A 55,977-nucleotide genomic window follows, 5' to 3' on the forward strand; every position below is an offset into this window, starting at 1 on the left:
GACCTTTGATACAAACTCAATCCGGACCAATTGTTGTAGAAACGATAATACAATCAAATGTATTGTATCAAACCACACTTCCTCAAACCTACCAAGCCTTTGATCCCAATAAACAAGCGGCTCTATTGAGTGCCACATTAGGGAAAATTTGGGCTCATTTTTGGGCTCTCTAAGGGATTTTTGCCATCTTTGCCTTGAAAATGGGAGCCGCGGTGAACATTTCTTACCTTATGTTAAAACCCCATCATATGACATATCATTAGAAAGATTATGAAAAGTAGATCTTATAATTTCAAACTCTGAAACATTTGGAGTTGCTAAGCTCAAGATATACCATTTTCCTCAAAATCAAGTTTAAAGGCTACCGAACGTTAACGGTCCACATCATCACTTTTGAACCTACTTTTTGTATATCTTCCATAGGTCATGTCCAAATCCCATCATGTTATATATCAATGGAAATATCTTGAAGAGTAGATTCTATATCTGCAACCTCCAAAAAAATTGGAGTTAATTTACAAAAAATTTACCATGGCCCCACTTTTGATGATGTGGCATTCATTAGAGGGCCCAAAACTGAGCCCCAATTCCCCCTAATGATTGTTTTTGATGTGCTATATTTGATAATATAGTTAAATATAACGTATCAAACCACACTTCCTCATACTCACCAAGTCTTTGATCCCAACAAATGGAAACATATAGCCCACTCGTAGGGGGTAAGAGATCTCATACATTGAATATATATGGTTTCACATAACCACCTCCTTACATTCCATCACCACGTGAATACACAGAATACATGCTAAGGATGGCATTTGAAATAGAAAGGGGGGAGACAAACATAGAGCCTAGATGCTCAAAGTTAGGAAAAACTAAGCAAATCTACATCTGAAGGACGATGGCCAAATTTGATGGAACTAGAGATCCTATTGATTGTTGCCTAGATAAGTTTGAGCAAATTTACGAGGCCATTGGATAGATTGATGATCCCACGAAAATTTGTTCATTCAAAATTTGCCTTTAAGTGAAAGCAGCTTTAAACCTACTTGAAAACGCCAACTATGAGGTCTTGAGATTGTCGCCCATCCCCATTGCACAAATATATAACCTCAAGTAAGAGGAGGGAGAAACAATGTGCAATTACATAGCTAGAACCAAGTATCTCCATATGAGATGTAGCATTGTGAAAGACTAGAATCACAATCTCCTGCCCAATCTGAGTCACAATAACTTGTCAGAGTGTCACCCATGCTGTAAGTGATGCCATACTCAAGAGTTCCTATGAATGTACCTAAGTACCCTCATCCCTTCCTTCCAATGACTCTCTCGTGGCTTGTTAGAAAACCTGCTCAACACACCAATGGTGAAGCTGATATCAGGTCTAGTGTTAGTGAGAAAAATCAAACTCCCCGCCAACTTTTTGTCCTTCCTGATGTCAATAAGTGATGAAGAATCCTCTGCAAAAAGCTTCACGTTCACTTCCATTAGCGTAGACACAGGCTTGCAGTTTGTCATCCCAAATGCTTTGAGAATCTCCCAATTATACTTTTGCTGAGAAATGAAGATTTTATCTGACTCTTGCCAGACCTCAATCCCCAAACTGAAATGCATATAAGACCCAAGTTTGTCATCTAAAACTCACGGCTCGGCATATCCATTATCTACTGGATCGTCTCTTCATTGTCACCTGAAATGTTTAAGTCATCTACATACAAGACAACCAAAACAATCTTGCCATGCCTTTTTACAACATACAAGTTAGCATCAGAAGCACTTCTTATAAACCCAATCTTTTTGAAAAACTTGTCTATCCTGTGCGCTTAAAGCATGTTCCAGCAGCCCAATGCCTTTTTCAGCCTGCAAACTTTGTTTTTTGATCTGGTGGCTGAGCTACATATGCCTCCTCCTTGAGATGGCCGTTCAAAAATGCTAATTTGACATCCATGTGAAAGACTGGCCACTTTTTGTGAGTAGCCAAGGCAATTATCGCACCCTGATAGTTGTCATACGAGCTATGGGAGCAAAGGTTTCATCAAAGTTGAAACCCTCTACCTGTGTAAATCCGTGTGCAACCAATCTAGCTTTGTATTTTTCAAGTGAGCAGTCAACCTTATACTTAGCTTTCCAATCCCATTTGGTACCAATTACCTTTCTCTTTGGTGGTCGGTCAACTAGCTTCCATGTGTTATTCTTTATGATGTTGTCATACTCAGACTGCATCGTGGCTTTCCACTTTGGATTTGCTAAGGCTTCATCCAAGGTGGCTAGCTCCTTCACTGTTCCCATTATCTTAGCCATTAAGGCCATATTGACAATGAGATTGGATGCTCTTCTCTTCTCCTCTATTCTCCTTGATCTGCCTGGTCCATCTACTGAAGATCTTGGCTTCTCAGATATTGGATTATGCTAATCAAAGAGCTGATGTGCCCACTTTGGAAGTGGCTTTCCTTATGGTGCAGCAACAGGCTGTTGTGATGTGTGAGAGTCTTTATCCTCTGCAAAGTCCTCCTCCTTGAGAGGAAATCTGACTAGTGGGTTGGGCTCATGGTGGGACTATTTCTCAAGCTAATGATAGAGTAGACGAACCTCCTTCCTCCACTCAGTGTGGATGTTCTACAAATACCACATCTCGGCTGGCCCCAATCTTCTTTGCCTCTATGCCTTCGACTCTTGACTATATCTAAGAAAGATAAACTTCTTGCTTTTGGCATCTAGCTTGGTCCTGGATGCATCTGGAATATGCACATAACATTCACAACCAAATGTTCTGAAATGACAAACTGAAGGTTTCTTACCAAAGGAGGCCTCTTGTGGTGTAGCATCCTTGAGTGCCTTTTTGTGTAGCTCCGATTGAGGACATAAACTGCTGTGTTTACTACTTTAGTCCAAAATGTATTGGGCAAACCCTTTTCCTTCAACGTGCATTAAGCCATCTCCATGACAGTTCGATTGCAGCGTTCTACAACACCATTTTGCTGAGGTGTGTGAGAAGTGGTGAGCTGGCGCTTGATGACCATTCTCCTTGTAGTAGCTATCAAATTCAGTTGAAAGGAATTATCCTCCTCGATCTATACGAAACTTCGTCACCTTCGTTCATGTCTCATTTTCCACAAGCTTATGCCACTATTTGAACTTGTCAAAAGCTTTACCCTTATCTCGAAGGAAATAAACCCACATCTTCCTACTGTAATCATCAACTAATAGCATAAAGTAAGAAGATCCCAAATTCCAAAAATGTAGGCAAATTAGCTACCATACCCTTTTTCTACATCTCCTTTAGCACTGCAAATCCAATGTGACCAAATCACTCGTGCCAAATGCTCTTATCTGTAGATACTATCTGTAGATACTGTAAGGGCACTCAGCCCTTAGAGATTGTTGCGCCTCACTCCTTTGCCGACTACCTTGCCAACAACATCTAGAATTTTTGCTTCAAATTTCTTGAAGCGTACTTCAAGCCCTCAATTTGTCATGGTAGCAACACAACTGATAGTATATTTCTCTTTATTTGGGGTACATAGAGTACATCTGATAGCTTCTTCTCTTCACCTATAGCTACCACAAAAGATATGGTTCTAAACCCTTCGGCTGGACATTTAGCATTATTCCCAACAACAAGACTGATGGGTTCCTGTAGAGGCTTCAAAGAACTATACCATCTCCTCTTAATGGTCATGTGTTTGGATACTCCACTATCCAAAATCTATGAATCTTCAACAACTGGAGCCTGAGCACATGAACATACCTCTTCAATGGCGACCCAAAGTTCAAGCTCGGTCTCGACATTTTTTATTGACTCCTTTCCCTTCCATGAAGACTTTAAGGTGCCATTCTTCTCGTCAAATCAGTCTGCTTCTTTCTACAGTCTTTAACAATGTGACCCTAGACCCTTCTTGTCACAGTAATAGCAGCTCCTTTGAAACTTCTTCTTCTTTGGATTCTTCTTCTCATCATAAGAAGATGTCACACATTTGCCTTTAGCATTGGCAAAAAAATACAGCATCACCACTATCGCGGGTCTTCAGTCGCATCTCCTCCTCAAGTACCATAGCACTAAATTCTTAAAATGATAAAGGTGGCACTCTAACCTAAGTGTTTAGTGATGTAGCCAAGCCATCATACTTCTGTGAAAGAATTCGGATATGCACCTCTAGGCCAACTCCTTGCTAGTGTGTATTCCTATTAAGAGCACCTAAGATCTGATACCATATAAGAATATGGCACAGCGAAAGAGATAGCAAGACAAAGCACAATAGACGATGCAATAGATACACAATGGAGAGAATTCAAAATTTCTAATTATACAAAAGAGGTACAAGTGATGGTGATGTCCACCCGTGCGCTCTCAAAGTAGAGCTTAGATGGTGATCTAGAGAGACTCTGGAAATGGAGAATGTACGAAGTGTAGAAGGGGGTAGATACTCACAAGCATTGGATGCCTTAGCTCATGGAAACCATGTCCATATATAGTACAGTAGCGGTATGGTAGAGGTATACAATGAGGGCAGTTACACTACATAGACACGATCACCACACGTGTATCAAGAATGCGACCCATCGACCAACAAGCCACCGCCACTAATGAGGTTCCCACTAAAGACATGCACCGTGGCTACTCATAATGGGGGCCTAACAAATGTGCACTATACATCAAAGTGAGATACATGCTAAGAGGTGGGCATTGAGTGTATACTAACGCATGATTGGGAAACCAATCACATTTATATATGTAAAGGTAACCAATCCTTAAAGATAAACTTAAAGATAAGGAAGACTCATTCCATGGGTCAATGCATTCTTGTTTCCAATGAGTATGTGACAAAATTATCCAAGCCGATTTGGTCAACATATGTAAATGCTGCAAACAAGTTGTTGGGGATAGTGAAGATGAGAACCAGGACTACGAGTCTCTCCCAGAGTCTAATGACTCTAAGGATTGGGTCCATGTCTTGGAAACCATGTACACTCTTCCATAAAAGCTTAGAACAAGGTTTGCATGGCTAGATGGAAGGGAAATAACCTCTTTGTTCATGTTTAGTACATCATCCCTTTTGGGATCTAACAACAACTTTGAATCGAGAGTAGCTAGTAATTCATCCAGCGAGAGGAATCCTCCACAAAAGGATCAATTTTTTACATTTCCCATAGTCACTTGACTAAGACGAAGAAAACCACATAGAATGACTAAGAAGTATCTTCTCCCCATGGAGACAGAGCTTTAGTGGATTTGCAATGTTGAGGCCATAGATTCACATGAAACCTACGCTCTCGACCCATTGGGAAGCTAACCTACACAAGGTTACCATACAAACCAAGACAATGGTCTATAAAGGTGAAGAGGAGCCCATGGCTCCAAGCAAGTGAGCATCCTGTACACAACATCTGTGCTGACCCGTTGACCTCCCCGTCGTGGGTAATTTTACCATTCTGCACCCTCAAGCTCCCCACTCTCTTTGACATCTTCTAGAAAAGCTCACCGTTCATTTTGCTTCCAACCCTTTTAGACATTGGTCCTCTATAATGTGTAATGTCTACTACTACTACTATGAAGTGATCCTTATAATTATATTTTTCTTCCATCGTAAATAATATATATCATGTGACATGTACACAATGCCCAGATTTGCATATAAATTGATTGAGGCTAATAATGTGGCATTTGACGTGTAATCTATTTTATCTATATTCCATTTCTTTTATGAGGAGCCAGCCATGTGGCACCTTCCTGTTTAGCCATGCGACAAAAATGGGGACAAAAATCCCTTCACTACCCCGCATTTTAAATTCTTCACTGTCTGTGTTGGCAGGCCTTGGGAATTCGACTGAGAGCTTTATACTCGTTCTTAGAGTTGCAAGCAACAGAAGGGCCATGAAGGTCGGGCATTGTTGGATTATGGGTAAGGCCAAGGTTACCCATGGAAATATCACCAAAACAGAGAAGATAACAAGGTGTAATCATCACCACCGTGATGGATTGGAGGTGGGGAGCTATCAGAACTAATGGTGCTGGTAGGAGAGTAGAGGGGGGGTCCATGGAAAGGGTGATGGAGATCAAAACAGTTGTAATGGGGAGGGATTTGGAAAAAATGCTATTGTTGTTCCCAAGATGCCTACTCTGTTTGAGGAGAGTTTCTGCAAGGAAGGGTGAAGAAGGAAAGGTTATTGCAAATGTTAAAGCATCATGGCCTGGTGCATGTCCTTTTATGGGTAGCGGTGAAGCACCGTAAAGAGATTGCAAAGGACGCAATGCAAGGCCCATTTGTAGAAGGCTCAACCAGACACATTGCAATAGCACAACTAGCTTTAGCTAGACTAGAAGCCGACACAATGCCTCTTGCTATGAGGACAACAAGTGCTTTGCAAGCTACAGGGCATGGCACATGTCGAAAGGAGGTGGTCCTGCAGAGCTTGGGGTAATTAGATGAACACCACCACCTCCACCACCACACTTAACAACAACAAGAGCTATTACTGAGGCAGAGATCTACCCCAAGATCCATCGCTTGCCACTACTTGCCAAAACTAACAAAGTGCTTCTCTTCCGTGTGGTAGCTCTCTCGCTATAGCCGCAACTCTCGCTTGCCACTGCTTGCCAAAACTAACAAAGTGCTTCTCTTCCGTGTGGCAGCTCTCTCGCTATAGCCGCAACTCTCCTACAATAACCATGTGGTAGCTCTCCTCCAACAACCACAACTCTCTTGCAAACAGCCACGTGGGAGCTTTTGGGGACACTAGAGAAGAGGCAGTAGGAGTGTTGCATAATCAAGACCTCCCTCAAGAATGCTCATGCTTCCCATGCAGTGCCATGTCATGTTAAGCTAGCGTCAACCTTCGAGGGTCCTAGCCTCTCAAGTCCCATCGTCGAAACTCTAGCACATAAGACTCAACATGTGCCCCTCACTCTATGTACATGTGTGCATTATGTATGTGTGTGTGTTATGTACGTGTGCACATGTTCTATGTGCATGTACCATAAATGCAAACACACGTAGAGAGTGAGCTCTTTACACCGGTCCATCAATTGACTTGCTAAAGGTGGGTCGAGATGACCTGCTGGTGCTGCTGCCGAAGGTAGGTCTGGGCCACTCATAATTATTATTAGCTCAAAGCTTCATCATCCAATAATGATAAGTGAATAAGAGTAGGGAAATTCCACATTATCACTAGCACATATAGCAAGTGCACATACATAACTAAAATAATATACATGAATAAGCCTAGTTTATTAAACCACAGAGGGTGTAGCCATGCTTAAGATCATTGTCCAATGGATCATGTGGCATATTGTGAATGTCATGTGCTTAGTATTAAGTGCTCCAACACAAGCCAAACACTCATTCTAATGCAAGGATTCCTTTAACACATAGTTTATGAGTGGAAAATTGTAATCACTGTATAGGTATAAAACATTGTTATTATAAATAATCTTAAAAAGGATGATGGTGCAAGTTCTAAGCTCTAATATTCAATAGCTCCACCTTAACAACTTTGTTGCTCAAAGGATGGCCACGTTACCTTTCTTCCAACAAGCTCCAAATGCCATCCATGCTTTTGTGTTTCTATTTTAAGTATACACTTGTCTATATACATAATTGACATCCTTTATCCAATCAAGTAGTGATTCCTATATCTCTAATACACTTGTTTACACACATAATTGACATCCTTTATCCAATCAAGTAGTGATTCCTATATCTCTAATACACTTGTCTACACACATAATTGACATCCTTTATCCAATCAAGTAGTGATTCCTATATCTCTAATACACTCTTGCATAATTCATTAAAAATAAAAAGTAAGGGACTAGTCTATAATTTTGAATGGCTCAATTCATAAGATTTTTAGCATCACCGAGGAGACAAAGCATGTTCACATGCAAAATGCCCAAGTTGTGAGGCAAATGATCCAATTATTTGAATGGGCATTCCACGTATTCAAGAATTTCAAGACTGAATTTTAAGACCCAATGAAAAGTGGTGATAATGAATAAGTGGTTCTTGGTAGAGAGCACAATAAGCATGTCAATGTCAATTTTATTTTAAGGTTTAGTATGAGATATTTTTTTGGGGGAAAGTTGGGTATATTGATGGTGGTCTCTTGTATAAACAATACAAGATAAAATTAAAAACCATTTAAAGAAAACATCCACATATGAGTCACCTCAAGAGGCACCTAAGGCCCTCACAAACACTAGCTTTGGAAATTATCTGAAATTTCCCTTCAAACACCACTAAGATTAAAATAAATACCAATCAAAACACTAATGTTTGGTCGAAGGTTTTAATTATCTCCTCGAACTATTGATTAAGAGAAAGTTTCAAAGTTGTGTCATGGTATTCAAAAGTATGTTGGCTTGAACACACAAAAAAAGCACAATAAAATAATCAAACACTAGATGAAAAGTATCTAGGAATTGATTAATTACTAAATGAAAAGCATCTAGTAATTGATTAATTGATTACTAGAACTCTAAGAAATGGAAAATGTTACAATTGAAGTAAGGGTTTGATACTTGTCATGCCTAAATATGGAAAATTCAAAATTATGCATGCTTTGACATCACTTTTTCCATTTAAAAAAATATTGATCTTTGTTTGAATCTACTTTTCTAGGTCGATGAAAGACAATAATATTATGCCACACATGTCCCAAATCAAGGATCATAGACTTGCTCTACTTTAAAAGATAATAAAGTAGACACTCTTTCAATTTGAACATCTTAGTGCTAGCTTGAAGTATTCATTCGTTCACACTTTAAACTTCCAATTATACAATGCACTTTAAGTGAAAAAAGCTGTGAAGGTGCATGGATGAGACTTTTTCATGTTCTTCATGCCTTAGAACACAATGGCAAGTTGATATGTGTTGAACAAATATGGTTTTCTAGTTTCTCCACTAACTTTTGTGGGGCTAAAAAGGGTATAGGATGTAGAGGTTGTACTTATCAAGTCTTTGATAGAAGCCCTAGATTGTGGCATGATTTTGATAATATTTTTCCATTCTCTAGAATTAGAGGCACTCCATACCAAATGCACATGTTTTAAAAGCACTCCATATCTCTAGATTAGAGGCACTTCACACAAAATGCACATACTTCAAAGGAAGGATATTTGTCGATCCTATGTTTCTGTCATTTTTTGAGGCAAATTATGGAATTATTGATTTGTGAAAGTTGTAAAAAGTTTAAGCCACTAGTGCTTTGATATTGAATGCTAATCATTCCTAGAGATGAAGGCTAATGATGAGGTCTCAAAAGGATGGGTCTCTTAATCGATGGAGGTAGGAATAAAAACTCATTTAAACACAAAACTTCCCCTTTATGAAGCCGTTCCTTGTGTTAGGTTGAGTCACCTCAAGTCTTCAGTTATTTAACTACATAATATAAATAAAATGTATGTGTTTATAATCAATTCTGAAAGCTTAGCACAAAGAACCTCATTGCAATCAATCCCACGATTTGTGCACCACACGGTAGCGAAAGGAAGGGAGGGGTTTATGTTTGCAAGCCGAATTGACATTTTAGGGCATTAGTTCACCCATTTAAATCACATTTTACGTACACGTCAAGTTTCACAAAAAAAGAAAAGAAAAACTAGTCGTGATGATGAGGACTTTAGAGTTCTTAATTATGTTTCATGTGGTAAATCTTGAGTGTGACAAGAAAGTGGAACTTTCCACTTTTGGGAACATATTATTGAGAGGTTACATAGAGTTTCCAAACTCTGGCACAAAATCTAGGTGGTTGATTGTTGTCATCTCCGTTGACACATGTGAAAAAGGGGGTCATATGATAGGGAGGCACATGAGGCCTTTTGAGATCATAGCTTTCTGAATGAGAGTGGTTTTCTACGTAGGGAAAGGGGGCCTTTCCTCATGAGAGAGATTTCATGAGAGAGATTACACATGTGAAAAAGGGTGTCATATGGAACTCACGTTAGGGAGGCATATGAGGCCTTTGAGATCATAGTTTTTGAATGAGAGTGGTTTTCTACATAGCGAAAGGGGCCTTTCCTCATGAGAGAGATTTTCACATAAGTAGGGAAAGGGGGGCCTTTCCTCATGAGAGAGGTTTTTTTAAGGTAACTGATATTACATTGGTCTTGGGACATTGGTTTAGAAGGTTGATGGACTCATCATTGTCCATAGATGATGGATTCATTGACCTTTTCATTTTGAATGATAGTGATGGGGGAGAGATAAACAAAAAAGGGCCCCACCAAGATGGCCACTTCAAGAAGAACTCCTCATCGATGAATGATGAATCAAAGAGGTCAAGACTATGAAAACACTAACAGTGGGCCCTTCTCTTTTGGATGGCGTTTCAAAAAGGGCTAAGGAAAAACAAGAGTCCTTATGGGCTAGATAACCCTATTCATCCTTGTAAAGGGACCTTTTTTGTCCTAATCAAGCATTAATTAATATCCAAATTTCACATCACAAGGTTGAATCCCAACAAATTCCAATTATACTAAGATAATTATAATGTAATTCACTATCATGCATAATACCAATTTGACTTACACATGTGAATAATGTCAATGTTTTTTAATCCAAATTTGACCTGCTTACCATGTAGAAATATATTACAAAGACCTCTTTACATCAAAACAAAGTGTCATCTTACCAGCCCTACCCCCAATAATTATATATATATATTTATAAAATTATTGGTCCAAAAAAGGAATATATTAAAAAGAACTTAAACTGAAATTTCTCCTCCTAAGCCTTGCTACTATGTGTGGAGAAAATTTCACTAGTTCATGAGTGACTCATGTATGACAATACAAGACGTTATGGGGGGCTTTAAATTATGTTATATATATAATATATATGTATTTTCTTTTATGCATATGTACTAGACATGCATATATGCATTATATTATATTATACCATATAAACCCCAATAATAATCATTCGATTGTACAGCCCACCAGGTGCATCCAATTTGGGGGAAATTAAAAAATTGAGTTGGGAGCAATAAAAAATTTGGAAAAAGGAAGAAAAAGCTGGGGAAAAAATTGGAAAAAAAAAGCAATAAAAAAATTGGAAAAAGGAAGAAAAAGCTGGGTGGCATGGAGACCTTTTGGCAGGCTCGGGCCGAAGCTGCGAGGCTCGGCAAGGGCAACAGCAGGGTCTTAAAAGCTTACACAGTAAACACAGTCAGTAACTAGTATTGCACAAGCATTAACCACACCACTGCTGTCGGCTGTGGCGGCTGGCTGTGCCGCTGTAGCTATCTTTGGCTATGGCTGTGAAGGAGAATCTCCTTGTCCTAAGCTCAGAAAACCCTTTCCTCATACAGTATACTCCTTCACCCCTTCACCCCCTTTTGTAGGTTTTTCCTCTTTTAACGTCCCCAAAGCTTCATTTGAGCTCTGTCTTGTTGCGGAGCAGAGATTCTCAGCTTTGTTCTTGGCGCCCAGTTTGGGTTTTGCTGTTCTGATGAAGACGTCCAAAAGCTCCGCTGGGCTTTGAAGCTCTAATCAAGGCACCCAAAAGCTTCCTTTGGCCTTTAAAGCTCTGATCATGGTGCTGAAAAGCGTCACTTAAGCTTGCAGTTAATCGTATGCTAATTTCGCACCGTTTGGCTGCCCAAACGGTTCAATTCGATGCATAGAAAGGCTTTATTTTTCATGGCTATGGTGGGCTGCAAGTGATAGCAGATTTTGCAATGGCTAGCTTCAAAGCTATGCTTCGCAGGGTCTTTTAGAAGCGCCGGAGAGAGAAAGAGGCATCAGATGGGCAATGCATACATCCATCATATAGCTTCAATATGAGCAGGGCAGCTTAACTTCATGATCTATACACTGCATATATGCTCCTCCTTTTTCTCACTTGAATGTACATGGCTACAAAGAAATGGCAGAGATTGAAATGGCTGCACTACAGCGAATGGCGGCATGACGTTTGTCTGCTATGTGATTGGCTATGGTTTTAGAGTTTCCATCATCTTTGGTATAAGCGCATAAACTTATCTCACTCCAGCAGGTGACATAGAGCCATGGGCTGCATACATTCCACCCACAAACACATCAGCATTCCAGATGCCCAGCTAATTGCTGAAACTGAGAAGCCGGAAGCAGGTCTCTTTCATCGATTGGGGAGCACCCTTGCTCTATTTTTTAAATTCTGGTGTGTGTGGGCATGAGTGTGCATGTGCATGTGTGTTGCAATCTCATCAACATCAGCTTGTTTCTCTGCTTGTCTGTACATCTGCTGTTTTGATCAGTGATCTTGTCTGCAGCCATGGTTAATCGTTTCTTTTATGGCAAATTTTCAAGTTTGAAGGCCTGGTCGGTCTTAATGCGTTCGTGCGTGTGCGCGCGCGCGTGTGTGTGTGGAGAGAGAGAGAGAGAGAGAGAGAGAGAGAGAGAGAGAGGGAGGGATAGATCCTCATCATGATTATTGGCCTTAGAAAGTGGCGGCACAGAGGCAGAGATTGCGCCAACGTTCAGGGAATTCTCTTATGAGCAGTTAAGGATTGCTACAGCCGGATTCAGTCCTGAGAATATAGTATCAGATCATGGGGAGAAGGCTCCAAACATTGTGTACAAAGCGAGGTTGGCTGGTGACTACTGGGTAGTTGTGAAGAGCTTCCCCAAATCTGCTTGGCCTGATGCCAGGCAGTTTGCGGTACTTGCCTTGAATTTCTTCCATCCATAAAACTCTCTTGGTTGAAAGCATTTCAAATTACTTTGATAGGGAATCTCTTCTTGATAGTATGCATGTGGAATCGCAGGATGAAGCATGGGGAGTTGGTCAAGTTCGGCATGAGAGGTTAGTGAACCTAATTGGATGCTGCTGTGAGGGAGACGAACGGCTGCTTGTTGCTGAGTATATGCCGAATGATACACTAGCAAAGCACCTCTTTCACTGTAAGTAAACTTGCCCATTCTCCTCATATGCTTTTCTAAATGTGAATTCAGAGCATGCAGAACCTCCAGCAGTTGAACAGGGCACTGTAGTGTGTGGTCACACACTAGCTTTTGACTGCCCTCTCAACATTATCTATCCCCAGAGCTTTGGATGCCAGGGTGATGTCCATGATGTGCCATCAAGAGACTGAGATGGAGATACTCAAAGGTTAGCTTGCTCATGATTGGGAGCTTGTAGAGAAGTGCTTGGCCTTGGAACAATGGAAACTAGATACAAGATGTGCTTTGCGAAAAGGCTGAAGCAGTTTGGCAGGTGGCAAGTGGGGTTGTTTAAGACTGCTAGTGCTGTGATTGGATCAACAGAGGCAGATGTGCACCAGGAGACAAGCAAACAGAAACACACACCAATAATCCTAATGCTAATCCTTGTATTATGTACAATGAATGAAAGTACAACTGAATGCTCAAAGTACAAAAGGTGATCAATTCTGTGTCGATCTCAGCTGAAGTTGCTGCTGACCAAATCCTCAAGCAAACTCTTCCTGGGGGATCGTTTCCTTGCTTTCCAAATGTGTCACATCATCGATTGGCTGGGCCAGCCGATTGGCCCAGCCAGGAGGGCACCTGGGACAATTATGACTATTGTGTGTGAATGGGCAGGTCGGGCATCCCAGTTAGGTTGACTTGGCTGGTCAGGCAGTTGCTCTGCAGCAGAGGCCAGCCCCCTTCTGATGGTTGACCAGAAGCCATATGGGCCTATAAATAGGACCCCCAGCTCCCCTCCTCTTCAACAAGGGGCTTAAGCGCACCAGAGCGCGAACATTTGGAGAGCTGGAGTACAGGTCTGCAGCTAGCATATTACACAAGGACAGCTCCATTTACTGTCACTTGGGCTGGGTTTTGCATTTTGATCGATCACCTTCTGCACTCGGAAAAGAATCTAGTTGTATTTTCATTCACTGTACGTAAGACATATTAGCATCAAACTAGAATCACCCCAAAAGAGGTGTTTGTTTCGTTCCATACGTCCAACTTCAAACATCCCCCATTTAGCCCCTAGGCCCCTTAGCCTTTTTGGCTTCTCTCTGTTACTTGTTTCTACTCATCAAACACAAAAGTAAATGGCATTTTTGCAGGGGAGAATCAGCCTATGCAATGGGCAATGCGCTTAAGGGTTGCACTTTACATAGCATATGCTTTAGAACATTGTGCAAACCAAGGTCGACGTTTGTACCATGACTTGAATGCATATAGAGTTCTCTTTGATCAGGTAAACAATGCAACATGGTTGGAGGCTTTTGTTTCTTGTAGAAGTTTATTCCTTTAAGCTCTTTATGTGCAAAACAAGTATTGTTGCAATTTGTCGATAAGGTCTGATTTGCAGGATGGGAATCCTCGACTTTCATGCTTTGGCCTAATGAAAAATAGTCGAGATGGGAAGAGCTACAGCACCAATTTGGTTTTCACTCCTCCGGAGTACCTAAGAACTGGTAAATCCTATTGAAGTCCAAATCCACACACATTGTATTACAAGGGGGGAAGAGGGGGTGGGGAGTATCACTGCCCTTTAAAATGCTTTCTAGTAATGCAGTGAACAAAAAATGCATAAAGCGCCACTTACTACATAAGAAGTGGCTAAAAAAAGGCCAGGCTGTGGGCTTAAAGTGTAGCTTATTTTTTATTTTCTATGCCTAAGGAGAATATCTATGAAAATGAAAATTCCCAAGGGACATGTCATGATCGTGTGAAAGTGGAACAGCACAAGTGTGAGCATGGTTGTGGTTGGTGAGCAAAATAAATTTTTCAAGATGCATACTTGGGTGTCTGGACAAAAGTAATATGTGTGGACAACCCCAAGTGTGAAGGGGGACCAAGGTGTTAACTTCATAAAGTTTATAAACCTTGGGTGGCCCTTAGAAAGTTTAATAAACTTTAAAGGGCCAGCATACGGGTATAGACAGGTTCAGTCTGGCTGCTGCAGATTGGCTGACGTAGGCGGCTGTACATACTGGTACGGACAGGTACAGGTGGCTGCGTCAGATTTGCTGACGCTGGCGGATGCAAGTACAGTTTGGTACGGTCAAGTCGACTAGTGCAGAACTTTGCAGAGCAGTTGGAATACATTGAACATTTCTTTCTCTCTCTCTTTCCACTGGCTTATGTTTGCTTCAGAGTTGTTTCTTCTGGCCCTTTGTGAGAGGAGGGGTATGGCAGTTTGAAGGGTGGAAACAGAGTTGGACAGTGGATTTGTACTTTGGCTGAGTTTGAAGCCATGAACATGGAACTGCCAGATGCGTGCTCAAGGCTGCCTTGTTGTATTGTCTTGGTTGATTAGAGGAGACCACAGTGTGTTGCTTTTGTGGGACACAGATGTGTATGTGAATCCTCTATGCTGAGAGGTCTTGAGGGCTGCCAGATTGGACATGCAGGTTTACTTTCCTTGACTGGCTTTATTGTACTCAGTTAAACTTTTCCATTGAATTTGAATAAAGAAATACCGAAAGGGGCGCTAAGCTTTGGGGCCAACTGGTGTCGTTTTTCCTTTTTGTTCTGGAGCATTCTAGCTGTTGTTCACTTCTTAATTGCTTGGACTACAATTGGATAGGTGACTGCTAGTCTACCGCACTTTGGTTTCTACCAGAGGCCGGTTTCAAGGTTCCGTTTGCTGGGACCTATCATCAACTTTCTTAAGGGGGTGAGCTCGTGGTTGTCTCGAGGAAAGCCATTGCTGAAAAATTCAGCAGCATGTCAGACACAGAAGATGAATATTTTTATAATGAAGAGGAAGAGCAAGAGGCTTCTCTTGAGAGAAATGAATCTGAGGATATTTTTGCAAGAGAACAGGCTGCAGAAGATGCACAATATGAGAATGTAACACAGCCAGAAGACATGCCTAGTAAAGAGGAAGATGATGCTCAGTTTAAAAATCGTTTGGCAGGGGTAATGGATGTGTTTATGCAGCTCACTCAAAGTGAGAAGTTTGTTGAATTTATGAGATCCCGTTCTGAGCCCGAGAAGAAGAAGAAAGTGCGTTCTAGGAACCCACCTCAGGGCAATAGTGGTGCCTTCCCACAGGATCCTTCTTTTGGACAGTTTCCGAACATGCAAAACACTTTTGGTGCAAACTCAGAGTTCCTTTTTCGGACAGCCACCTATTCCGCAGCAGTCTATGCATCCAGGCTATTTTGGTGGTGGCTCTGTGTTCCAATCTATGACTGGGGGTTACCCTCAGGGAGGCATGGGTATGCAAGGGAATTTTGGAGCTAATTTTCAGCCTGGTATGCAAGGGAATATGTATGGTGGTATGCAGCAAGGAAACATGTTTGGGGGCATGCAGCCCGGAATGCAAGGAAACATGTATGGGGGCATGCAGCCCGGTATAAATAGTGGTATGTTTGGAAACATGGGAGGAATGTATGGTATGCCAGGTGTGGGAACTGGCAATGTTGACCCTATGATGGGCATGAATGTTGGGGGTAGCAATCTTGTGAAGCCATTTCCTTATGATAATCTAACGCCTATGGATAAGGCGAAGGATTATAAGGAAGGGGGAGCTGCAGTGAAGTTTGACACATTTAGTGGGGCCAAAGACAAGATAAAGGCACTTACCTTTTTACAGCAGTTTGATGCTACTTTTCTGGTGGAAATTTCACGGAATCCTCTAAGGTGAGAAAAGCTGCGACTTTTCTCAAGGGCAATGCATTGCAGTGGTGGTCCACTCTTCTTTTACAGGGCATAGCACCATCTACTTGGATACAGTTTAAACAGGTGTTCTCTTTCCCTGTGGCTCACATCTACTTTTGAGGTGGATGTAATGACAACATGGCACAAGTTGGATGCATCGAAGTGTGAAAATCTTGAGGATTATAATAAGAAGTTTTGGGAAGCTTTACTCCCAGTTACTTCTTATTGTGCAGTGCCTTTGTCTGAGCAGGTGGAGAAGTATTGTTGTGGGCTGCCCAAGGAAGTGCGTGACTATTGCATAAAGACTCGAGTAACAAATGTGTTGCAGATGATAGAAAATGCTATGACGGCAAATGCGTTACTCACTGGAGCCTCATCTGGATTTAAAGGAAGCAAAAGCTCAAGCAAGAAATTTGAAAAAGTCAGGGCATGCTTCGCGTGATGCAAAAGGGTCTAAAGAGAAGCGGTATAAGAAGTTACCAATGCCCAAGAGAACTCCTGAGGAGAGACGGGCTTTGATGGATGCTCGGAAGTGCTTTTACTGTGCAGAGGAAGGACATATGTCTTTTAACTGTCCCAAAAGGACTCTGACACTAAAGGGGAGCCGAAGTCTAAGAAACCAAAACCTTCTGCAGGGTTAGTTCCTGATCTTGTTGGGGAACAGCCTGGTGGTGAAGAGACTGAGTTGTGCAGGGCATGGGGCAAAGTGAGAGATCAGAATGCCTTGATTTTCTTTGACACAGGTGCTAGAGCCAACTTTATCTCACCGGATTTCGCTGGCCAATTGGGAATCCGCGCAGAGGAGATGGGGCCTTTGTATGAGGCTAATATGGCTTGTCTTGGGTATGTAGAACCCGTTACCTCTATTATTGGGAAGCTCAGGCTTCATGTGCAGAGTTATGTGGACAGTGAGGAGTTCTTCATCATGCCACTTGATGGATGTGATGTTTTGTTGGGTATGCCATGGTGCCATAGAGTACATGCGGTGGTGGATACGTATAACAGGAAGATTACTTTGACTCATAGAGGGAAAGAGCATATTTTGGATGTAAAGCTTAAAGGGGAATCTGTTCCTATTGTATCAGCTTCAGCAATTTCATCAGTAATGAAAAAGCATCTTTCCGCGTACTTGGTTTTTGTAAAGGATGCAAAAGATGACGAGTCTAAATCTAATTTGTCTATGTTAGATAAAGACAGGACTGATTTCTTACGTGAATTCCAAGATTGTTTTTCCGAGTCATTGCCAGGAGAGCTTCCTCCGAAAAGGCGAGAAGATCATGCTATTGATCTAATTCCGGGGAGTGCCCCACCAAATAGACCGCTGTACCGTGTTAGTGTAGCCCAACAAGAGAAAATTATGAGCCAGGTACAGGAGTTGTTAAAAAAGGGGGTTGATCCAGCCTAGCTCATCACCCTTTTGCTCACCTGTGCTCTTAGTGCAAAAGAAAGATGGTTCTTGGCGCATGTGTATAGATTACAGGGCGCTAAACAAGAATACCATCAAGAATCGATTCTCTATTCTAAGGATCGATGACATATTGGACCGCTTACAGGGCTCAACAGTCTTTAGTCGGATAGACTTGAAAAGCGGGTATCATCAGATACGCATTAGACCCGAGGATGTGCATAAGACAGTATTTCGGACCACTTTTGGGCTATATGAGTTTTTAGTTATGCCCTTTGGTTTGACAAATGCTCTTGCCACATTTAACAGGATGATGGATAGGATTTTCCGGCCTCATAGAGCGTTTGTGGGCACATTCTTTGAAGATATGATTGTGCATTCACGCACAGAGGAGGAGCATAGGAAGCATTTGGCCATTGTGTTTGAAGAACTTCGGAAGCATAGGCTGGTCATTAATGGCAAGAAGAGTGAGTTCTTCTTGAAAGAGACACTTCTTCGGGCATATCGTGTCTAAACATGGAGTCCGTATGGATTCTTCGAAAGTGGAAGCAATTCTCAATTGGCCAGATTTGAGGACCGTGCATGATGTACGCAGCTTTTTGGGATTGTGTTCTTATTACAGGCGGTACATACGGTATTTTGCTGAGATTGCTTCACCCTTGCATGCTTTAACTAAGAAGGCAACTCCGTTTCGATGGGTTGATCGGGAAATTGCAGCCTTTAAAAAGATTAAAGAAAAGCTTACTTCGGATCCCGTATTGGTATTACCAAATCTTCGAAAGGCTTTTGTTGTCCAGTGTGATGCATGTGGGAACAGTATTGGGGCAGTTCTCATGCAGGAAGGACATGTGATAGCCTATGAGAGTCGTATATTACAGAATGCCGAGAAGCATTTGCAGGTTTATGAGAAAGAGATGTTGGCTGTAATTCATGCTCTTTCTACATGGAAACACTATTTGCTTGGGGCTGATTTCATTGTGCAGACAGATCAGCAGACTTTGCGTTACTTTCTCACGTAAACTAAACTTTCTGAGAAGCATATGAGATGGGCCAACTTTTTATCTATGTTCCACTTTCAGATTGTACATGTGGAAGGCAAAAATAATGTTGTGGCAGATGCTTTGTCACGCAAGCCACAAGTCTCAGCAGTTTCACTTGCTTATCATCATGAGCTTGATGAGATGAAAGAGCAGTATGCCCATGATGAGGATTTTGGAAGGCTCTATGATCAGATGTCTTGAGGGTCAGTGGGAGGATCATTATACTCTCAGGGATGGTTTTTTTGTTGATGCATGGTAGACTGTGTGTTGCCAGGCAATTATGACTCAAGGTTATGATTGAAAGTCATGCTCCATCGTTTGCAGGTCATAGAGGTATTGACGCTACGGTAAAGGCAGTTGAGACTTTCTTTTATTGGCCGACCTTGAGAAGAGATGTTGATGCTTTTGTTGGGCAATGCATCGTATGTCAGAAGGTGAAGTTTGACCGTCAAAAGACATCGGGGTTACTTCAGCCTTTACCTATTCCAGATAAGCCATGGGAGAGCATTGCCATGGATTTTATATTTGATCTTCCGAGGACGCAAACGGGGAATGATGGCATTTGGACTATTATATGCAGGTTCAGTAAGCAAGCTCATTTCATTCCCGTGCGTAAGACGATCAAAGTTGATCATATGGTGAAGTTGTTCATGGTGAACATCTTCAAGTATCATGGCTTGCCTTCATCTATCATTAGTGACCATGATCCACGGATGACGAGTTTATTTTGGAGAGGGTTGTTTGACAACATGGGTACAACTCTCAAGTTTTCATCATCATTTCATCCACAAACAGATGGTCAATCGGAAGAGGCAAATTCTACAGTGTTAGATCTCCTTAAGTGTTATGTGTCAGAGCAAAGCAACAATGGGAAAAGTATCTTCCTTTGGTGGAGTTTGCTTATAACAACACCGTCCATACTTCGACGGACAAGGCGCCTTTTGAGATTGTAGAAGGAGGGATTGACGGAACCCATTTTGTGTATCATGGATAGTCCTTTGGAGAATCGGCTGTAACCTTATACTCAAGGCTTTAGCTAAGATCTTATATGCAGATCCAAGGAGAGTGATGGGCTTCCATTGCTTGATGTCAGTCTTGTCCCCACTCTTGGGGATAAGGTGAATCAGCCCCTCCCTGAGGTATGGTGGCATCATACCCAACAACCACATTTCCTGAAGGGCAACAGTGATAGCATCTCCAATATGATCCCAAAAAAGAATAAAGAATGCAGGAGAGAAAGACCATCATCCCTTGGGCATGAACGACTAGAAAGAGCATGCAGTGCGTGAAGGAATTCATCCTTCGAGAAAGGGGCATGGTCATCAATGAATGTTATGTAGTACCTACAGCCACCCATAGACATAGTCTTTGCAGGACCCCATACATTTGAATGCACAACATCTAGTACATTCCTGTTCACATTTCTATCATGTGGAAATACATGTTTTATTTTCTTTCCATATTGACATGCTTCACATACTTTCTGCATACCTTCAACTTTAAACTTAGGCAGCCCTATCACAATTTCTTTTTTTGACCATTTTTGGGTCAGTTTAGCTTACTTTTTGGATCTAGTTGAAACAAGAGAGAGGAGAGATGAAAATATCTCATTATTTTTGAGTTTAAAACTCCTCCACACATGTGAAATAGGCGCCTCCTTCATGAGGGGAGATCCCCACACTGAGGTGTCAAAAAATGCATCATTTCCTCTAAATATCTCTTCTTTTTTAACTAATAAACCTTGTCCTTAGTCAACTCTTCATCTTATATGAGCATTTACTCATTTTTGGGGGATTTTCTTTTATTCTTATTTATCTCCTCCCTACATTTGGATTGATCAAGGCAGCCTGAGACCCACAACACCAGGGGAAGTCCGAAGAAATTTGCTCATAGTCTCATCTACAATGAGCTACAGTAAAGGGGCGAGGGGATATCCTTGCCTCACCGAATGGGAAATCTGAAAACGCTCGCCGCGCTCCCCACAAGCTGAAATAGTGCTATGAGCCTCCCTGTATAGGTAGGACACCCCTCTGATCGGGAAAACCCCATGTGTGCCATAGTGCCCTCCAAAAAATCCCAATTCACTCTGTTATAAGCTTTTTCAAAATCAACCAAAAGAATGGCAAGAGGCTGCTGACTAGACTTTGCCCACTCGACAGCTTCCCATAAAGAAAAGATGTTATCAAATATACTCCTTCCGTACCACCTATTTTGCACACAAAGGATAAGATCTTTGAGGCTGACCAGTATGTGGAGAACATGGATGAAGCTTATCGGAGAGTTAAGTTGGCACTCCAAAAAACTCAGCAAAAGCAAAAGAAAGCAGCAAACCGTCACAGACGTGCATTAGAGTTTGCATTGGGTGATTGGGTTCTTTTGCGATTTGAGAAAGCTAGGCTCAAAAAGATGAAGGCTAAAGAGCGCTTATTCCCTAAGTTGAGCATGCGCTATTATGGACCTTTTCAAGTACTGGAAAAGATTGGTGAGGTAGCCTATCGCTTGAAGCTACCAGATCACTGGAGGATTCACAATGCATTTCATGTGAGTCTACTTAGACCTTTCCATGGGGATGTGCCTGAGGATGTATCAGATGAGGCTCAGCCGGAAGTTGAGGAACTTGATGAGGTTCTTATTCCAGAGCAGATACTGGCACATAAGAAAAGAAAGGTACGAGGTAAAGTTTCCCGTCGCTAGCTTGTGAAGTTCAAGAACTATTCACTGATGGATGCGATGTGGATGAAGGTGACTTAACAGATTCACCTCAGGTTTTGCAGCTTTATCTCGATGCCTTTGAGTTGGAGCCGACTCTTGTTACGGCTCATTCAAGTTCAGCAGAGCATGGGTCTCGAGCATTGCCTGATGCTCAAGAGGAGGGTAGCACCTCCACTCCCTTGATACAGACAAGCTCAGATGACATCTAGAGGTCCCTTGGTGCAGCTTTTGTCTCACCCGAAGGTACTGATGGCTAATAGTACATCTGTTTATGGGACTTCTATGATATATGTGTACTAGTCACATTAGATATTGTGGTTGTGTATGGTTCACAGTGGTATACAACTTGGACTATTACTACACCATTGGTTTGCAGTGAATGTTGTTACATATGCATGGCTTAGAGAGATTGGGACGCTGATCTTGCCATATTGTACTTTTCACTTTGGATATTTTGCTATATCACCAGATTGCAATCGAGGACGCTTGCCATTTTTCAAGAGGGGGGTATGTCATGACCCTGTGAAAGTGGAACAGCACAAGTGTGAGCATGGTGGTTGGTGAGCAAAATAAATTTTTCAAGATGCATACTTGGGTGTCCGGACAAAAGTAATATGTGTGGACAACCCCAAGTGTAGAGGGGGACCAAGGTGTTAACTTCATAAAGTTTATAAACCTTGGGTGGCCCTTAGAAAGTTTAATAAACTTTAAAGGGCCACTAGAATATTTATGGAGGGAGGGCTACTCTACTTTTAGAGTACATGCCTCCCTCTTCATCTCTCTCTCTCTCTCTCGCATTTTGGAAGGGGGGTCGGCTGGTTGCGTGGAGAGTACTATTGGCTGGCTGCGCTGCGTGGAGGAAGGCTGGAACAGGTCGCCTGAAGAGAAGCCGTACACACGTGTGCTGCAGGTACAGACCTGTACGGACAGGTACAGGCGAGTACAGACAGTCCTGTCCAGCAGGTACAGGCGGGTACAGTTCAGTTCAGTCCAGCTGGTACAGGCGGTGCATCACAAAGGCGGCTGCAGGTGCATACAGGTACAGACAGGTTCAGTCCGGCTGCTGCAGATTGGCTGACGTAGGCGGTTGTACATACTGGTACGGACAGGTACAGGTGGCCGCTGCAGATTTGCTGACGCTGGCGAATGCAAGTACAGTTTGGTACGGTCAAGTCGACTAGTGCAGAACTGTGCAGAGCAGTTGGAATACTTTGAACACTTCTTTCTCTCTATCTTTCCACTGGCTTATGTCTGCTGCAGAGTTGTTTCTTCTGGCCCCTTGTGAGAGGAGGGGTATGGCAGTTTGAAGGGTGGAAACAGAGTTGGACAGTGGATTTGTACTTTGGCTGAGTTTGAAGCCATGAACATGGAACAGCCAGATGCGTGCTCAAGGCTGCCTTGTTGTATTGTCTTGGTTGATTAGAGGAGACCACAGTGTGTTGCTTTTGTGGGACACAGATCTGTATGTGAATCCTCTATGCTAAGAGGTCTTGAGGGCTGCCAGATTGGACATGCAGGTTTACTTTCCTTGATTGGCTTTGTTATACTCAGTTAAACTTTTCCATTGAATTTGAATAAAGAAATACCGAAAGGGGCGCCAAGCTTTGGGGCCAACAGGTGTCGTTTTTCCTTTTTGTTCTGGAGCATTCTAGCTCTTGTTCACTTCTTAATTGCCTGGACTACAATTGGATAGGTGACTGCTAGTCTACCGCACTTTCGTTTCTACCAGAGACCGGTTTCAGGACATGAAAATGAAAATACTGAAATGAGAGAGAGAGAGAGAGAGAGAGAGAGAGAGAGAGAGAGAGAGAGAGTTGTATTAACGTCTTCAAAAGGCCAAAATGACCTATGAGTCTCAGCTAGGGTGCATGCCTTACCAACTAATTCATCAATACAATCCGTGAGCTCATCTATGTAGATCACAAAGAGTGTTATTGCGAGTTCATCTTTGGATATACGGAGCCATGGAAAACTGAAAGTAAAAGGAAAAAGAAATGCAGATGAGCTTGTGTAGAGAGAGAGGGAGAGAGAAAGAAAGAAAGAAAGAAAGATTTTATTAACATCTTCCAAAAGACCGAACTCGGCCTATGAGACAAATCGGAGTACCTGTATGGGGTATCCTCTGTCATCCCAACAAAATGAAAAAGTACTGAAGAAAAAAAGCTGAATCTGGGTGTGCAGGGGATGGAGCTCTACTACTAGGAGAATGCAAAGCTATATGCATGGAGTATACAATCATGATATGCAACCTAGCTAGCTCCATCCTGTACCATACTGGGGGTATAAAATGGTATACATCAGTGAAGGGGGTGTCCACAGCTCCCTGAAGAACATGCCTGGGTGTGCTCTGAAGCGAGCCAGTCGCTCCGCACCCTCTCTGTGAAACTGAGCTCTGATCTCTGTCATCTCTCTCTGGTATAGGCGTGGTGTCCGAAAGCCAGGTGTCCTCTGTCTCCTGCGGGTTGTAAGTGTCTCTGCTCTCTGGAGAGTAATTCCCTGCCGTGTAAGGGCTGGGAGGGGGATGGATCTCTGAAAAAATGTAGTAATCTGTGTCTGTCGCCCCCTCTCTGGAGCTGTTTGAGCGTGTAATAATGTCTCTCTGTGGCGCTGTATGTCTAGAATGTATCTCCCCAGTATGCATGCGCTGGTCTGCTGCCTTAAAGATCTGGCGTAGGGAATGTGGCTCTTTGAATAAAATGGGATATCTCTCTCTGATGGCTTTATATGCTCTACGTCTGCATACATAATGCTCCTCACTCTCCACCTCCTCTCTGCACAATCTGCATACCCTCTCCTCTCGGGGGATCCGTGCTGCTCTGCCAGTCTCAATCTCCAATCGGTGTGATGAAACTCTGAGCTGACCAATAGCCACTCGGGAGCCATGTGGTAAAAAGCCCTCCATGTATCTAGGCCTCTCTATAAATCCATCATCAGTGATAATCATGAAGTGATCTCTGTAGTATAGCATCTTCGGTGGAAGAGGCTGTGTAGGCGATATCCATGTCTCTCGTGTATAGAGTCTCACTATGAGAGAGACGGATATGTGGTGCATCCCTGTCATACTGGAATGGTGGTAGATGATCCATGTCTAGGCCATGCTGTGAGAACCAATGTGTGACCTGTGCATACCATGATCCTCTGTCTCCTGCCTCAGCCATCTGTCTAGATGCCTCAAAAGCTCTGTATGACACTCTGTCCTGTGGCATCTCTCTGAATCTGTCTAGCAGGCATATAGTCTGAAATAATTGACATTAACAATAATCTCTCATCTTTGTAAGTACTCTACCATCATAGGAGGCGCAGCAAACTCTGCTCGGATAATGTCATGAGGTACTGACGGTTTGCTGCGTATCATGCGTGCCATCATGAGGGCCTGTGGTCTCTCTATTTGTGTCCACCAATGGGTAGCAAGGCCTGGCGCCCATACCGCTGCTCCATACATCAATGCCGGTGTGACTAATGTGTCAAATAGCCACCCCTTCGTCCGGGGCTCTTGAAAATGCGCCTGGTGGCACTGTCTCTCTAGCATAGCCAATGCTACATATCCCGGTGTCAATCTAGCTCTGGTTGCTGAACCCATGGTGAAGCGTGTGGCTGCTGCAGAGAAGGTAACCCCTAGGTACACGTATGATGTCACCACCTCCACCTGGCATCCTGCGAGAGTGAATGTCAGCTGACTCCTGCCCTGTCTCGATGTATGAAAGACCATAACCTTGGTTTTCCCAAGGTTCACAATAAGACCCCTCTGTGTGCAGAAATCATCGAGTGCATGTAGATGCTGCTGTAGACCACCTGGAGACTCAGACACTAATACAATATCATCAGCATAGAGCATAATATGTACTGAGGTACCTGCTAAATCAACTCCATCTCCGCCTCCCCGTGTAATGAAGTCAGCCACCTCATCAATGTATAACCCAAATAGCGTGGGGGAAAGTGGGCATCCTTGCTTCACACCAATGGTGCTAGCAATAGTCTCGGACATACCTCCTGGGACATCTGACTCGCCCAAAAACCTGCTCATATAATGCATAGATGCCCCATGTCATATCTGCTGGTATGCCAAGAGACTGCAGGCGCTGAAAGAGCCTCTCTCGTGGTACTGTGTCAAAGAGAGAGAGAGAGAGAGAGAGAGAGAGAGAGAGAGAGAGAGAGAGAGAGAGAGAGAGAAGGAGAGATGCAGAAGCTCAGAGGTTGACTTTTAAGTACAAGAGATAAGTTAGTGCGTTAACTTGCAAGAGAGGGAGAGAATGGAGAAAGAGAATAGAAGGCCAGATGGGGTCCCAAATACCCACTGAAGGGCTGCCTCCTCTTGAGGGAGTTTTTGCTTTGATTGCAGCTTGTTAATATGCTCCCGCATTGTCAACGACTTTGCAAGGCTCATAACCCGCATCTGTACTTCCAAGGAAATCCTCTTCATGGGCGATACCCTGTTGTAAAGAGAAGCCAAATGCTGCCATATACCTCTGGCCAGCGTCATATGCTTTACATGATTGATTACCTGCGGTTTGCAGTTGAGGAAGATAAGCGAACGGACCGTGGCGTTGACACGATCCCACATCTGTGCCTGTGCCTCCCGGTCGTTTCGGATGGACGGTAACTCCCCTTTACTTCTGGCTGTGGAACCCTAACAATGACGAAATCAGCGAGGTCGTAAGACTCCAGACGAGATTCCATCATAACCTTCCATATGCCGCCGTAGTTGTTCACGTCCAACTGACGGTCCACCGGGAACGTGGGTAGTGTAGGGATCTTCACATGCCTCTCGGCCATCTGTAACAGATTTGCCATTGCGGGGATGTACTTTGAAAAAGGGTGGGTGGGTGGGAACAAAGAAGAACTTACACCTGCAAGTGGCTGTCCAGCTAATCAGCCCACCGTCCTCTTGCTTCTCCTCTTCCCGAACAGTTCACCAATCAGCAACACAACAGTCCCCCTCTTGCTCACACAAATCCCAAGAACTATCTAGAGCCTAGGCTCTGATACCATGTCAGAATGTGCAGTGGAAGACTAACGCACGTAGGAGGCACATCACCATCGAGCTCCACGAACACCCCCAACGGGCACTGTAGCATCCCTCCACCGGGCTCCCATCTCCCGGTGAGCTGCCTCCCAAAACACCGGCCGGAGGAGATGATTATGACAAGGTGCCACTCTAGCCTATATATGGCTCTTCAACTTCCCATGCTTCCACTTATGGGATAATCCAAGGCACCTTCTAGCCATAGATCACACGCTCGAAATCGCCAACCTTCCAACACCCTCCCTCGATTCGAGCTCTGCAAGCCACCGAGGCGCGAGGGGGTCGCCCAAGACCACACACACCCAGGCTTTGATACCATGTCAGAATACGCAGCGGAGATGATGACCAGATCTGGGAACACGAGCAAAATGCAATGCAGAAAATAACAGCACAAGAGAGAGAGAGAGAGAGAGATAGAGGCGTGTAACTCTGCTCTATACACACAAGAAGAATCCCGGAATGATACAATATTGGCAAGGGGCTGTGGGGCCATTTTATATGTCCCCAAGCATGCAGTCGGCCTGCTCATGGGCAGCCGACAGGACTTGTAGAACTCCACGACCAGCAGCAACACCAGTCGGCCAGAAGCTATGAGGTCCACGACCTGTCATACACAGTCGGCCACCTCCAGCAAGTAGACTAATGCATACAGCTCGGCTACAGACAAGGACATCCCGCCACCTCAGGGCTGCCTCCCAAGCCACAGAAAAAATGTGGGGAAAAATACGGAGAGTGGGGAAAAATGAGAAAACACCTAATAAGGGCGGGCACACCCACAACAGAGGCCCTTGTGTATATGTATAGACAGGAGATGACTTCTAACAATACTGTGTCCTCTTCTCTCTCTCTCTCTCCAGTTTTGTGCGTTATTCTCGTCGTGAAAGAGTGCTGAATTTCTGAGCATTGAAGTTACCGATCTACCTCAAAGCTTCCGCATGTTACAGTGGTATCGGAGCATACTTCAAGTGTAAAGATTCAGCAAGAAAAAGAAGAATTTTTTTTCTCGCTCGTGTGGTTGGTTTCCAGACTCCGGCGAAACACCCCTTTTGGAGTGACTCCTGTCCCTCGAAGGACGGTTGGTTTCAATCTCTGGAAGCCTCTGGACGTCTCCCACACACATAGTGGATGGTCAGTTTGCGCTCCGGAAAGGTAGTGCATTTTCCTGCTATGGCGAGCTACGGCGACGAGAGAAAACAAGAACCTTGGGACCGAAGTGCACGAGGCGGTCCATCTAGGGCATCAGGCATGAGTGTACCAGAGATGTTCCAAAAGATGATGCTAGCAATCGCAAAATAGGTTACCAAATTGGAAGAGTTGAAGGCGCAGATACTGGATGTGGAAGAGCGCACCCATTCTCGAGCTCCTCTTTTTCCGTCTCCTTCCTCTCTTTCCGTTTCTTCCCAGATTCCAAACCCTCTACAAAGGGACCCTTTCGAAGGGTCACGACCGCAACCGAGTTCGATGCTTGAGTTGCAGATGCATGCAATGGAGATTCGACAACGTAAGACGATGCCATGCAACGCGTGGAACATGAATGATACCTTGTGGCTTTGGACGCAAGACTGACACCAGCGGCTTCCTCAAGTCATTTTCCTGAGAAAATGAACTTCAGTAAGTATAATGGTAAACTTGACTCCACAACTCTTTATTCATGGTTGCATCAATTTGAAGCTTACTTTGCCGCAGTTCGAAAAAGTGATACTGACAGGGTGATCTTAGCTAGTTGGTACTTGGAAGGTGAGGCCATTCCTTGGTGGACCCAGTGGGCTCATGCCCACGACCAAAACTGAGAATACATCTGAAGTTGGTGTCTCATCAAAGAGAACAACTAAATGAGACTAAAAAGTACAATAAACTGATTGTCCTATAGTTATAAGAACAGAACTGTAAGACTCCGAGATGATATTGAGTAGAAAATACTAGAAAATACTGAAAAACGTATATCAGGTAGATTCATGTATGCTGATCAGTTGAAGTGTTGCCCTCTCCTTAGATCAAGTATCTCTGCCATGGGGCTGTCTAGAATGGAGAGGTCATGGAAGCGAGGTAGGTGCCTCCGATGCCGAGCAATAATGGCTCTGATCTGGCGATGGTGAGGATGCCGTGGTCGGTATCTTGGTGGGCGTGGCTGACAAGCACGACATAAGATAAGTGCTCTATCAGTGGTGACTCCCTGGGAGCATGGTTGGTGCCCTGATGGCCCAATGGAGGAGGTATCAGGAGGTGTGTGGGCTGGGTTGCTGGTGCTGGTGCCGAAGAAATCTGTCAGGGTCCTCTGTCTAGGTACATAATGGCTCGGCCTCCTGTTTGCCAAGAGGGTCTCTCTGTGTCTCCTCACCTCAAGTAGAAACAATCCCAGGCATCTCTGATCCTCAAACTCCATGACCTTAACGGCCCAAAACCCTCTCGGAAGAGGCAGTGATATCTCCCTCGGATCTCATAATAGACTGTACATCGGCAAATGTAGTGTTCCTTTGTCTCTACCTCCTGGTAGCATAGCTGACAAATGCGGTCATCCAAGATCTGATAAACACATCGCCCTGTCTCAATCCGCAGCTAGTGTGATGAGATCCGGATCTGTCCAATGGCACAACGTATCCCATGTGATAGGTGTACATCCATGTATGCCGGGCGGGTGATAAAATCATCCGGTGAGGTGTAGAAAATGGCTCTTGTAATGAGCCATTTTCATGCCCAAGGGCTCAAGGGGGCTAGTCCATGTCCTCTTTGTGTCCACTTTGATGATATCCATCCTGATCACGCGGCTTTGCTCTGAGCGGGTGAGATCCAAAAATGGACAGTCTAGACTGTACTGAAAGGGTGGTAGTGCCTCTATCCGCAAACCATGTAGGTCAAACCATGATCTCATGTGAGCGTACCAACAATGAGTATCTCCATCCTTTGCCAATTGTATGGATGAGGTCAATGCCAATCGGGAGTACCTCTGCTGAGGGAGCTCCCATAGCCGCTGTAAAAAGGTAACTACTTGGAATAGGGCCTCGGTTACTACTGGTGGGGCACCCAGCTCAGCCTGAACAATCTCATGTGGTACTGATGATTTGCTCTGAATCATGCGGGCAATCATCATAATTAGTGGTCTCTCCATTTGCCTCCATCCCTCATCTGTCCCTCTCTGAGATCTGTGATGTATACTGGGCCCCCAAATTGGAGCTCCATACAGGAGGGTCGGTGTGACAAGCGTATCAAATAGCCACAATTTGGTGCGTGGCTCCTGAAACTGTATGTGTGCTCACTGCCTCTCAAGTGCCCCCAAGGCTGCATGTCCTCGAGCTAATCTAGCTGCTGCTGCCTCCTTTAGGGAGAAACGCGGTCCTGTGAAAGTAACTCCCAAGTAGACATATGACCTGACGTACTCTACCGGCTCCCCTCGGAAAGTGAATTGAGGCTCTGATCTCGTCACCCATGCCTGTGTGGTGTTAAACACCATAACCTTGGTTTTCCCAAGGTTTACTGTCAGATCTCTATCCGCACAGAAAGCCTGTAATGCATCCAGGTGTCTCTGTAATCCCTCCGGAGAGTCTGAGATTAGAACAATATCATCAGCATATAACAAGATGGGTATCAACACCCCTGCCAGGCATGCCCCTGGGCCTCCCAATGTGTCTACATAATCAGAGACTGCATCAATGTACAGTCCAAAGAGGGTGGGCGATAGCGGGCATCCCTGCTTCACTCCTATCGTGCTGGTCACCCTATCAGATAGTCCGCCTGGAGCTCGGACTCTGCCTGTCACAAAGCATATATCCCCCACTGCATATCCTCGGGTACCTCAATGTCATGCAATCTGTGCATAAGCCTGGCACGTGGTACGGTATCAAAGGCTTTGTGGACTTTATCGAAGGCTTTGCGGAAGTCCACAAAACAGCAGTATATCCTTCTCTTTTGTGCCCTGCCCTCTTCAATAAGTGCCCGAAGTGTCAGTATGTGATCCAAGGTAGTAAATCCTCTCCTGAAGCCAGCCTGTCCATGTGCTCGATGACCATGCCTCTCTGCCCATCGGCTCAGTTCCGACTCCAATATAGAGCCATATAATTTGGCCAAGTAATGACCAATCATGATCGTCCTGTAGTTGCCTAGTACCATGGGGTCCCCACTCTTAAAGAGTGGTACAATGATATGCTCTGTCCAGCTTGTCGGGAAACCCTCACAAATGGCACGATTAAACACATGTACGATGAGCAGAGCCAAAGTGTCTCGTGCATATGAGAAGTGCTCTCCAACTAGCTCATCATGATCCTGTGCCTTTCCATTCTGTAACCTGTCTATTGCATCTAGCACCATCCGCATAGTAAAAAAGGTGTTGCTAGCCGGTCTAGCTCCCAGTGGAGGGGGGGTGGGGGATTGTCCTGGTGCATCATATAGCTCTCTAGCATAAGTATGCCATGCCTCAGGTGCAGTAATCGGAGTACCAGACTGTCTCTCGTGAAACATCTTCCATGCCCTCTTGCTGTCCTTCCCCAAGAAGAGTTGGTAGATCTCCTCCTCTAGCTTAGCTAGATAGGCTCGTTTCTTCCTCCACACAAGGCGCCGAAAGATCATCTTGGCCTGTCTATGCGTGTGAGACCCAATGGCAATCTCACGCTGTAGCTGTGCTCGTGTCTCACGACACTCATCATCATACCAACTGTTATGTGGGGCAGTGCTGCGGGGGTGGGTAGAAGGGATCATAGTGCAAGGAAACACATATGAGGCGGATGCATGTAGTACACCTGTCAACCCTCTAAATCTCGTCCAGAGGGCTATGCGGGTCTAAAGCGAACAAGCCATCAGATACTGTATCCCAATAAACCCCAACTGTCTCACGTGTAAACTGATATCTCGGGTACCTAGGTAGATGAGTGGCTGGCCCATCTCTCGGGGATCTACCTACTAGTGTGAAACTCAGGTATGCATGATCGACTGCTATGCCAATGGGCCTACTGGAAATCGTGAAACCTCGCACATCAAGTATCAATGAAGGAGATCCCATCAAGTAGTCCACTGTGCTCGCTCCCCCTTTAGAGTTCCAGTGTGTGAGAGCATCTGATCCTTGCCATCTCGATAAGCCATTGTATATGACCAACCCATGTGCACTCCCGAGTGTGAGAAAATGCCCGCCATAATCTGTAATCTCCCCCTCATCCTGTGCTGATCTCTGCAACCCTACATCCTCTGCCGTGATCTCCCGGTACATAGCCTCTTGAGTATCATACAACTCTGTCTGCTCTGTGCTTGTACGTGCATTAAAGTCTCCCAATAGTAATATGTCTCCCATGCGGGCGAACCTCATGATATCATCATATAGTGGTATATAGGGCGACTCTCCTAATGGTGCAAACCTGGAGTGGGCTGGGGGAAAGTAGCATACCACCACATACAGCTCGTGGAGCTCCTCTCTGCATATTCGGACCCACATGTACCTCGCATCTGCATCTCTATGTACCACATGTATTTTGTCACGAAGCTCCTCCCTGTAAAGTATTGCCACTCCTCCGGATCCTCTGGTACCTCCCACTGTGCGTGGCTGAGGGCGGAAAACTGATTCCCATCTATAACCCCGAACGTCAGGAAGCCTCTTGTTTGTGCACTGATGGGTCTCCATATACATAGCAATATCACTGTGTCTGAAAGTATCCTGCATCTGTTCTAAGGGCTCCGTTGCAATTCCACACCGTGAATCGCAAGGTCTCATAGGCCGCGCACCGTCAAGCGGGCCTCCTCTCCGTAATGATGACTCGGCCATCTCTGTATATTGCCCATTTCCCCTCTTTCCTTGCCTCAAGCACACGTGGCATGTGTTCCTCCCGGTGTGCTATCTATGCCGGTGTAAGGTCCTCATCCAAATAAATCTTTTCCCCCTTAAGGGCCATCCTTTTGGAGAGGAAGGCCTTCTTCTTCTCCAAGTCACCAAACCTGATGATCAATATCTTCGCCCTGGTTTCATCTTTGCCTACTCGCCATGCTCCGGTAATGGGTACATCAGTGGCTCCAATTTTTGTTGCAAGAGCTTTTGCATCCTCTTGGGGATTTCCCTTATCTTCCCACCCAACTACACGTGCCCGTCTCTTGGCTTCCTCTTCCAATGTAGCATTCATCACCTCTACTTTATTGACTACTGTATCCTTCTGTTTTTTTACTACTTCAATCCATGGGTTGACTTCCTCAATTTGTTTCTTTGTGGCACTGGCAATTTCAGCCCATGAATGCATTTCCTTCTCACCTGCCGCCACTTTTGCCTTACATGATTCCAAAGTGTTTTGCATTTCTGTGATGTCTTTTTCGCGGTCAGCCATACATGTCTTCAAAGTGCCTTCGTACGATGCAATTGTTGTGCCTATCTCTCGGAGCATGTCATCCTTCCATTTCTACATCTCTTTTTTCATTTCCGTGTGCATCAAGGCTTGGGCTAATTCCATCTCAACCCGTACTTGGGCTTGCATTTCTCCCTTCAATTGGACATATATCTCTTCCTTCAGCGTTTCGTATATCACTTTCCTTTGGGCATGCATCTGCTCGGTCCATTCCTTTTCAAGCTCCTGTCGCATGGTGTTCATCTCTGTCCTTATGTGAAGCTGTAGCTCCTCATAAAGGGCCTCATCTCGTCGAGCCATCTTTGTAATCCTTCGTGAGCCAGGGGACACGATTCCTTCCCTCAGTCTTCTGCGGTAGGCATTTGGTGCCTTCGTGGGGGTGTGAAAGGTTGTCTCACCATCCTGTTCCCCCTCTAGGGGTTGAGACATGTTTTCCCCTACTAGTTGCTGCCTTGGGGGAGGGTGCGTGGCAGGGGCCTGAGCAAGGGTGGGTGGGAAAAGCGAGCACAACTGAGGAGAGAAGATCGTTTGCTCCATGGTAACTGAGGAGAGAAGATCGTTTGCTTCAGGGCTTTTTCAGGCGGACAAGGGCAGTGCTTCTAGCGGCACAACTGAGGAAAGAAGATCGTTTGCTTCAGGGTAACTGAGGAGAGAAGATCGTTTGCTACAGGGCTTTTTCAGGCGCACCAGGGCAGTGCTTCTAGCACCAAACGGTGCTTCTCCAAGGGGAGTAATGGCCGGCAATGCTGTGTTGTTGCAGCAGCAGGCGGAAATTCTGCACAGGACAGCAACAGGTGAAGAGGCGCAGCCAGGCAGTAGGTAAGCAGAGGCGCAGTTGCTGGGCAGAGAGAGCAGGTCGCAAGTCGTAGATGAGGAGGCAAGTATGTCGCACGTTGAACAGACGAGCAGGTCGCAAGAAACAAGATGGAAGACGCAGAGAGCAGGTCGCAAGTCGTAGATGAGAGAGAGAGAGAGAGAGAGAGAGAGAGAGAGAGAGCTAAACCCTAAACCTGAGGAGATGCTCTCCTCCCTCAAGACCTAGGATTGATCTGTTTGTGTGTTGGAGAGAGACAAGAGTGAGAAACTCAATCTGCAGAGCAGCTAGAGAGGGACGATGTGAGAGAGAGAGAGAGAGAGAGAGAGGAGAGTGGTATATTAATGTCTACGGAAGGGTCTATGAGACCAAGTAATATGGATATACTAATCCACGGAAGAACTGAATAGGAAATGAAAAATATGAATGTGTATACGTCCAGATAACAGACGATTATCCTATGATCTCTCCTCAGCCAGTACCAATCTCAGGGTAGAGAGAGGGTCTGGGAGCACATCATGTCGGCAGAGAATATCCCAGATTTGTCTTTGTGTGATGAGCATGTCATGAGAGATCTGCCATGTTAATATGCTATGAATAAAAGCTGCCATTTTGGTAAACTGTTTTGCGTGATGTTTTTCTTGATGCTATGCTTGTTGAGAATGTCTCTATGCTCAAATTGTGCAGGTAGAATAACAGCTGAGAGTGTCACCTACAGCTTTGGTACAGTGCTGTTGGACCTTTTAAGTGGAAAACATATCCCTCCAAGTCATGTAAGTGCCTATCCTTCTCTTTATGCAAGGCTTTTGTAGCAGAAATAAAGTTGGATTATTTTCGTGCTTTAGGATGGGGACAAGGTCATGTGGGATTTTTCCCTGACACAGGAATTCATGATGCCAGGCTCTTGATTTGATTAGGAGTAAAAACATGCTTTTGCTCATGGATTCATATCTGGAAGGGCAGTATTCAAGTGATGATGGGATTGAACTTGTTCGATTAGCTTCTCGGTGCCTTCAGTTCGAACCCCGTGAGAGACCCAGTGCAAGAAACCTTGTGACCTCTCTGACTTCGCTACAAAAACAAACAGAGGTCTGTGTTTATGGTGCCTTTTCTTATGTGGCATGTGTTATGAGTGTGTATGCAGGTTTGATACCTATTACATGGCGCATGAATCGTTGCTTTATGTGGAGAGAGAGAGAGAGAGAGAGAGAGAGAGAGAGAGAGAGAGATTAAGCATCTACTAAAGACCCAATGCGCCTGTAAGACCAAAGTGACGCAAAAATGTTAATGGCATATTTCATCATGGAACAGAAAATAAAATAGAACAAAACAAAGCTATCTCATTGGAATGATACAAAAATGTCCATGGAAATCTCATCAAGTTTCATGAAACATGAGTCTTTGATCCTGGCTACGTACATGGAGACGAGTTTGTATCTAGCCTTTGTGTAACATGCAACGGAATTTGAGTATCCTGTCACACAAATGCTCACACCGTCTTCTGTATCTTGAGTTCGGCGAGTTTAGCAATCCACTTTAAGACTTCAAATTTTAAGAGATTTGAGAGAGAGATAGAAAGTGAACACCGTATGGAGTCCCGAATCACCCACTTAAGGGCCCCCTAGCCCATTACCGGAATAGTATTTGCTTTATTTCTTTGAAGAGACTGATGGTGGACTGACGATAAGCCAAACGCAAGATCTCGGAAGACCAAGAGCCGGGCTGAACTGTACACAGCTGTAGAAGCACCAATGATGTCCAATCCCAAGCCTATGCAGTCTTCCCAATGGATGTAGGAAGGCTGCAAATGTGAGGCTGAGAGGAAGGGGCTGATTCGGATGGCATAGGATGCATAGAAGGTAAAAGCTGAACCGCATTGGTGGTAGTAGGCGGGGTTGGAGGAGCTGGAGATGCTGTGGCAACTGTGGCAGAAGGTGCTTTGGAGGCTTGCTCCGCTTGCCATTTGTGGCAATCCTTCTTACCATGCCCTATGATATGAGAGAAAAAACATCTGTTTTCTGACTGGTATTTCCTTTGCTCCTCTGGAGGTAGATAACCTCCAATGATGCCTGCATTAGTCTTTTCATCAGGGATTTTACTAGGTTTAGATTCTTTATCCTTCTTACCCCTTGAATTGGAGCTATCACTGCCGTTCTTAGTATCTTTAGAAGATGCATTACCTTTCCTTGGTTGCGCAGCAGATTGTTGCTGCTGGGGTTTGGTACTTGACTGTGGTGACTGCTTGGGCTTGCCTCCGTTCATCTTCGTTTCTTCATTTTGAGCAAGAGTCAAAGCCCGGTCATATGTATTGGGTTCAAAGTTGCGAGATATGAACCGGATGTTGGGATCTAATCCACGAATGAATCGATCCATCTTGGCCTGCTCAGATAGCCCTAACTGTTGTGCTAAAGTGATAACCTTTCCGAAAAACTGAAGCACTGGAGACCCGTTCTATCTGAGTCCATAGAACTCATTTGCCAGGCCGGTCATATACTGAGGCAGGAGGAATCTGGTCTTAAGGTCATAACAAATGTATCCCAGCTAAAAGCTGTGACACCTGTGGTCTGGTCTGTATGAAGACTAGACCAATGCTACCACCAAGTGACTGTCTCACCTGTAAGGTGGGGAGCCGCTACGTGGACTCTATCCTAAGGATCTGTGATCCTAGCTAATGGAAAATGAGGAGTAAATTGATGAATAAACTGATTAACTGCTAGATGATTACACTTACCATCATACTTACTAAAATTCGGTTGACTTTGAATGACGGTAGTTGATGTTGTGGACTGTTGGCTAGTGGCACCTGAGGCTAGGGAAACTGAAGAGAGGTGCTGGTATCTAAGATGCAAGGTCTCCTTTTCCCTTTGGTGCTTGAGTAACATACGTTCTCGATCGAGCTCTTGTTGGTGCTCCCGAGCGGCGAGTTCAGCTTGACGCCGGTCTTCTTTGATCTTGCATTGGGCTTCCTCATAGTCCTGTCTATCTGCTTTTTCTTGTTGCTTTCTTGCTTCAGCTTCTGCTTTTTCTTGTTGCTTTCTTGCTTCAGCTTTTTCTTCTCTCTGTCTAGCCTCGTCTTTTCTTCTTTGTGATTCCATCTAAAAGAAGAGGGAGATGTAGTCGGGGATTGCTGGAGGCGGAGGAGGACGTTCTGCTGTTGCCTCCAAGAGTTGGAGACGCTCCATGAGAACCTGGTTTTGAGCACTGAGTAGAGCTATGGTGTTTGCTGTAGTTGGAAGAGCAAGGTCTCCTTCGGGGGAGACATCTTCCGGCTAATGGGTACTCTCCTCTGTAGACATGATGCTGAAGTTGGCGGTCGTGCTGGAACACAATCTGACCATCCAAGGATGCCCTCATGCTAGGATACGGTGTGTGTGTGGACAAGCTAAATTTGATACCCCAATGTAACATGCAGCGGAAGTATTTGTAATGTGAGGATCTTGTCACACAAATGCTCACACCGTCTTCTGCATCCTGACTTTCGCGAGTTTAGCAATCCACTTTAAGAGGTTTGAGAGAGAGAGAGAGAGAGAGAGAAACTGTACACCGTATGGGGTCCCGAATTACCCACTGAAGGCTCCCCTATCCCGTTACCGGAATAGTATTTGCTTTATTTCTTTGAAGAGACTGACGGTGGACTGACGATAAGCCAAACGCAAGATCTCGGAAGAACAAGAGCCGGGCTGAACTGTACACGGCTGTAGAAGCACCAATGATGTCCAATGTCGAGCTTATGCACTCTTCCCGATGGATGTAGGAAGGCTGCAAATCTGAGGCTGAGAGGAAAGGGCTGATTGGGACCGCTCTAGACTATGTATGAATGCTGTAAATGAGTATGAATGCTGAGTTTTACCTTCACCAAGTGGCTGTAGCAAAACGATGCATATGAGGGTGCTGAAAACTGTATGAATGCTGAAAACGCAAGGGGTACTGAAGGCTGAATGTTGTAGATGCTGCGTTTTACTGCATAGAGGCTGAATTGCTCGAGCGTTGAAGCTCCTAGATGTTGATGAGGAAAACGCTAAGGTATGAGGTGCTGAATTCTGCAATCGCTTATGCTCCTTGTGCTGAAGGCTCCAAGCCATGAGGTCTTCAATGCTGATTATGATATGAATAAAAAAATGGATGATATGCTAAGCTATTTATATGGACATGGGGTGCTGGTCGGCTGGCTATAGGGCTGGCCGATTGCACTTGTCCAAGCAAAATATATAAATGATGTAAAAAATGCCCAATAAATGCTGAAAAATATGGGAATAATACTTGATAAATTTTGATGGCTGCTAGATGATATTTGCAGGCTTCTGCAATGGTCTAGAAGGCCTACATGCATATGGAATGAATGCTATGCATAAATGCACGCATGTCCTGATGCAAACTCTAAGGCTTCTAGTGACTCTACATGCATGAATGCATCTCTTTAAGTGGGTTAAGGGACTTGGACTGACTGACTGACTGTCTAAGGATGAGAATGATCTACGTAGCTTGTGCCTGACTTATCCTGGACTGAGGATTACAATGGGGTCACGGTGTACGACAATTATCATCCTAAAAGGTACTAATAATGTACAATGTTGCACTAATGATGATGAGCCATCTTGTCACCATGCACTACAGTGCAGAGTGTCACACACTTCGAGGCTGTTTTTTGTTAACTAATAGAAGGATTTTGTTTCTGGGAAAAAAAACACGACACATGGAAGGAGCATCAGCACCCAATAGATGGTATACCACTCTCCAATATATTAAGCGTGGGGCTAATGAGTATGCCCGAGAGGTCTCCCTTTGCTACGTCACGTAGAAAGGTAGCTTGATGGCGGTGGAGTGTGGATCGTGGCTGTTGTCCGTTGTTGAGGGGTCGTGGGTGTCAGGCATGTTGGAGTGCGCATGCTTGGTCTGAGGTAACTCCTCTCGGGCGAGGCGGGTCCAATAGCCCAAGTTGGTCACTGTGTGGGTGTCCTCTTGGGTCCGGAAGAAGCTGGTGATGGTTGGCTGACGAGGGAGGGGATGGGGTGGATGGGGCCTAAGCTCTCTCAAGAATGTGTCCTTGTGTTTGTGGAGCTCGAGCAAGAAGAGCCTGCTGCGGGAGGTCCTTGGTTTTACCAAGTGAGGTCCCGTTGAGTGCAAAAATCCTGGAAGGCATCCGAGCCCCTAGCTGAATCTGAAAGGAGGACGATGTCATCTGCATAGAGTAGTGGGATCAGTATGCCTACCTGTGTGGTGACGCATGCACGGAAGCACTGTGTGGCTTCTTTCAGCCCTAAGTAACCAAATAGGAAACCTTGATGCAAGTCACCAACAAAGATAGAGGGAGAAGAGAGAGAGAGAGAGAGCTGTATTTTTAGTATATTGTATAGGACAAAAAGCTCTCCATAGGAATGTACAAAATCTATGGCCTTTGGCCTTCCAAAAGATAACCTAAAGACCCCTAAGGAGCCCCAAATATGTTAGTTAGTCTGCCCTTCAGGCTGTCAGCCTGCTCACGACTGTCGGGTGAATTTTGCAATGAATGAGGCGCCTTCACATGTTTGAGCTTCTGCTGTTGGCCGATTGCTTCCTATGCTGGCCAACAGGGTCCTAGGCTTGTCTTAATGCTGCTACTGTCCTAAATCTACTGTTTATTTGCTGCCTAATCAGGGATTAGCTTGGAAGTCAGCCATGTCCATGTATGCACATGACATCTCCTCCTGCTAAACTTGATGACATGATTCCAACATTTGACCTTGGATGATTGTCATCATCCCTTGGTCTCCTCATGGATTCCCAAACTTGTCATCCTTCCTTCTTGGCAACCTTTTCATTGAAAACCTTGCCATGTCTCTGATTCCACTCCAAATCTGGTGTTGGGATCTATAGACCTGTTCCACTTTGTCCCCTTGCCTTCATGGCGTGTCCGTGAATACTATAGTGGTCTCCTTCCCGAGGTTGATCATTGCATCCTTGCTCCAACCCCTTGGAACTGTTTTCTCGAGAGCCTTCCTTGGTATGCCTCAGTTGGCATCTGACCATCAAGGCTACCATTCCCTTAGGTTTTTCTGACACTGTCCAGCCGCATGGGATTCCTACCTTGGCTGTGTTACTCTTGTTGGACCTGTGCACCTTCCTGGAACACCTTCAGCACTTTAGCCTTGTTAAGCCTGATGCTCTGATACCAATGACGCATGTGTGGAAGCTCTGTGTATCATTTTTCAGCCCTAAGTAAGTGAATAAGAACCTTGATGTAAGTCACCAACAAAGAGAGAGAGAGAGAGAGAGAGAGAGAGAGTGCTGTATTTCAGTATATTGTATAGTACAAAAAGCTGTCCATAGGACTGTATAAAATCTATGGCCTTTGGCCTTCCAAAAAATAACCTAAGACCCCTAAGGAGTGACTCTTGACCTGCCCCAGGGATGGGGTCAAATGGTTAGACTTAGTCCTAGCCTAGCTTTATATAAAGCCCCAAATATGTTGGTCAGTCTGCCCTTCAGGCTGTCGGCCTGCTCACGACTGTTGGTGAATTTTGCACTGAATGAGGCGCCTTCACATGTTTGAGCTTGTGTTGTTGGCCGACTGCTCCCTATGCTAGCCGACAGGGTCCTAGGCTTGTCTTAAGGTTGCTACTGTCCTAAATCTACTGTTTATTTGTTGTCTAATCAGGGATTAGCTTGGAAAACAGCCATGTCCATGTATGCACATGACATCCCCTCCTCCTAAACTTGATGACAAGATTCCAATATTTGACCTTGGATGATTGTCATCATCCCTTTGTCTCATCATGGATTCCCAAACTTGTCATCCTCCCTTCCTGGCAACCTTTTCATTGAAAACCTTGCCATAGTCGCTGATTTCACTCCAAATCTGGTGTTGAGATCTATAGACCTGTTCCACTTTGTCCTCTTGCCTTCATGCCGTGTCCGTGAACACTATAGTGGTCTCCTTCCCGAGGTTGATCATGGCATCCTTGCTCCAACCCCTTGGAACTGTTTTCCCGAAAGCCTTCCTCGGTATGCCCGCCTCAGATGGCATGTGACCGTCAGGGCTGCCATTTCCTTAGGTTTTTCTGACACTGACCAGCCCCATGGGATTTCTACCTTGGCTGTGTTACTCTTGTTGGACCTGTGCACCTTCCTGGGACACCTTCAGCACTTAACCTTGTAACCTTGTTGAGTCTGATGCTTTGATACCAATGACGCATGTGCAGAAGCTCTGTGTATCTTTTTTCAGCCCTAAGTAATTGAATAAGAACCTTGATGCAAGTCACTAACAAAGATAGAGAAGAGAGAGAGATAGCTGTATTTTCAGTATATTGTATAGTACAAAAAGCTGTCCATATGACTGTATAAAATCTATGGCCTTTGGCCTTCCAAAAGATAACCTAAAGACCCCTAAGGATTGACTCTTGACCTGCCCCAAGGATGGGGTCCGATGATTAGACTTAGTCCTAGCCTAGCCTTATATAAGCCCCAAATATGCTGGTCCGTCTGCCCTTCAGAATGTTGGCCTATTCACAATTGGTGAATTTTGCATTGAACGAGGCACCTTCACATGTGTGAGCTTCTGCTGTTGGTCTACAGGGTCGTGGGCTTGTCTTAAGGCTACTACTGCCCTAAACCTACTGTTTATCTGTTGCCTAATCAGGGATTAGCCTAGAAAACAGCAATGCCCATGTATGCACATGACATGTGGAACCAGCCCCGTGTAATTTTGTCAATGAAGGTCGAGATCTCATCAATGTAGAGGCCAAAAAGACTGGGTGATAGAGGGCAGTCCCAACTAGTGGGCTCTCACTCGTCTAGTGACGGACTCATAGAGGGTGATGATGCTCCAAGCCATGTGAGATGGGACTCCTATCTTCTGTAGACGGTGGGCGCGTTGTACAATATCAAAAGCTTTGTGGAAGTCCACAAAGCAGCAATAAATTGTCTGATGTCGTGCTTTGCCCTCCTCGATGATGGCATGGAGGGTGAAAATGTGGTCAAGGGTAGAGTATCACCTCCGAAAACGTGCGTGTCCCGATCTGCAGCCTTGTCTCTTTGCAAATGAATTGAGCTCTGCCTCTAACACCGATCCATAGAGTTTGGCCAATGTGTGGCCAATCATGATCGTCGTGTAGTTATTATGATCAAGTGGATCTCCGGCTTTGAGGGTGGGTGTGATGGTGTTAGTGGACCAAGAGGGTGGAAACTCTTCACAGAGGGTGTTAGAAATAGTGCATCTCAATGTTATGAGGCTTACCTTATTTATTGGGTATTTTATCCATTTTCTCCTTGTGTAGTAAGTCGTGAGGTTGTTGCCTGTTTATAGAGGCAGTCTGCCAGCTCACATATTCACTCTATAAGGCAGGTCCTCATATTCACTTGTAGAATCCAATCCCTGCACTTTGTTCAACATTACTTGCTGGCTATTGCCATTGTAAAGCTTCATGTTGTTATAAAAGGTGATCTTGTCGACAAGCTCTCTCCATTGCTCCAGCGTTTGATCGCGGTGAAAGAGCTGTCTTCTCTATTTTTACAGCATGGACTGTAGTGGAACTGGAAGGTGTTCTCTTTGCATGTGGTGCAACCTGACAAGCTGCCCTGACATCTCTGCTTCTTCGCCGGCTTCCCCTCCCTCTAGTTGGGTGTATTTGGTGAGTTTTGGTGGAATGTTCTGCTGCTGTCCAGCCTCTTTCTCTCTCAGATTTGAGAGGGGGCTGATTGGTCCTGGTGCCTCGCTTCGTTGGAGAGCGCTCAAGAGGAGATTTGTGTACTTTGCTACTGTGGATATGGCTCCCCTCTTACGAACAAGGATGGCAAGTTGGACGGAACCAACTATGCCCATTCGAAGTTGAATATGCGGATCCGGTTCATCCACAAGCGTTTGTGGGAGATTATTCAGGGCAATGAGAAGAAGCCGGAGCATCCTCAGAACTCTAGGACGTGGACCTAGGATCCAGAGGACGAATTCCTTGCGGAATTACAAGACTGGGAGAATCGTGATTCGAAGGCGCATTCAGTGCTTGTGTGGACCATGACAAAGGAGGTCGCAGCGGCCTTGCTAACTCTTACCAGCGCACCTCAAGTATGGTCCAAGTTGGAGGATCTCTTTGCTCGAGATTCGTTGATAAGGGCAGTTACTTTGCAACGGCAACTCTACGGTCCGTTATTTCCTGTTGGCAGTTCCATGCAATTGTTTCTCATGAAGGCAAAGGTCATCCATGACCAGTTACTAGCAATGGGTGTTGCTTTGTCCTCAACTTAGTTGGTTGCACTTATCCTCACCAAGCTTTCCCCGGAGTATGATGTGGTTTCTTCACAACCACTCGGTTGGATTTTGATGACCTTAGCTCCCTTCTCTTGGAAGAAAAGTCCGTTCTCGTTTCTCAGGGTAAGATTAAGGTGTCTCTTAATAGTTTTGATCAGGCACTTATTTTAGTTCAGAAGAAAGGTTGGAGTCGCTGCTTCTCATGTGGGAAGAGAGGACATCTGTCCAAGGATTGTTTGTCCAAGAAGGAGGAGGAGACCAAGGGCAAGTCTTCATCTCAGAAGAAGGGCAAAGACACGACACATGACAGTGATACATATACTTCTAGTAACACATCTAGTGCTCCCAGGGCGCTTCCGGCTCGGGAGGACCACGATGTTGTACTTCTCTAGTACACATGCAGATTTTTCCATGTACTTCTAGCCGAAGGAGGCTTGTGGGCGGGAGAGGGGGTTGGTAGCAGTTCCATTTGTTGGTGCATGGGAACCATGAGTCCGAGTTCCAAGCATTAAAAATATGGCAGGACATGGTCATCTTTGGTGTAGCAGAGATTATGGACAGGATCTGTTTCGAGTTCATTGTTCGAGGCTTTTGGAACATGATGTGTTCATAGTCCACCGATCGGGATTATGGACACGGTGTGTCCAGCAGCTCATCATCTTATTCTTGGAGTTCAGTGCACACTTGTGTGGGAATTCGGAGCCAAGCAAAGTTCCTTGCTGTTCGTGGTGGTATTTTTGTTTGCAGGAAACAAGTTGGCGGGTGCTCTCTCCGAGGTGATTCCAGTATGTGCAGTACTGGAGGGTCCATATTGCATCTTCATCAACTTATCTTCTTTAGATTCTTGCACACACTGAGCTGTAGAGGGGGTGTTAGAAATAGTGCATCTTAGTGTTATGAGGCTTACCCTATTTATTGGGTATTTTATCCATTTTCTCCTTGTGTAGTAAGTCGTGAGGGTGTAGGCTTGTTTATAGAGGCAGTCCGCTAGCTCACATATTCACTATATAAGGCAGGTCCTCATATTCACTTGTAGAATCCAATCCCTGCACTTTGTTCAACACTACTTGCTAGCTATTGTCATTGTAAAGCTTCATGCTGTTGTAAAAGGTGATCTTGTCCACAAGCTCTCTCTCCTTTGCTCCCTCTCTCTCTCTCTTGTTTTGTATATGCTTCTGCCTATGCATACTCCAACAGAGGGCTCTATCGAACATGTATGCTAGTAGGGCACTAGGGTATGATCAGTATGTGAGATGTTCTTGGTAGAGTCCCTTGTGATTTGGGGATGCCCATTACGTAGTCTAAAGATGGCCTTGAGGACCTTACCCTTTGTGAAGAAGGTGGAGGTTGTCATGTGCACAGTGTGTATCTATCGTGTGCTACACGCACACAAGACTAGCTTCAAGGTTTGGGGAAGCTTGGAGCTAGGCAGGCTGATTGGCGAGCTGAGTTAGGGATAGACTAACGGGCGGGCACCCAAGTGTGGACGCCCGATGACCAGCCAAGAGCCTATAAAAGGGTGGCCAAGGTTAGTCATTAGATATATAGAGTCTCGCGTGATTTGTGAGAGCTCTATGGTCTGGAGCCTGGATCTAGTGCAGACGTGCACCTGCTTTATGCAGCCGAGGCCGGCAGCAATCTCGAGGCCCGCGAGGGTAGCTTCGTGGCGGTATGGGACGTCGCGAGGTGGAGATTGGTCGGTACGTCAACCTAGCTAGCTCAGCTCGTGGCTCGGTGGGGACAACCAGTATAGTATTTTAGGTGATTGTATACATCCCTCTCAGAGACCTCTTGTAAATACAGTTGATTTCGGAAATATAATGGATTCTTCTTTGTATATTGCTTTCCATTGTGTATTGATTCCACTTTCTTCATTTCTCATCCCTTCCATGGAAGTCAATGAATTAAGTGTGTTTGAAAGCAAAGAATTACAGAAGATACTTCATTCGTTTCCAGATGTATTTTCTAAGGAACTGCCATCGGGTTTACCACCTGCTAGGGCAGTAGATCATCGTATTGATTTGATCCCTGGTGCCCATCCTGTCAGTATTCCACCTTACACAATGAGCCAAGCTGAGGAAGATGAGTTGGCTAAACAACTCGAAGATTATTTGAGGATGGGTCAGATCCGTCCAAGTAAATCACATTGGGGTGCACCTGTGTTGCTTAGGAGAAAGAAGAACAACACCTAGAGAATGTGTATAGATTTCAAGAGATTGAACAAGCTGACAATTAAGAACTGTTATTCTCTCCCTAGATCAGATGACCTGATTGACCGGTTAGCTGGAGCGAAATATTTCACGAAGATAGATTTACGTACTGGCTATCACCAGATATGTATTCATGAAAGGCATGTCGAAAGAAACGCCTTTCGGACTAGGTATGGCCATTACGAGTTTCTCGTATTACCTTTTGGGTTAACCAATGCTCCAGCCACTTTCCAGCAAATGATTATATGCTAAGTTAAGTAAATGTGAGTTTTTTATGACAGACATCATTTACTTGGGACACAAGATCACTAGAGATGGATTGAGCATTGACTATGATCGAGTTCAAAAGGTTCTGGACTGGCCTATACCGCGAACAGTGAAACAACTTCGTTCTTTTCTCGGTTTTGTTGTTTTTCTTTGGAAATCTGTGCGGGAGTACTCTCAGCTCACACTACCGATGACCGACTTATTAAAAGGTCGTGGACGTAAGTCAAATCAGCCTATCACTTGGAATAACGATTTGTATGGCCTTCAGACTTTTGAAAGATAAAGTCAAGGAAGCATCTATCTTAGCATTACCCGATCCTAGTTGGCCTTATGTTCTTGAAACTGATGCTAGTAACTATGCCATCGGGGCTGCTCTATTTCAAGATGGTAGACCGGTTGCTTTTGAAAGTAAAAAGCTAGACGACACTCAATCTCGTTGGCCAACCCTTGAGAAGGAGCTTTATGCTGTGATTCATGCTCTCAAGATTTGGAGACATTATTTATATGGCTCCAAGTTTGTGGTATTGACTGATCATCAGTCAATCAAGTATGTGTGTGATGTGGATGATTTGAGAGCAAGAAAAGCTCGTTGGGCTGAGTTAATGCAAGATTTTGATTTTGAGATCCGTTATCGGAAAGGATCCATGAATAGTGTTGTAGATGCGCTTAGTCGAATTAGGTGAATACTTTGTCGTTCACCGAGATTTCTACTGACTTATTTCAGTCATTGAGAGGGCTTTGCAGGACTGATAGTTATTTTGGTCCATTTTGGCAGATGATCCAGGAGGGGAGTTGAATGATTGACCAAGACTCAATGACTGAACAGCCTACCATTCAGGCTGCAGGAGGCCAGTGGATGATTCGGAATGGTTTACTATTCCGTAATGACAAAATTTGTGTACCACATATTCCGGACATTAGGTTCACGATTCTTAAGAAGTGTCACGATGCCCCTTCTGCTGGACACCCTGGGGTACATAGAACACTATCGTTAGTGAAACACACTTTTTATTAGCCAAAGATGAAAGGGTATGTAGAAGATTATGTTCTCAAGTGTCAAATTTGTCAGGCAAATAAAGCTGAACGCTTTAGACAGGCTGGGTTGTTGCATCCTTTGCGAATCCCAGGTAATAAATGGGAAAGTATTTCCATGGATTTTATTACCGGATTGCCAAGAACACATCAAGGCCACGATTCTATTTGGGTTGTGGTAGATCGCTTGACAAAAATGGCTAGATTTTTACCAACTCGGAAGTCTATTACAGCTACGCAATTAGCACAGCAGTTTATCAAGCAATTGTTTAGACTGTACGGGTTAATGCAGGACATAGTCAGTGATAAGGACTCTAAGTTTACGAGTGATTTTTGGAAACTTGTTTTTGAGAAGTTGGAAACAACTTTGAATTTGAGTTCCTCAGATCATCCTCAATTTGATGGCCAGACGGAAAGAGTAAATCAGATTTTGGAGGATATGCTTCAAGCATATGTATCCAAAAGACAGAGTTCATGGGAGGATTATCTTCCTATGTTAGAATTTGCATATAACAGTACTAAGGATACGAGTACAGGTTTTAGTCCTTTCATGCTTATGTATGGTTTTCAACCTAGATCACCTGTTACAGTAGGATTCTCAGGACTTCAGCATGATGCAGCACGTAATTTTTTGCAAGATATGCAAGAAATGTTACAAGTTGCGAAGGAATCTATTAGAAGTGCTCAAGACCGAGACAGATTTTATTCTAATAGACATTGTTCACCCAGAGAGTTCTCTGAAGGAACGATGGTGTATTTGCGAGTTCCAAAAGATTTCGAGACTTTACGGACAGGTTGATCTCCGAAATTATCCCCTGGATACTGTGGACCATTTCGTATTACACGAAGGATTGGTTCAGTTGCATATGAATTGGATTTGCCTTCTCATGTGAAAGTTCATCTTGTATTTCATGTCAGTAGACTTAAGGAAGTACTGGGTAGAACATACCAGTTAGTTACTCCTCAAGAAATTATAGATGTCGAGAACATGACATTTGTTCCGCACGAACCTGAAAAGATTCTTGGATTTCGTGAAAAAAGATTGCGTAATACGCTTATCACGGAATACAAGATCAAGTGGACGCTACATGGGAGACATTGACTACTCTTCAGAGAGATTACCATGGCTTTTTAGTGAGCTCAGGAGTGAGCTCTTAGAGGAAGGGGAGTATGTCATGTGCACAATGTGTATCTATCGTGTGCTACACGCACACAAGACTAGCTTCAAGGTTTGGGAAAGCTTGGAGCTAGGCAGGCTGATTGGTGAGCTGAGTTAGGGATAGACTAACGGGCGGGCACCCAAGTATGGACGGGCGGGCACCCAAGTGTGGACGCCCGATGACCGGTGAAGAGCCTATAAAAGGGTGGCCAAGGTTAGTCATTAGATATATAGAGTCTCGCGTGATTTGTGAGAGCTCTATGGTTTGGAGCCTGGATCTAGTGCAGACGTGCACCTGCTTTATGCAGCCGAGGCCGGCAGCAATCTCGAGGCCCGCGAGGGTAGCTTCGTGGCGGTATGGGACGTCGCGAGGTGGAGATTGGTCGGTACGTCAACCTAGTTAGCTCAGCTCGTGGCTCGGTGGGGACAGCCAAGACTGTGGGCTTGCCCACGGCTGTCATGGTTGGGAGGTGAGTCAGGCCTACACCCCCTTGTTTGTTTGTTTGTTTGCAGGTTTCGAGTCTCGTACCAAGAGCGTTCCACGAGGAGATCTGGTGGGGATTTGACAGAGGTGGTGGGGCGGGGATTTGGAGGTGGGGACAGAGATGGCTGATGGGGAATATTATAGAGGGTGCGTGCATAAGAGGCCAAGCATGTGATAGGTGCGGGGGGGCAATGTTCTTGGAGTTTCCACCAAGCCTCTTTGCCCTAAGAAGAGTTGGTATAATTCATCCTCTTTCTGAGTGTAGAACTCTTGTTTCTTGCGTTGGTTGAGGTGGTAAGAAATCCATTGCACTTGGCATTACCGTGATTTGCCCAATGCGTACCTCATGCTTAAAGACAGGAGCGTGTGGCTCGGTGTTCGTCATCATAGAGAGAGAGAGAGAGAGAGAGAGAGAGAGAGAGAGAGAGAGAGAGAAGAAAGAAAAGAAAAGATATATTAATGTCTACGAAAGGTCAGATTGGCCTATGAGACAAATCTGTATACAACAAGTCCATGTCCTGAGTATCATGGAAAGAAAAACTGAAATGAAAAGCTAATCCTATTCATACATTGTCTAGCATGCTATAGATGTATAATCATGATAGGTGGTATACTACTAATTCCACCCAATGGAGATGGTGGGGTGTAGTAAATCATCCTTGTGGCATGGTGCGAGGACTCTCACATTTGTTGTGCCCTGGTGTAGCCTTTGGACTCTCTCCTCCATAGCTCTACGGTATCGTGCCTGGATCCGGGCAGATTGGGCCTAATGGAGTTGTGGTGGTCTGTGTCCGGGTAGTCGCGGTCTCTTGGTAGCTTTGATCTCCGAGGCTCTCTGTAGTGTGAGCCCTCGTCGGGATGTAGATGATATAGGGGGAGGGGGATGTGGCTCGCTGATAGGCCTGAAGAAGCTGGTGATCTGTGGCTGGGATCTCTGCCTTTGCAAGTAGAAGCCTCTCTCGATGTCGGTGTAGCTCAAGGAGGAAAAGGCCTAAGCATCTCTAATCAGGATACTCCATCACCCGGCTAAGTGGGCCAAAACCCTCTCTGAACAAGCAGTGGTATCTCCCTCTGATCTCATAATATACAGGGCATCTGCATATGTAATGCTCCTCTGTCTCTACCTCTCTGTGGCATAATCTGCATATTGTCCTCTCTAGGGGTCCGTGTTGCTCTCCCTTAGTCACCCTCATAGCGTGAGACATGTGTACATCCATATAGTCTGGGCATCTGACAAATCCATCCTCTCTAAATCTAAGGAAATGATTGCTGTAGTACTGCATCTTGGTGGGGAAGGGGACCCAACCAAGTCTCCTTGGTGTGCATGTGGATCAAATCTTGTCTCAAAACTCTATTACTCTGAGAGAGAGAGAGAGAGAGAGAGAGAGAATGAAATACATATCACGGGTAGTAAAATAAAAATCAAAGAAAGTAATAAGAGCTGAAATGTCAGATCTGATCCCAAAACAAAAAGTGTCCAGCTCTCATATCCCCTAAAATATCCCGCATAGGACGCTACAACATGGCACCCAATGTAGTAAAGCTGGGCTGGCGGGAGAAAGTCTTGTGGTGGTGGGAGATGATGGCTCTGATCTTCCTGTAGTGACGCGGGTGTGAGCGGGGGCCACGAGGTCGAGGGCGCCGGGCTTTACATAGCTCAATTGCTCTATCTAGTATCACTCCTGTCGGCCGAGCTCCTCATTCAGCCTGAAGGTCAGGATCATGGATTTCCCAGACCAGAGATGCTTGGGACTTTTCCTCCTGGAGCTTTGCAGACACAGGGAGTCCCTTTTGCGGCATAGACCGGAGAGAGAGAGAGAGAGAGAGAGAGAGAGAGAGAGTCAAATACCACAAGGGTCCATGAGACAATGGTAGTACATCAATATGCAGTAATCATGCAGGGTGGTATGCAACAGGGAAAAACTAAAATTCAACCACATACTGCAGACTGCAGAGAAGCCTCCAAAACCCGTAAAAGAAAGACTATATGAGTCCAATGTGTGTCGAGGCTAGCGTCACTAGAGAGTCAGAGATGTGAACTGTATGCATGAGTAAGGGGTTCTTTCTAGATAGAACCATGTTGACAGTTATGCACCTCTGCAATAAGTTCCTCTGAATCAAGGGTACTCCTTGGGGAAAAAGCATGTTGACTCTATGCTTGCTGATGGTATTATGCCCACCAGCATCATCATGTCTTTCTTCTAAAAGAATTGTACTTTTATTAGATTTCACCCAGCACTGGCTTCTTGCAGGTTCCTTCATATGTTTTGATGAGCATAAGGAGATTGGAGACCATCCAACCTCAATTTCATTCAATGTCTGCAATGTGGGAGGCATGCTCCAGAAACGATTTGACAGCCATATACGACTTGATGCTGAAGACAGGCTATAAGGACGACGAAGGCACAGAAAACGAGGTCATTTCGGAACTATTTCCTTCTGAAAGCTGCCCTTGTTTAATGGTGTGATATGCCTAGAGGTCTGTAATGCCCCCACGTGGTTTGGCTTGGAGGGGGGTGTCTACCAGCTGGTCAATGTAAAAAATACACCTGGCGTTGTTGCAGTTGGAGTGGGAATGCAGAAAGTCTGTGTCTGAGTAGGTTGCCCACTTCTTCTGATTTGGTTCTACAATGTACTGATAGTAGTTGTGCCTCTACATTTACAGCTTTCGTTTCAAGTCTGGACCAGACAAATGCAGGACATGTTGTCTTCCAAGAAGAGAGGTGATAGTGCATTCCGAGAGAAGGATTTCAAAGCAGCCATTGACTGCTATACACAGGTACAATTGCATGTGGGGGATGCTCTTGCTCAAGGGAAGAGGGCTTTTAATGTAAATTTTTTCCTCTGCAGCTTGAATATTAGCCACCTTCTTCTGTGCATTACACACCATTACAGTCGGCTTTCTCAAAAATGCAAAATGCACTTCCTCCTTGTGTGTGTGTGCGCGCGTGCATGGTGTGGGTGTGTGCATTTTCCTAATCTCAGAGTGCTCTTTTGCAGTTTATTGATTTGGGCTCAATGGTCTCTCCTACTGTCCTTGCAAGAAGAAGTCTGGCCTTTTTGTTGATTGACCAGCCAGATGCTGCTCTTGGCGATGCAATGCAGGCGTTGACAGTAAGCCCTCAGTGGCCAACAGCATATTACCTGCAAGCTGCAGCCCTTACAAAACTTGGGCATCAGGAAGATGCAGAGGAGATGATGAGGGAAGGACAGGCTATCGAGGCTCAGCGACTGAGCATGTCTTTGTAAGGCACATACTTGCCGACAGTTGAAAATGTGTGTAATGCTGGCTTGGATTCGCTTAAATATCGTCTTGCAAGATGATTTGTGATACATATGAAGTGTTAATGGGGGCCTTGTGCTGTACACTAGTAGCAGGAATTTGGCTGATTGGATGGATCTCCCATCAAACACTAAAGATACATAGCAAGGGCCTCCTGGGCTTTAGCTCAGTGGTAGCGCATGTGCCTCTTCCTACAAGGAGGTAGGTATTGAGTTTGAATCTTCCCTAGTGGCATCTAAAAATAACTTTAGTACCTTCTTGCAATACAACAAGATATATGGCACGGGTACATTCAATGCTCCAGAGGCTTGCCAGCTTGATTCATTAGTTCAGAAATTTCAGCTTTAACTCATGTCAAAAGTTAGTCAGTTAGGCTGGGTTCAGAAGTGGGTTTGTGCCCTGTCCCCTCAGGAATCTCAGTTTGAAAACTTCAACCTTACTCATAGGCTGGTTTCCATGTAAGAGATGGTTGTGTTGGGGAAGCAAACGGTTTTTGAACTCGACATATCAAAATCCTATCGAACGAGTTCAGAACCACAAATTTTGTGGACTGCTGTCTTCATCCAATTAAATTGGCAACCAGTTGGAAGTTCTTTCTATGTGAAAACCAGTCCATAGTGTGGGGTCAAAAGTGAGGGCTGCATCAGGGCCTGCCATCCCATTGGGCAGTCTCAATAGTCCACCTTCAACCCAGATTTGACCCCCAACATTGATTGTTTGCAGCTTTTGTAGAAAGGGATGGTGTGTTCATGTCTGAACCAAGCCTTATTATTTGCAGCTTTCTGTAGAAAGGGTGTGTTCGTGTCCAAATCAAGCCTGGGATTTCAGTTTTCCATGCTTATGTGCATGGTAGTTGCCCTTGCTTTATTGCTTGTCTCAAAGACCCTGCAATCTTTTGTAAGATATCAATTCTCTCTCTCTCTGTCTACCCGCGCGTGCTCGCACCTGTGATTGTCATTTCTATTCCCATAGCATCACACCTGTGATTGTCATTTCTGCTCTCATAGCATCCAATGCTCAAAAACTAATGCCCTACCGTTACCGAGGACAGATATCATATCAGACACCTGATTAGGTAACAATAACCTAGTGAAGGGACCCCATCTGTGCCGTAATTGCTTTATCATGGTGTTCAGTTGAATACAACGCAAATTTGATCCTTCACGTGGGAATACCTAGGTCCCTCCTTGTTGCTGCTGGGCCAGTGTTGGCCTATGAATACGCACTGGACGAGAGGCAGGAACTATGCTGGAGCAGGTTGCTTTTTGTGTGTTGGAGCAGGTTGCCCGAGTCCAAACTAGGCTGCCCAAATGCATTCAAACTGTTCGCCCACCCAAGTGCAGTGGGTGCATGTGACACCAGCTACGATATACAAAGCATCGATGCATGTGACATAGCAAGTAGGGAAGCACCACCACATGTCACTGAGACATAACAGAGCAACAATGCATCTGGCACAAGTAGGGATGCAATGAAGCCCACTTTGCAATGTAATCATCCATGCATGCACACACAACGAGCTTATAATAGAGTGAACTTGATAATGTTGTTGACTTTCAGTCACAATAGATGGCTGAGCTTGACATCGATGTGATATGGAGGAGTGTTGATGCCTGTAATGGAAACTTCCGCACGAAGTGGAGGGAGAGTTGAAGCTATGCTACTATGCTACATGCCTTAAGCCTAAATTGAGCATTTTGTTATGTTGTGCTCAGTGGCGGTAACTCCTCTGTTCAGTACATGTATTCCAAGGCAAAAAGAAGAAGGATTCCGTGTTAACATATTCAAGTATTGCTCGTTCTTCCATAATGGTCCTGGATGTGATAGCATCTTCTCTAGCTCTTCCTGGTCTTCTTGCCCTCCCAAATTATCCAAAGAAATCTCATATGCACGCTCGCACATGCACGCAAGCACACATGCACGCATAATACCTGCAAGATCGGGTCTTATAAGACTATGTGAGAGCTACATTTCAGCACACAATCCTGCATGATTGGGTCTCATTGGCCATATTCGGCCTTGAAAAACGGAAATACATCTCGCATACTGTTATGGAGAAGGCATGGCTTTCCATTTCCATTTGATGTACTAAGGGTGAATGTATACTCTCTCTCTCTCTCTCTCTCTTCTTGGATCAAGATGATGCAAGAGGAAGATCTTCCAAAGATGCATGAAAAGAACAGTGGTGCATTTATGTATATTAAGGTTATTATGCACCACTTGTTGGATGGGTGAGGAGTGAGTAGTTATTTCCCGCTGACAGTTGGGTGGGGGGTTGTCTATGAAGTCCCTTAGATGAAGGCTAGTTATAGGTTCTTTCCATGCACAATAAACTCACGTAGTATAGAAAACACATGACCACTTTGGCTAACAGGGCTAAATTTGACACAATTACGGAAATTGAGGCTGTGTTTTACTAGCTCTCCCAATCTAGCTAGTGATGATACAGTGCACGTGTTTGTGAGCAATTGCGTTTGAAGAGAGAAGATGAAAGTGAAGTTCCTTTGAAAGATTATTTAGACATAATAGTGTTCAAGTCAAGAGCTTACCTTAGCCTTTGCCGAATCTTATGCCTTTGAGGTGCAATGCAACAACTCCTTGATGTGGGTGCGCTAGCTCGTCTCGTGTTCTCACTCCGTTTTCACACTGGAATGCTCTTTGCTAAGGGGGTGAATAAAAAGCTCTCTTTGCCTAGATGGAGGCAAATAGAGATTGACCTTCATGGTGGTTTTCTCTCACTAAAGGCAGGGAAAGAAGAAGAAGCTCTAGATGGCAAAGTGCCTTACGGTAGGTCAAGTAGATGAAACCATGTTAACCTACAAAGTGGCTAACATACCACCCTTCCAAATGGTGATTGACTGCACCCTCGCATCACCCAAGCTAGTGGTGAAGTTGTTGCTAGGGTAGAAATGTGTGGATGGTCCAAGATACTCCATAAAGTTAGAGTGCGAGGTTAACTAATATGGTTTGGGACCGATTCGGATGTATGGTATATTTGTTATAAGCTTTGGGTAGCCTTGATGGTAGGTAGCTTGTCAAGGCGACATGAAAGGTATACGCGTTGTAGAAGTTCTTCATGCGAGGCCGCCTCCTATTGTGGACATGGCTTGGGCCCTTCAAATTTAGGTGGCTAGTAGAATCAACCCACGCCATATAATTGGGGGAATGAGTACTAGGACCACCATGGAATGATTTGCATGGGTAGAGATAGTGGTCCATATCTTCTTAGCATGATATGATATTATGCTTCGATCTCACACTGAATGGTTACACATAGCACCTCCTATTGATTGTATATACACATATCCGTGAATGATTAAAAACTTGAAAACCAAAACATAGTTGTCTGCGGGACGCGTACCGCAGCATAGGCACGAAAAGTACGGGACGATGCGAAACGAGTAGTGCGAAACTGTTTTGATGCCGGTGGACGTTTCGGTCCAGCGAAACGATCGTATCGTCGTACCGTATAGAAGCGAAATCGTCCTGAAAAAAACTACTCGTTTTTTTACTTTTTTTTTTTGCCTGTTTTTTCGCGCATGTCTCCCGTTTGTTGTAGCCGTTTTTTCATCATGATGGGCCACATGGCTTGGTCCTTGGATCCCTTTAGGGCCTAGGCTTTCACCTCCATGCTAGTCTCTAGAGCCTTGAGGCTTGGCCCTTGTATAAGAGCTCTCAAGCTCTCTCTCTCTCTCTCTCTCTCTCTCTCTCTCTCAAGGCTCTATCTATCTCCCAAGCTCTCTCTCTCTCTCTCAAGGCTCTATCTATCTCCCAAGCTCTTAAGCTCTCTCTCTCTCTCTCTCTCTCTCTCTCTCTCTCAAGGCTCTATCTATCTCCCAAGCTCTCTCTCTCTCTCTCTCAAGGCCTGCTACCGAGAGCTGAGGCTCTAGCCTCTCCCTCTAGGCTCTCTCTCTCTCTCAAGCTCTCTCTCTCTCTCTCTCTCTCTCTCTCTCTCTCTTTAGACTTTGCCACTTTGGCAATGAGGTCCGGAGAAAAGGAAAAGCATGAGGCTTTTGCCTTATATACACCACCCCTAGTGAGAAACCTACCGGTAATTCGGGGTCATGGAAATGGACGTGTAACTTTTGCGGAAGGGTTACACAAGTAGCGTCACAAGGCTCCTTGCACATGTGTCCAAGCTTGGTGGGGAAGTGGCGCCGTGCAAGGAGATTCCCCAAGAAATTGTGGATGGTATAGTGAAGAAGTACTTGCTCATCCGCAACCAAGGCAAAGGTGGACATGGGGGAGCTTCCATGTTCGGTACCTCCGCATCTATGACTCCTTCACCCATCCCATGTGGCTTCTGCTCTGTCTCAGGTGGTTCCAACTTCCAATCAAAGAGGCCAAGGGAGGAGAGCTCTCTGGTTTTGAGGCAAACCACCATTGGTGCAAACATTAACAACCTCACCTATGTGAAGGCGAACGATGAAAGCTCCTGCGAATGATGAAACT

At 44.7% G+C, this 55,977-nt stretch overlaps 1 protein-coding gene across 1 annotated transcript; it reads left to right on the plus strand.

Annotated features, from left to right (window-relative positions):
* Positions 1 to 11,077: 11,077 nt before the first annotated feature.
* On the plus strand, positions 11,078 to 51,811 carry LOC147623456 (putative serine/threonine-protein kinase BSK3). Its single transcript, XM_086821614.1, has 10 exons — positions 11,078 to 12,089; positions 12,422 to 12,639; positions 12,746 to 12,881; positions 14,018 to 14,151; positions 14,266 to 14,371; positions 34,558 to 34,643; positions 34,771 to 34,959; positions 50,495 to 50,659; positions 50,908 to 51,021; positions 51,243 to 51,811. The coding sequence occupies exons 1-10, from the start codon at positions 12,008 to 12,010 to the stop codon at positions 51,489 to 51,491; spliced, it is 1,479 nt and encodes a 492-aa protein (XP_086677740.1). The 5' UTR covers positions 11,078 to 12,007; the 3' UTR covers positions 51,492 to 51,811.
* Positions 51,812 to 55,977: the final 4,166 nt, after the last annotated feature.

This window comes from Cibotium barometz, chromosome 27, assembly GCF_041138505.1.
Source record: "Cibotium barometz isolate CiBa-2024 chromosome 27, ASM4113850v1, whole genome shotgun sequence".
NCBI lineage: Eukaryota > Viridiplantae > Streptophyta > Polypodiopsida > Cyatheales > Cibotiaceae > Cibotium > Cibotium barometz.

Excerpts from the sequence above, each read along its gene's own strand:
- LOC147623456 (XM_086821614.1), top strand. The coding sequence starts at position 12,008 with ATGGGCTGCATACATTCCACCCACAAACACATCAGCATTCCAGATGCC. Across the intron at positions 14,372-34,557 it reads TCCGGAGTACCTAAGAACTG|GTAGAATAACAGCTGAGAGT; the intron begins GTAAATCCTATT and ends CAAATTGTGCAG. Across the intron at positions 34,644-34,770 it reads AACATATCCCTCCAAGTCAT|GCTCTTGATTTGATTAGGAG; the intron begins GTAAGTGCCTAT and ends TCATGATGCCAG.